The following is a 72089-nucleotide window of genomic DNA, read 5'->3' as shown; positions in this document are numbered from 1 at the left end:
GTGTCGTATGGTTCATATGGTCATGTGTATGTGGGCTTAGGCCATATGGTGACTTGCCATTTTCCCCTGTGCTGTCATTAAAGGGAATGTGTTGCCAGCAAAACATGTTTTTTTTTTTTTTTTTATTAAACAGTTAGTGTATAGGTGATTAAACATTGTTCTAATTTTATTTTATTTTTTTCACGAGTCAGGAAATATTATAAATTGGATTCAATTTATAATATTTCCCAGCACTGGTCACTAGATGGAGCCATTCCCAAAATTGCAGCATTGCATGTGGTAAAGCAACCACATTGCTTTATGCTGCAAAATTGGGTAAAAATCCCTCGCTCTAGTGAGCTCTCAGAATCCCCCCCTCCTTTATCCTGGCTAGTGCCGGGATAAACGAGGGGTTTGAACGGTCTAACCTCCTACACTGTGTGTCGCCATTTTTTGAGCTAACACACAGTGTAGAAGGTTAACATACAGTAGTAAACACACTGAAACACGAACATACATAGAAATAACTTACCTGCTCCAGTCGCCGCCGCTCCCTCCGGTCCATCCGCTCCGTCTGCTGCCGCTGCTCCATGTGCACAAGTCCGGAAGCCGCGACCGGAAGTAGTAATCTTACTGTCCGGCCGCGACTTCCGGTTCACAGGAAAATGGCGCCGGACGGCGCGCATTTCAAATTGGACTGTGTGGGAGCGGCGCATGCGCCGTTCCCACACAGACGGCATACACAGAAGTGGATGGAACGGGCCCCGTTCGCAGTCCCTATGGGACTGGAGCTGCCGTATTCCATGTCTGTATGTGTCGTTAATCGACACATACAGAAATGGAAAAAAAAATGGCAGCCCCCATAGGGAAGAAAAAGTGTAAAAATAAGAAAAAGTAACACACAAACACACAAATTAATCCAAACGTTTTTAATAAAGCACTAACATCTTTAACATATTAAAAAAAAAATTGTGGTGACACTGTTCCTTTAAAGACTATGTAAACCTATGAAAGGCAATTTTTTTTATTGTTATTAAAAAGGTGTATCAGTGTGTTTGGTGCAACTTTACAAATACTTTTTATTAAAAATTTGTTTTGCTTTTTAGCTACAGCTTCTTTATATTCTCCATACAGAGCAGATGTATCTAGCGCTTATCACTGAATCTGTCAGTCTCGCAGACCTGACGGGTTCAGTGACAGCGGGTCCTGTGTATCTCTGACACGCAGGATCCACCTGTAAACTATCACATCAGTCCGCGGGACTGACGGATTCAGTGAATAGCGCTACATAAAGCTGCTCTGTATAGAGAATACACAGCAGCTGTATCTAAAAAAGTAAAACAATTTAAAATATATATATATTTGTAAAGTTTCACCACACACCTTTTTATTAAAAAATAAAAAAAATATTGCCTTTTAAAGGTGTACTTGGCCTTTAATTCCTAATTGTAATAAAGAAAGGGGCATACACGGAAGCAGAAGGGAGAGGGGTAAATGAAGGAGATGGCATAGAGTACTTTCATTCATTTAAATTTCAGAAGTATAACGCAGCTGGTTGCACAATGGTACTGTAGTGAAAATGAAAATGAGTAGAATAGCACTCTGACAGCTACACAGTCTTCTTCCCTCCACTGTCATTCATGTCTCCTTTCCCGAAAAATAGGAAAAGCTTAAAGAGGCTCTGTCACCAGATTTTCAAACCCCTATCTCGTATTGCAGCAGATCGGCGCTGCAATGTAGATAACAGTAACGTGTTTTTTTTTCAAAAACGAGCATTTTTGGCCAAGTTATGAGCATTTTTATATTTATGCAAATGAGCCTTTCTTAAGTACAACTGGGTGTGTTTAAAGTTAAGTACAAGTGGGCGTGTATTGTGTGTGTACATCTGGGCGTTTTTATTTCTTTTACTAGCTGGGCGTTGTGAATAGAAGTGTATGATGCTGACGAATCAGCATCATCCACTTCTCTTCGTTAACACCCAGCTTCTGGCAGTGCACAGACACACAGCGTGTTCCCGAGAGATCACGCTGTGACGTCACTTCCTGCCCCAGGTCCTGCATCGTGTCGGACGAGCGAGGACACATCGGCACCAGGCGACAGAGGCTACATCGACTTACCTGCAAACGCCGATGCAGAATCAACTGTAGCCTCTGTCGCCTGGTGCCGATGCGTCCTCGCTCGTCCAACACGATGCAGGACCTGGGGCAGGAAGTGATGTCACAGCGTGATCTCTCGAGAACACGCTGTGTGTCTGTGCACTGCCAGAAGCTGGGTGTTAACGAAGAGAAGTGGATGATGCTGATTCGTCAGCATCATACGCTTCCATTCACAACGCCCAGCTAGTAAAACAAGTAAAAACGCCCAGATGTACACACACAATACACGCCCACTTGTACTTAACTTTAAACACGCCCAGTTGTACTTAAAGAGGCTCTGTCACCAGATTTTGCAACCCCTATCTGCTATTGCAGCAGATAGGCGCTGCAATGTAGATTACAGTAACGTTTTTATTTTTAAAAAACGAGCATTTTTGGCCAAGTTATGACCATTTTTGTATTTATGCAAATGAGGTTTGCAAAAGTCCAAGTGGGCGTGTTTAAAGTAAAAGTCCAAGTGGGCGTGTATTATGTGCGTACATCGGGGCGTTTTTACTACTTTTACTAGCTGGGCATTCTGACGAGAAGTATCATCCACTTCTCTTCAGAACGCCCAGCTTCTGGCAGTGCAGACACAGCCGTGTTCTCGAGAGATCACGCTGTGTCGTCACTCACAGGTCCTGCATCGTGTCGGCCACATCGGCACCAGAGGCTACAGTTGATTCTGCAGCAACATCAGCGTTTGCAGGTAATTAGCTACATCGACTTACCTGCAAACGCCGATGCTGCTGCAGAATCAACTGTAGCCTCTGGTGCCGATGTGTCCTCGCTCGTCCGACACGATGCAGGACCTGTGAGTGACGACACAGCGTGATCTCTCGAGAACACGGCTGTGTCTGCACTGCCAGAAGCTGGGCGTTCTGAAGAGAAGTGGATGATACTTCTCGTCAGAACGCCCAGCTAGTAAAAGTAGTAAAAACGCCCCGATGTACGCACATAATACACGCCCACTTGGACTTTTACTTTAAACACGCCCACTTGGACTTTTGCAAGCCTCATTTGCATAAATACAAAAATGGTCATAACTTGGCCAAAAATGCTCGTTTTTAAAAAATAAAAACGTTACTGTAATCTACATTGCAGCGCCGATCTGCTGCAATAGCAGATAGGGGTTGCAAAATCTGGTGACAGAGCCTCTTTAAGAAAGGCTCATTTGCATAAATATAAAAATGCTCATAACTTGGCCAAAAATGCTCGTTTTTGAAAAAAACAAAAACGTTACTGTTATATACATTGCAGCGCCGATCTGCTGCAATACGAGATAGGGGTTTGGAAATCTGGTGACAGAGCCTCTTTAAGTGAGCACTTAACAGCAGAGCAGTCGCCAAATATTACATATATGGCCACTGGATATGTAAAAAATACTGATCACCCCATGTGTTCTTCATGGAATGCTGCAGTTTCCTTATAACTCATGATTCTATTGTGTAACTAGCACGGTTTTCCCATACGAGGAAAAGATGTGACAAAAACAGTCACGTAAAACGTAGTGAAACTGCAATAAAACCACATCTATTTAATATATGACTCTGACTACCAGTACTATAACTATTCATACAGATGTGTCTAACCTTAACCCTTTCAGGACTGAGCCATTTGTTGCTTTTTCATTTTCATTTTCTACTCCCCGCGTTCCAAGATCCATAACTTTTTATTTTTCCATCAATGGAGTGGTGTCAGGGCTTATTTTTTGCGGAAAGAGTTGTAGTTTCTATCGGCACCATTTAAAGTACCCTATAATATACTGGAAACTGAAAAACAAAAAATATTTGTGGGCTGAAATTGGAAAAAAACGTTGATTCCTACATTGTTTTTTGGTTTTTGTTTTTACGGTTTTCGTTGTGCGGTAAAAACGACAGCATACCTTTAGGCTATGTTCACATGGGGTATTTTGCCGAGTTTTTTGACGCGGAAACCGCGTCGCAAAACTCGGCAGAAACGGCCCAAGAACGCCTCCCATTGATTTCAATGGGAGGCGTCGGCGTCTTTTTCCCGCGAGCAGTAAAACTGCCTCGCGGAAAAAGAAGCGACATGCCCTATCTTCGGGCGCTTCCGCCTCTGACCTCCCATTGACTTCAATGGGAGGCAGGAGAAAGCGTACTTCTCTCTGTTTTATGCCCGCGGCGCTCAATGGCCGCGGGCGAAAAACGGCGCGATAATCGCCGCGAAAATCGGCGTGCAGGGAGAGGAATATCTGCCTCAAAGTTCCAAACGGAATTTTGAGGCAGATATTCCTCCCCCAAAATACTCTGTGTGAACATAGCCTTAATCTGCAGCTCAATATTATTACAGTGATACCAAATTAATTTAGGTGTTTTTGTATTTTACTACTTTTACAAAGAAAAAACTAAAATTTGTTATGTTTCATCACATTCTGAGAGCCGTAACTTTTTTATTTTTTTGTCGATTGAGCGGCATGTGGGCTTATTTTCTGCGGGACAAACTGTGGTTTTTATTGGTACTATTTTATGGTACATTCTACTTTTGTATCACTTTTTATTACATTTTCTTTAGAGCTAAAGTGACCAAAAAACAGCGATTTTGACGTACATTTTTTATTTTTACTGCGTTCACCGTGCAAGTAATGTTATATTGTAATAGTTCGGACTCTTACAGATGCAGCATTACCAATTTTGTTTATTTTTTCTATGTTTTACATTACTTTAGAGTAAAAATGGGAAAAGGGGAGTTTTTGTAACACTTATTATTATTTTTTTCACTTCTAAAACCTTTATTTCTATAAAACTTTTTTTACACATTTTATTAGTCCCCCTAGGGGACTAGAATCAGTGATCGTTACATCGCTGGTAAAATACACTGCAAAACTAATGTATTGCAGTATATTGTCATTTTTACAGGCCCCTGTTAAGCCCTTCCAGAGGCATGAACAGATGCAGAATGAAGGCAGACTTGGGGCTGCCATGACAACCATTGGCACCCCGTGATGACTTTGCGGAAGGGCAGAGGAGCTGTTGGAGGGGGCTGCCCTTCTCTTTCTAACAACTTGGATGCAGCGGTCGCGATTGACTGTGGCATTTAAGGGGTTAAATGGCAAGGAACATCGCGATAACTGTTCCTGGGGTTAATTCTGGGTGTCAGCTGGAATACCGGGATGTGCTGTTACGTCGTGGTGCGCGAAGGGGTTAACTTTTTTTAGTTGCTTTGTTTTCTACAATTTGTCATTCTACCCATTAAATACAATCTCGCACCGTGCAGTAAAAAAAAAGTGTACGTTTAACATCAACCTATTTTTAACATGGGAGTCTATGGGGGACGGATGGCATCTATCAAAGGCATTCATCACAGCCATCAGTAGAAAACTCATTCGTCAAACGTATACTTTTTTAAACGTGGGTGTCTATGGGCAACGGATGGCTGATGGGTGACGTCATTTTCCACAATACCTTTCTGCTTATTTTTTCCGCAACGTGTAGATGAGATTTGTTGAAATTTCATCCACTTTGCTGCTACTCTAAGACGCTGCAGATTTTCTGCAATGAAATCCATTGAGGGAAAATCTGCAGCTAATCCACCCATGTGCAAAATTCTTTGTGGGAGGGAATGTAAAAATAACGCAATTCCACTATTGTTTTTTGAATTTTGCTTTCATGACGTTCCCCATGCGGTAAAATTACAAGTTAAAGGGCTTGTCCACTACCGAACAACTGATGACCTATCCACTGGATAGGTCATCAGTATATGATCGGTGCATGTCCGACACCCGGAGCCCGCACCGATCAGCTGCTCTGGTTGCCTCTGGGCACCGGACCTCCATGCCGGAAGCAGATGACTCCGGCCACAGAATAGCGGCCGGGCTGCAATACAAAGTCAGCCAAGCAATACAAAGCAATAGCAGGCAAGCAATACAAAGTCCAGCACAAGGGTACCTGAATAGTCCAGCCAGTGGCAGAGGCTTTAGCACGGATGACAGCAGGTGCAGCAGGTTGTGCCAGACGTAGCGGATGGCAGCAGGTGCAGTAGGTTGCACCAGATGTGGCGGACGACAGCAAGAGCAGCAGGCACGACTCCAATCACTAACAGGCTCAGGAACAATAACACAGCACGGGATACAGGAAACAGGCAGCAGGGCACGGGAACAATGGGAACAGGGCAAACACTAAGGGACCAGTTGCAAAGACTAACAAAAAAATACTAACAATGCTCAGGCAATGAGCTAAGGGGCAGGGCCCTTCTTATAGTCCAGGGTGATCATGGGCTAATTGATGATGATTCCCATGTGCACACGCTGGCCCTTTAAGGTCGGGCACGGGCGTGTGCTCGCACCCTACGGGACACAGCGGTCCGGGGTGGAAGTGAGCCCTGGCGTCTCCTGGGGTGGAGATGCAGGCCAGCACAGATCAATGGTTGCAGCCGCCGGAGGGTAAGTAATCCCGATGGTCCGCAGCCATGGACGCTACACCCTGCAAAGGGTAAATATAGCAAACCTGAAACTGCTGCCAAAAAGACGAACATTTTTGTATGGCTTTTCCGTCACTTTTCAGAACGACCAGGCATCTGCAGCCTAAAAGGGATAATTTTTGGAGCTTTTTTTAATTTTAGCAAACATAAAAAATCAGACAGTGCAGTGTGTTTTTAAAAAGGCTGTTTGTTACCACCGGCTACCATTTGTTTACCCATGGCTATATATATTTCTGTCACTTTGACATTACTAATGCTTTCTTGGTGATAAAGAGCTTGAAAAGGGGTTTCATACAGTCCTACAAGTCCTCAGAGTATCATACACAACTTTTAAGGACAATTGGGGCGCTGTCGATTTGCAACAAATTTATTGAGACCGAATCAAATCTGGAGGCTGTTATTTTTAAAACAATAGATTTTTATTAAGCGTTTTCCAATATTAACAATCTGACAATATACAAATAAATTTAAACGTAGAAGTAAACAACATAACATTCAACCAAATGACAATAGTGTAGAGTCAATATGCAGATACGGTGTATCGAGATAAGGGCATCAGTAATGATACAGGGTATACAGCAGAGAATAGCGAGTTAATACAGCCGAACGTCAGCACGCAAACCAATCCAAATTGCATTACATTACAATATCCGCAAGTAGCTAATCCTTTGCACCTCCTAAAAGGACCGAAAAAGTACACTTTGGTGGTAACAATGCGGGGTTGGAAAAATCTGCGTTTGAAGTAGGGACTGTGGAATTAGCAACCCCATTTATTCTGGAACCTGGTTTGTAGCAAATTTTGATTTGCTAGCAATTGTTCATGTAGCGTCCATGGCAACGGGCCGTCGGGTTTACTCACCTCCCGACGCCCACAGCCATGGATCCGTGAGCACTGGTTCCCATCTCCTTCCTAGGAGACGCCAGCGCTCACTTCCTCTCCGTTCTGCTGTGTCCCGTAGGGTGCGCGCGCACGCTCGTGCACGGCCTTAAAGGGCCAGCGCGCACAAAGGAAATCATCATCATCATCATCAACTGCCATGATTTCCTGGTCTATAAGAAGGCCCCAGGCCTTCTGATCCTTGCCTGAGTGTTGTTAGTCTATCCCAGTCTGTCTTGCAAATGGTCCCTTAGTGTTTCCCCGTTCCAGTTGTTACCCGTGCCCTGTTACCCGTTCCTGTGTCCCGTATTGTTCTTGTTCCTGTGCCTACCGGTGTTGGAGTTGTCTTCTGCACCTGCTGTCGTTTGCCACGTCCAGTGTCGTTTGCCACGTCCAGTGTCGTTTGCCACGTCCAGTGTCTTCTGCCACCTCCAGTGTCTTCTGCCATGTCCCGTGCCTTCTGCCACGTCCAGTGTCTTCTGCTACATCGGATACTGCCCGCCACGTCTGGCGCTACCTGCCGCACCGGCCTCCATCCGTGCTGAAGCCACAGCCACCGTCTGGACTAGTTCAGGTACCCAAGCGTTGCTATCTGCTATTGACTTTTGTGTAGACTGTGACCTGCTCAGCTGTCTCCCCGCTACGGCGGAGCGGCCTAGTGGGTCCACATACCCTGTGACCGTGACAGTTCATACATAAAAGTAGTATTGACCAATGATACCACCTCTTGGATATGAGGTTGCGACATCTGTTTCCAATGCCTTGTTGTTACCAGTTTAATGGTCATAGTATATGGGCGACAACTGTCACGTATGGGGGTGGAAACCTGTTCAATCCTATAAATAATTAGACCATCTCAGGTGTTGAAGGGAAGGTCAGGTTAGTAAGATTTTTAATGATATGGTGAGTTGCGTTCCAGAGAGGCTTGATCCCTGGACAATCCCATAAAATCTGCAGAAGGGTACCCGGAGAGCCACATAATCTCCAGCAATCCGGTGAGAATGATTATATGAATATTAAGTGTAATCTGGAGGGGTAAAAGTACCATATTAAGCTAGTCTTTGAGACTGCTTCCTGATAAAGAGGTGCATCGGGAAGATCTGGTACCCAAGGTGAAATGCAATTTCCCATTGCTTAACAGAAAGGTTGGATTCCCACGAGCATGTTCGATCCGTAAAGGACGGAACGTATTTCGGCCCCAAGTCCCATACCGAACACACTGCAGGGAGCCGGGCTCCTAGCATCATAGTTATGTATGACGCTAGGAGTCCCTGCCTCTCCGTGGAACTACTGTCCTGTACTGAAAACATGATTATAGTACAGGACAGTTGTCCCGCAGCGAGGCAAGGACTCCTAGCATCGTACCTAACTATGATGCTAGGAGCCCGGCTCCCTGCAGTGTGTTCGGTCCAGGACTTGCGGCCGAAATACGTTCGGTCCTTTACGGACCGAACATGCTTGTGTGAATCCAGCCAAAAGGTTGAGTCAAGTTATTTTTCCCATTTGAGCAGGGGGGGTGTTTTGTGGAATGTAACCTTCCCATCTAATAAATTATAGAAAAAGGAAATACCTTTGCGTTTTGTGGATACATTAGAGAGATGTTGTAAAACTTCCTTGGAGGTACAATTAGATTCGGGCGATTTGTTTTATAAGAAGTGTCGGACCTGCAGAAATTTATAGAATTCGAATCTGGCGGCTGTTTTCACCGAATTGTGCCCAAAACAAATTTTTGGGAAATTCGCTCATCTCTATTCTCCTTGACAAAAATATTTGATCTACAATGTTTGAAGCCTTAACGTGTACCTAACCTTTCACGTGACTTTTTAGAATAAGCTGTCATGTGTGTACATGAGGATTAACACTATTTCTGGCCATTATATGTCTTATTATATGTTTTTTAGCAGTATTCCCCTCTGCAGGCTTGATCTCTAATTCTCAGTTGTTTTTGAGCTAGAGGGTGGAGCCTAAATGCTATCATGTCATCTATACCCAGAACACAGAGTAGAGGAGAATCCCGTTCTTCTATCTATATCTATCACACATATAGAATACAGCAGTAGAGTGAGACAGAACTCTGACCAGCAGCTTTAGCAGCGTTTCTGTGTGTCTGTGTCTCTCACTCTGCACCTTCCTCCTGCTCCCCCTCCTCTCTCCATAGACTACTATGGGAATTCTATGAAGTGACACACCCCAAAAATTCTACAGCCGTATCCTCTACTCTGTAGCCAGGGACGCCAATGCTTGACAACAGGGGGTGGACAGTAGAATACAGGAAAGGAGACAACTAATGGCAATAACTTCACATATAATTTGCATGGGTAAAACAACTACATTTTAAGTAAATTAGAAAGTTGATATATATCAGGTATAATTTTAGAATAACATAAGTCGTTTGAAATGATTGTGTCCAAAACAAAAATTTTCAAGAACAGCCCACAAGTATTTCCATTCAATGAAATTGAAAGCCTTGGCCGTGTCCAGGCACACCAAGACTCTCGATCCGCCGTTGTAATTTTGAGCCTGAATGTTCAAAAACAAATTTCCCAGGTTCCAGACCATTGATATTCCATCCTGAAATTTTAACCTTTTCAGATTACAAAAATGCAAACTCGGCAAAAAAACAAGAAACAGGAGCTAAAAAAAATTGTAAAAAAGATTTAATAAATAAAAAGAACAAAAAAGGCTAGAAAATATCTGTTAATCATTAGCGGATCTAACAGAAATGCCGCTTTCTGTACCTTATTTTTCTTAGTCTATATATGTCAGTTACCTAATCTTTGGTTTCTTTATTATGTTAATTGTACTTTATAATCAATATGTACTTGCTGTAAGGGTATGTTCACATGCTTAACCAAAAACGTCTGAAAATACGGAGCTGTTTTCAAGGGAAAACAGCTCCTGATTTACAGACGTTTTTCGAGCAACTCGTGTTTTTCGCAGCGTTTTTTACGCCCGTTTTTGGAGCTGCTTTCAATAGAGTCTATGAAAAACGCCTCCAAAAACGTCCCAAGAAGTGTCCTGCACTTCTTTTGACGAGCCGTCATTTTACGCGCCGTATTTTGATAGCGACGCGTAAAATAAAGGCTCGTGGGAACAGAACATCGTAATTCCCATTGAAAGAAATGGGCAGATGTTTGTAGGAGTATTAGGGGAGTTTTTCAGGCTTAATTCGATGCGTGAAATGCCCGAATTACACCTGAAAACAGTGCGTGTGAACATACCCTAACACCCTAAGGCCTCATTTACACGAGCGTGTGCGTTTTGCGCGCGCAAAAAATGCAGCGTTTTGCGTGCGCAAAAGGCACTTGACAGCTCCGTGTGTCATCCGTGTATGATGCGCGGCTGCGTGATTTTCGCGCAGCCGCCATCATAGAGATGAGGCTAGTCGACGTCAGTCACTGTCCATGGTGCTGAAAGAGTTAACTGATCGGCAGTAACTCTTTCAGCACCCTCGACAGTGCTTTCCGATCACCATATCGAGTAACCTGTTTAAAAAAAAAGAGGTTCGTACTTACCGAGAACTTCCCGGCCGTTGCCCTGGTGACGCGTCCTTGGTGACGCGTCCTTGGTGACGCGCCTCACTTGACATCTGGCCCCACCTCCCTGGATGACGCGGCAGTCCATGTGACCGCTGCAGCCTGTGCTTGGCTTGTGATTGGCTGCAGCTGTCACTTGGACTGAATTGTCATCCCAGGAGGTCAGACTGGAGGAAGAAGCCGGGAGTTATCGGTAAGTCAGAACTTTTTTTTTTTTACACGTTCACGTATATTGGAATCGGAAGTCACTCTCCAGGGTGCTGAACCAGTTTAACTCTTTCAGCACCCTGCACAGTGACTGTCTCCTGCCGGGTTCGGTCAAAACGAGTTCGGCCGAACCCGGTAAAGTTCGGTTCGCTCATGTCTAAGACACTCCGTTCGGATGTTTGTAAACAAAAAAGCACGTGGTGCTTTTCTGTTTACATTCAGTTTGACAGCTCTTGCGCGAATCACGCAGTTCGCACGGAAGTGCTTCCGTGCGACCTTCGTGGTTTTCACGCACCCATTGACTTCAATGGGTGCGTGATGCGCGGAAAACGCAGAATTATAGAACATGTCGTTAGTTTTTTTCAGCGCACTCACGCTGAGCAAAACTCACGGACCGTCTGCATGCCCCCATAGACTTGTATAGGTCCGTGCGACCCGCGTGAAAAGCACGCGAGTCTCACGGACGTATATCACGTTCGTGTAAATGAGGCCTAACACATACAGCTAAGTTTCTGTCACAAATTACAGCTCTTCCCTAGGCTGTATTCGCACACAGCGTTTTGCTGAGTTTTTGTGCCGCTATTGAGGGCATTTTGTGGTCAGTGGCGATTTTTTCCAAACACAGCATGCTCTATGTATGGTGTTGTTTCAGGCTTTTTCCCCACAGGCCTCTGTACAGGACTTCAAAAATGGCAGAAAAAAGTATTTACAGAATGATACTAAATAACACCACCCAAAATGCCTCTAAAATCACCGAAATTTTCAGGCATTTTAAACTGCATCAAAAAAGCGTTTTTGGAGGAGTTTTTTATGTGGTGTTATTTTGTGCATGAATTTTTTTCTGTCCCATAGTGAAGCCTATAAGAAATATGCCTGAAAAAAACGGCATAACCAGAGGATGCTGCGTTTGGAAAAGACACCACTGATGACAACATTTCCTGAAAAACACCCCAACCAGTTGTATGCAGTGCATTTGATATTTTACTATAGACTTTAAGGTAACATCTAGCCGTGATAAAAAAAACAAAACATCACTAAACGCTCACAAAAATGCTAAAATGCAACATAACGCAGCAAAACGCTTTGTGTGAACTTAGCCTAAAACTCGTATGTTTAATTTTAATAACACTGGCGATTTTAGAAGTGTTTTTTTCTTTTTGAAGCAGTTTAAAACGCAAGAAATTTTATGGGAGTGAAGAAGGCTTACGGTGGTTTCACGCACAACGTTTTCTTGGAAAAAAAACTCAGGTTTTGTGGTAGTTTTTTATGCAGTTTTGAGCGAAGGACAGAAGTGGATTCAAAAGGAAATGGGGAAATGTAAAGAAACGACTTTCACACTGAGTTTTTTGCAAGCCGAAAATTCTGCCGGGAAAAATCAGCTCCGTTCTTTTTTAAGTGGTTTTGCCATAAAACGCGTCATTGAAATCAATGGGAGACGGAAAAAAATGTAGTGAGCGGCGTTTTTTGACACAGTGTTTGATGCATTTTATAGCAAAATACGCTGCTCACTGCATTTTTTTTCCGTCTGCCATTGGTTTCAATGAGATTTTTGAGGCGAAAAACGCCTCAAGATAGGGCATGCCACTTCTTTTTTCCACTAGGGGGCAAAAAGACGCCCCCACCTCCTATTCAAATCAATGGGAGGCAATTTCGGCAGTTTTTTGCAGCGCTTACCGCATCAAAACACACATGAAAAAAATGATGTGTGAACTGGGCCTTAGGCTGGGTTCACACAACCTATTTTCAGACGTAAACGAGGCGTATTATGCCTCGATTTACGCCTGAAAATAGGGCTACAATACGTCGGCAAACATCTGCCCATTCATTTGAATGGGTTTGCCGACGTACTGTGCAGATGACCTGTCATTTACGTGTCGTCGTTTGACAGCTGTCAAACGACGACGCGTAAATTGACTGCCTCGGCAAAGAAGTGCAGGGCACTTCTTTGCAACGTCATTTGAGCCGTTCTTCATTGAAGTCAATGAAGAGCAGCTCAAGATTTACGAGCGTCACAGACGCCTTGCATAATAAGAGGAGCAGCATTTACGTCTGAAACGACGCAGCTGTTTTCTCCTGAAAACAGTCTGTCTTTTCAGACGTAAAAGATAGTTCACGTGTGCACATACCCTTATACTTCTTCTTTCTGCTGGATCCAGGCTTTGGGTTAAAAAACTGCACCAAAAACTGCAGTGGCTTTTTTCCAAAAAAGCTTTGTGTGCAACTACTCTTGTACATGCTTTTTTTTCTGGCGTTTTTAAAGTCCTCTAGAGAAGCTTATGGGAAAAACTCCTGAAAACATACCACACTCCGAACAAGCTAGTTGTGTGTAATGCTTTTTGTGCAGTTTTTATGGAATTTTTTGGCTTAGGCCCCATGTACACGAACGTGCTTTTTCGTCCGCAATTTCGTCCGCAATTTCCACGGGAGAATTGCGGCCCATTCAGTCCTATGGGGCCATGCACACGACCGTGGTTTCCACGGTCCGTGAATGGCCCAAGAGCAAGGACCGCAGAAAGAACGGGCAAGTCTTATTACGGCCGTGTTCTGCGGTCCAGGCTCATAGCAAATAATGGTTGCGGCAATATGCACGGACCGCGATTTGCGGGCGGCTTGCTGGTGACACTCCTCCCCCGGCCAACCCAAAAATCACGGCCGTGCACATGGCTACGGTCGTGTGCATGAGGCCTAAGGCCACTTGCACATGACCGTAGTGTTTTTCTGGCCCGCAAATTTCCGGACCGTGGTCTGTATTTTGCGGATGAAATGTCATCCGTAGTGCATCCGTGTGTCAGACCACAAAATACGGATCATATAAAAAAGTGCAATTAAATCTTCCTATCGTCGCTTAGCAGCACTTCTGCAAATTACGGATGTCACACGGAGGTGTATCCACAGTTTCCACGAGCCCATTGACTTCTATGGGCAAGTCCGTAGCGAATTTGCGCGTCGTAATAAGACATGTCCTGAGTATCTGCGGCTCATATTTGCGGTCCTGGAAGGAACCGTGAAATCCACGGTCGTGTGCATGGTGCCATTGCAATGAATGGACAAATCTGCGGGTGATTTGCGGAACCATTAATTTCTACGGTTTCCACGGTCCGTGCATTGCCCCGTAGCCTGGACCGCAAAAGATTAGACATGTCTTACTACGGCCGCATTTTGCGGTCCAGGCTCATTGAAATGAATGTACCAGGCCGGGTGCACGGCCCGTGATTTGCGGGCAGCTCGCAGGTGACACTCCGCGGCCGTCTGAGCCACAAATCACAGGCCGTGCACACCACTACAGTCGTGTGCATGAGGCCTTACTCTTTTGAACCAAAGACCACCACAAGTGGATCCAAAAGGAAGCAAAGGTATAAAGAGAAGACAGATGCGTCTCCTTTCTTTTGTGTCCACTCCTGTTTGTCTCCAAAACTGAGACAAAAATTGCCACAAAAACTACATAAAAAATGTGTGTGTGGTCCTGGCCTAAAAAACACACAAAAGCACAACAAAACGATGTGTGTGTGAATTCAGCCTTAAGGTATGTTCACACGCTAAAGTAAAAATGGCTGTAAAATACGGAGCTGTTTTCAAGGGGAAACAGACCCTGATTTTCAGCCGTATTTAAATCATCAAAGTTTTTTGATGCGTTTTTCCTAGACATTTTTGGAGCTGTTTTTTAATTGACACAATAAAAACGGCTCCAAAAATGGCTCAAGAAGTGACATGCACTTCTTTTTACAAGGCGTTTTTTTTATGTGCCTTTTTCAAACGGCCGCATAAAAAAATGCAAAACGGAGCAAAAAACGCTGTTTTTCCCATTGAAATCAATGGGCAGATGTTTGGAGGCGTTCAGCTTCTGTTTTTTCAGCCGTTTTTCGGGCAGGCATGCAACAGATAACACATAGGTGTAAACATCACCTCACAGAGGAGGGAACACAGAACGCAGGTACCAACAAACATGGAGGCTGCACAGTGCAGGCAGTTAAATTTAAAGGGGCAGCATCACCCCCTTACACGTCCGCCGCTCTATTCACTGTCAATGAAAAAGGTGGGAAAAGCCAAGCACTGTACTCGGCTGTTTCGGTCATTTCCATAGACATTGAATAAAGCGACAGCACACATGCTCAACCGCCACTCCATTCAATGTCCCCCTCCTTGCCGTCAAGCAGTGAGAGTGATTTGGGGCGTTTGGGACCCCTGTTCTCACGATCTGTGGGGGTCCCAGTGGTAGGGCCTCCAGCAATCAGAAAATGATCACCTCTTCTGTGGAGAGGTGATAATTCATGATTTTGGGAACACCCCTTTAACCTTGTAACCTTAGCTCTTTCATTTGGCAGTCTGCTTGTATTTCGTATTTATAAAACATAAACACGTTGATGTGTTTCCAACTTTCACTCCCACCTTTATTCTTTGTATATCTGATTCATGGGCGAGTCACAAGTCAGTTGTGCAATAAATAGCATGAATATGTAAGTGAAACCTATAGCGCTTCCAGTACACAGCAACACTTTTCATAAGTTAAAAAAAAAACTTTCCGAGCTGTTTGCACAGGGGGCAGGTTAAGAAATACTAAAGAGAGGAAGAATGTAAAGACTGAACCTTGTGCATTTCGGCAGATTTCATACAGCTGTTCTGCATTTCCCTTCTCCGCAGACCTGAACTGACTATCTCAGCCTATACTGCTGGGTTATTCCTGCAAACTGCTGGATGTAGAGACAGACCATGGACCGAAGGTCAGTTGACTATACATAAGACTCATATTCTGGGCTTTTTATGTTCATGTTTCTTAATGTTTGGATCATGTTTTGCAAATCTTTACAGAAACACCCCTGTCATGGCCGTCACCTCACATATGGTCAAGCTTGTCTCATCCACCACCGGTAAGAGCTACAGTACATCCTTTTTTCTATCAGTATTTAACAGTTAAGAATAAATAAATTCCACTGAAAAGAAAATAATAAAATGTGACTTAATTCCATGCAAATGCCTTAGTATCTCTAATATTCTAATATATACTACTACAATAGTCTATGTGTGCAAATTAGTACTGCCGGGCACACACCAAAAATACTGACTATTGCTAAGGAGCAACTGCATAAAATGTAGATGCTTTTGAAGGCTATGTATATTTACCTTAACCCTTTAATGTCCAGTGGACATTTTTTTCCTTTGTGACAAGAGCAAATACACACATTTTGGCATGATGTATTCTAAACTAAAATATCCCATCCCATCCCCCAAAAAATCCTCTATTTCTTAAATGTGGAGCTATACCACATACATACAATTTGTCTAACATCCAGAATGTCTTAAAGACCTGAGAACGAAGGTCTCCATTTTAATTGAATTCTATCTCCATTCCTTATATTGTATCTGCTTATATCCACCATGTAGCGGGCAGGGTAAGAACAGAAAGGACTGTGCAGACAAAAAATTGAATATCATACTGATCTTGCTTTATGATTTGTATGCATTATTACACGTGTTTGTGATAACTATAAAAAAAAAAACGTTCATGACAGCATGGGTGGCCTGTGCGTATGTGAGGATCATAAACTGGGAAGTATGTGATGATTTTAGGTATTTGTCTTTTTTTTTCTCTTTTTTAACAGTAGGGAACCTTTGTTTGGGGGGCCGTTGGGGGATAAGGGGTTTCTTTTTAATGTTCTTTATCAACATTTATGATTCAATGGGAAATGGTCCTTAGGTCATCTGCATTGTAGGTAGTCAGAAGCATAACTTAAAGCTCCTCGGTCACAATGCAAAAACCTTCCCAGGCTCAGCGGGACAGTCCCGGATTCCGGGTGGTGTCCCGCTGTCGGGGACGGCCAGGGGTATGTCTTGCTGTCAACTGTATCTGTGTCCTCAGGATGCAGATACAGTTGAACCCAATGCAGAAGCAGGGAACCGTCAGCCCCCTGCATCAGCATTTGTTCAGAGCGGAGGAGCAGAGGGAGCTCCTCCAGTCGCCGAGGACTCCCCGGGCACAGCACTACTTTAAGCGCTGTGCCCGGGGAAGCCCTCGACATCGCTGTCCATATATGGACATTAACATCAGGGGTTTTCTGTAGGTGCAGAACCCCCAGCCTATGCTCTGGCTGGGGATTCCACTCCTAGAGGGAGTCCCAATGGCGCTATCTACAGGGGGGGTGCTATCTACAGGGGCTGGGGTGCTATCTTAAAGGGGGGTGTGGCACTATCTACATGGGCACTGTGGCACTATATAGGGGCACTATCTACAGAGGACACTGGTGCTATCTACATGGGCACTGTGGCACTATCTACATGGGAACTGACACTTTATATGTATGCACTGGCACTAGGGCAACTAAGGGGACATTATACCGTATGGGGGCATATGAAGTGGCGTTATATTGTATGGGGGAAGCTATAGGGGTATGATACTATATGGGGCAGCTTTGGGGTATTATACTGTATGGTGCAGCTATGGGGGCATTATACTGTATGGGGAAGCTATAGAGGCATTTTACTGTATGGGGACAGCTGTGGGGGCATTCTACTGTATGAGAAGCTATGGGACATTATACTGTATAAGGGCAGCAATGGGGCATTATACTGTATAGGGGCAGCCATGGGGTCATTATGCTGTATGGGGAAAGCTTTGGGGGTATTAAGCTGCATGGGACATCTATGGGGCATTATACAGTATGGGGCAGCTATGGGGGCATTATACTATATGGTGGCATCTGTGTGGGCATTATACTGTATGGGGGCATTATACTGTATGGGGGCAGCTATAGGGGAATTTTGCTGTATGGGGAATTTGTTTGGGTATTATACTGTATGGGGGCATCTATGTGGGCATTATACTTCATGGGAGAATCTGTGTGGGCATTATACTGTATAGGGGCATCTGTGTGGGCTTTATACTCTATGGGTGCATCTATGGGGGCATTATACTGTATGGTCGCAGCTATGGGGGGCATTATATTGTATGGTAGCAGCTATTTGGCATTATACTGTGTGGGATGCACTATAGGAGCATGATACTGTGTGGGCTGAATCAGTTGTCCCTCTTTGTGATACTTAAAAGTTAGGAGGTATGGATTAGGCCCCCTTAGTCTTCAGGGCCCCGGTGTGACTGCAACTTCCATAGTAACGCCCCTGCTTGTAATGAAAAGAAAGTTAGATGTACAGGCATGGATATTATATAGACAACCTGTCAACTTACTGAAAACTTATTATTGTATAACTACTTGGAAACACCACAAATATCACAAAAAAGCTGCTGCCAGATGTTACTTTAACAGGTTCCCGACCGCTGGTTGAGGTCAGGGTCTCTGAAGTCTGCCGTATAGACTAATTACGGCGGCACTTCAGAGACTGTGCACACGCGATCGCGTGCACACAGCTCTGTGCCCTGGCTGTTGCTAACAGCCATGGGCACTGGGCAGAATGTCAGGGGCCAATCTTTTGGCCCCTGAACATGTGATCGCTGTGACAACCAATCACAGCGATCACATGCATTTCTGCGTATAAAACAGTGTGCACGCGATCGCGTGCACACAGCCCTGTGCCCACGCTGTTACCAACAGCTCTGGGCACTGCGCAGAGTATCAGGGACCAATCTGATGGTCCCTGAACATGTGGTCGCTGTGAAAACCTATCACAGCGACCACATTTGTTTTATTTTTACTTTTCTGGCAGTAAATCTCCTGCCTCTTTTCTTCTCTTGTTTCAGTTTGAGGAGAAGAAGAGACTCGAGAGAATTGCTGCCAGAAGAATATAGTGAAAAAAAATACAGTTACACTATAAAACATTCTCTGTATAGATAGATTTCTATCTATCTATACAATCTATCTATCCAGCTATCTTTTTTTCTATCTATCTACCTTTCTTTCTTTTATTCTATTAGAATAGGCAGGTAGGGAGTATATAATTATATATATATCCACATATATATAATATATATAGCAATAGCGGTTTCTTTTTTTGTTAGCGGTAGTGTAGACCAGTTAGTCTGTGTGTTTTATAAAAAAAAAAAAAAAAAAAATTGGTTTAGTTAGTGTTAGTGAGTGACGTTATGGCGAGGAAGTTGTTTAGCGCCGAGGAGGCATACGCCATGCTGTGGTCTGAGTCGGAGACCGCATCAGAGATGGCGTCAGAGATGGAACCTGTTTTGGGCAGTGACGATGACAGCGTCACTTCAGGTTCATCTTCAGGGGACGTTGTCACTGATGCAGTTGAAACTGCAGAACATGAAAGCGCAGGGCCAAGTAGCGCTGTAGCACGGGACAGCCTGGTCCCTCCAGTCCAGGCTCTTGTATGGGCACCTGCCCCATCTTTTGGGCATAGAATCCACGGATTTACTGCCACTCCTGGCATAACTGTGGACAATACAAATTTGGATGTCATGTTTGCATGTTTTCTAAAGTTCATCTGCTGGAGAGCTCCATTTGCATAAACCTGCAATTTCTTATTTTAGAAAACTCCAAAAAATAAATTCCCATTATACCCCTAGATGAATATTTTGGGATTTCTGCTTCAAGAGCAGATATTTTGGAAGTGTTATAGAAACTCTGTTGAGTTTTGTAAAACCAGCTTTGAAAAAAAGCGATTTGTGAAATAAGCTTCTTCTATTGTCCGCCCTCCTACATCTCTATGTGATAAATAAGGCACACATATTTGGTATCCCCATGCACAGGAGAAGTGGCAGAATGTGAAAGGAGATGAATTTTGTCCGTGGTCTATACTGTGTGTGAAAAATGCTGGTATAAACTGACGCATTTGCTAAAAAATTGCACATTTTATTTTGATCCATCTTATTCAAGAAACTTTCAGAAGGAAACCTTGTGGGGTCTACTTGTGTGAATGAAGTAATTTATGGGGTGTTTCTAATGTTTCAGCAGCATTAGGCCCCCCCAGAGTACATTATGCGGCTATAAAATCAAATGCAAAATTCCTGGACCGAAAAGGCCAAAAAGCCTCCTTTTATGCCAAGCCCTGGCACATGCCCGCACAGTGAATAAGGCACACATATTTGGTATCCCCATGCACGGGAGAAGTGGAAGAATGTGAAAGGAGATTAATTTTGTCCGTGGTCTATACCGTGTGTGAAAAATACCAGCCTAAACTGACGCATTTGCTAAAAAAGCGCTGATTTTATTTTGTTCCATCTTATTCAAGAAACTTTCAGAAGAAAACTGGACTTGCTAAAAATATGATAAACCCCTTGAAGGAAACCTTGTGGGGTCTACTTGTGTGAATGAAGTCATTTATGGGGTGTTTCTAATGTTTCAGCAGCATTACGCCCCCAAGAAAACAGTATGCGGCTATAAAATCAAATGCAAAATTCCTGGACCGAAAAGGCCAAAAAGCCTCCTTTTATGCCAAGCCCTGGCACATGCCCACACAGTGAATAAGGCACACATATTTGGTATCCCCATGCACGGGAGAACTGGAAGAATGTGAAAGGAGATTAATTTTGTCCGTGGTCCATACTGTGTGTGAAAAATGCTAGCATAAACTGACGCAATTGATAAATTCTTGCATTATTTTCCAATTTTGCCCACTTTAGAGATAAAAATGATATATACTGACAAATGCCACTAAAACAAAGCCCTATCTGTCCTTTAAAAAGAGTGTAAAATTCAAAGATGAACTTTATTCACCTGCTGAGTTATAGTCATCTAAAGAAGCGCATAGCAAAATTGTAAAATTTGCTCTGGTCATTTAGCTGTAAAACAGCCTAGTCCTTAACCGGTTACAATTTATAGTGAAATATAGAAAATACTACATACACTGCATACATTGTAGCATGCTCTGGGAATGGCATATTTTCTGGTGTTTTTCCATTACACGCATGTTCAAAATGTTACTATATAAAAATCGTCCCCAAAAATGCTTGTAAAAAATGACGTGAAAACGCTGTTTTTTACAAGCATTTAAAAACGCTGAATAATTAGTGTGTGTGTGTGTGTGTGAAGGAGGCCTTAAGAAGATAGATAGATAGATAGATAGATAGATAGATAGATAGATAGATAGATAGATAGATAGATAGATAGATAGATAGATAGATAGATAGATAGATAGATAGATAGATAGATAGATAGATAGATAGATAGATGATAGATAGATAGATAGATAGTAAAATTCCTTTAATCCATCATCAATGGGCCAAGTGATCGACATCTGGATTATTGGACACAGTATATAAAACGTTTACATTTATATGTAAGGGAATATAGAGATAGAGATCCTCCAGGAAGATGACCAGTAATAAAATGCTAACATAAAATTTTCTAAGATAAGATACCTTCATTTCACTGCTTAGTCAACTGTCTTGGTTGATTATCTCTGCTTTTGATTATTTTTTAAATAGTAGATAATCTTGCAGTTCATACATACTGCAGACACACCTGCCACTCATATATATATATATATATATATATATATATATATATACAGCACACAATATATAACCTATAGCATTCATAACTTTGCAGAAATTGTGGGAAATAAGAAATAAGGCATTTGTTATTCATTATGTATTCAGTCCCATCCTCATAGAACATCCCAGGATCCACTTTAATCATACGATATTTCATAAAATATCAAGTAGCATGCTTCAACTATAAAGGAAAGACAAGCAAATACATAACCAAACACAAATAAATGCATCTAAAAAACAACTTAATTACCCCTCAAAATTAAAATGTGTGCAGGTATGTTACAGAAAGGAATTAAAGGCTTATGGCCTTATTTAGACTGAATGGTGAGACCGCATGTAAGAGTGTCATCCACTCGATCTATCGCACAAACTTTTAGACCCTTAGGGTTACAGTTGTGACTATCAAGGAAGTTTTTAGGATTAGGTATTAATTTGTCTTTTATAGATTCTTTTTTTGCTCCTCGAATGTGTAAAGGATCTGCCAGGCACAACTTCTGTGTATACGCCCATGGGTAATCAGCCTGCACCTGGTTCTATGTCTCTGAGACTGACTCCATCTTCCACCACTCAGGATGGCAGGCTTAGGAGTGGGAGAGCCTATCGCAGCCTGGCCAGACGGAGCTAGCTCCCGCCCTCTGTCTATTTATACCTGCCTTTCCTGTTCCTCCTTTGCTTGTGATTCTTCTCGTGTGGTTTCCTGGCCTTGCTGCAGCTTCTAGCTATTTGACCTTGCTTCATACTGACCCCGGCTTACTGACTACTCTCCTGCTCTGCGTTTGGTACCTCGTACACTCGACTCGGCTCGTTTACCTCTCTTGTTGCTCACGGTGTTGCCGTGGGCAACTGCCCCATTTCCCTTTGCTTGTGTCCCCTTGTCTGTTTGTCTGTCGTGCACCTACTGAGCGTAGTGACCGTCGCCCAGTTGTACCCCGTCGCCTAGGGCGGGTCGTTGCAAGTAGGCAGGGACTGAGTGGTGGGTAGATTAGGGCTCACTGTCTGTTTCCCTACCCCCCTGTCATTACAGAATGTTTCTAGAATATTCTGGGACCCTCATTCTAAGCTTCCTAGTGGTCATACCAATGTAAATAAGGATACATCGCGTAATATACAGTAATATTAGTACCACCCATAATGTGGTGGACAATCTTATATTCCCTGTTACCTGTTGAGATATTAAAACTCACAGCACGTTCCACGTATTTACAGGAGGAGCATTTACCACGAGTATGAGCCCCACTTAGGGCCCCAACCGCAAAAAAAACAAAACTGTTTGAATTGGTGGAATGTAATGGCTGTTCATAAGTAGATCTCTAAAATTGTAGGACCTTTGCCAGGTTATGAAGGGATAATTAGGAAGGCACCTTTCCAAGTCTTTGTTCATCAGAAGAACCGAACAATGTTTAGCTAATGCTGTTTTAATAGCTCCCCAGTTTAATTTAAAGGTGGTGATGAATATAGGGTTTTGGTCTCTTATTGTTCATTATAGGGAATTTTACTCAACAATAGTAAGTAGGTTTCCTTTTTTTACTATTGCTTATCCACCCCTGATTGATTTGCAGTTATAACCTCTCTCTTAAAATCTTCTGGTGAGATAATTATTTTATTTTTTTTTCGAACTTTGCATCACAGGAGTAGATTCGTCGAGCTGTAAGGAACTGACCTACTAGAATTGACTTCTCAACTTCCAGGTAGTGGGAGGAGACAGCGTGCAGAAGGGTATTAGTAGCTGTCATTTTTCTTAAAACATTCGTAGATAGAAAACCGACCCTCACCCTCTCACTTAGGATATCCAAAAACTCAACTTGAGATTGGCTGTATTTCCAAGTTAGATTGATAATCAAGTTGCGTCCCCATCGCAGTACCCTGGAGCTGCAGGTAAAAACACGGTCCTTAAATACAAAGAAATTATGAGTTAAAGAAAATGTTGGTAACTCAATAATGAAGTCGATGAATTCCGGATCAATGTTGGTCAAAGCAAATCTCGATGCATAGATGCCGTGGTCATAGCCTATAGAAGTATACAAGGGCTCCACATCGCATGTAATGAGGTACATATCTACATTCATATGTACCCCGTTTAGACAACTATGGACATCCGTAGTGTCCTGCACGAACGAAGGCAGTGTTTCAATGGATTTCTGAAGGTAAAAATCTACAAACCTACAGGAGTTTTCACAAAGCTCCCCCACCACAGATACAATGGGCCTCCCTGGGGAATTAATATATTTTTTATGGACTTCAGGTAGTAAATAAAAAGTTGGAGTTACTGGGAAAGTCATTATTAAGCCCTCAAACATTTTGGGATTTATAATCTGTCTTTCCAAGCCATTCATAAAAATCTCATCAAGTTTTTTTTCTTATATTGGCCCATTAGACTATTCAAAAGCCTTTTGTAGCAATCAGTCATGTTTAATTGCCAGAAGACCTCACCTTCATACATAGCCTTAGGCCAGTTCACAATATTTCCCCTTTTGTCATCAGGTTTAATAACAATATATTTCATAACTCCCAGCTCTTTAATAGTCATCCTTTGTGCTATATTAAGATTGTTATCCTCAAAGGACACTGAGATGTTATTGAACTGTTTCTTCACCAGTTTGTTGAAAATGTCTACTGGTGGACATAGATCCAGAGGGGAGAAATGCTGTGAGCGACGATACAGATATGTTGAATATTTTGGGAAGATTACCTCTTTCTGCTATTCCAATAGGGATTGAAGGTCCTGTAAAGCTTGCCTCTCTTCTGGAGCGGAGAGTCTAGGATCTCCATTCACTTTGAAATGTTTCTTAAAAAGTAATTTGCAAACAAATAATTCAAGATCTTTCACAGCTGTGAAGTAGTCAAACTTCCCAGTGGGTGAATAAGGGCCTATTCACATCACCGTTGCCCTTCCAATGAGGGGTTCTGCCGGTGGTTTCCGTCGGGTTAACCCCTCAATGGAAAGGCAAATGGAAACCTAATCTTCTGTTTGCATCACCATTGATATCAACGGTGACAAAAACGTTGCAAAAGGTTTCCGTTTGTCACCGTTGTGACAGGTTCCGTTGTTTTGATGGAATCAATAGTGCAGTCGACAGCTGTAACCCTGTCACAAAGGTGACAAATGGAAACCTTTAGCAACCTTTCCATGCTTAACAAACTGTTGCTGCTTTTTTGTGTACTGAACTTGATTTGTTTTCTTACCACGTCTCTCTCTTACTGTTACTTGACTTGATCTGTTTCCTGTCCTTGACACATTGCACTTCTATAAGTAATGATCACTCAGAGAAACCCTCATGTAGATGTCAGTGCCATAGTCCCCGAGTGTGATTCTGTCCGCTGGTCACTCAACCTGACTATGCTGAAAGTAACTCCACTTATAGATAAGATATTCATAATGGATTCTTCCCACTTGTTCCCACATGTGCTGTTGCATGGTAATAGTAAACTACATGAATACATCGGATGTTGTGTACGCACTTGCTCACTTGATTGAATAGGAGGCCGAGTTTGGCATCCATGTGAGTCAAGTGTGAGCGCTTTATGGTTAAACACTGCACATGTCCTATTACTATACCTACAAGGGACGCCAAAACTGCCTTATCCCATGTAACATGTGCACATTTGGCTTATGGTGTTGTGCATCCCAATGGTATTATACCTTTGCCATGACAAAAAAGTATAACATCATCGGCAACCACATGGCTAGCCCACATCCATGGAGCGATTCAAGTTGGCAGAAAGGTGATAGGTTTTGAGGGAACAACATTGCATCCAATGAAGAAATTAGGGTTTTTAGGCAATGGATCAATTATGTCTCCTTGTGTAAAAGTAAAATAATCCTGTTCCAACTGCCTCTTCTCTCTGCAAACCTGACCACCTCAATTACCTTAAAAGGGATGGCAAAATGGGTAGGTGAGATTTTTCCCACTGGAGTGTGTCTTACATGTTCAATATCCCCGATGTCTTTGTTGTACCTGGCGGCGAAGTTCCTTCTTTGCGTTTTATTAACATAAAAGAGTGGAACGCTGCAGCTACACAGACAGACCACCCCCAAATCCCCTGCTATTATATTCAGATTTTGTTGTAAATGTGAAACTCTAAAAGGTCTTGCACACCTTACAGTTCCCACACCAAAATGTGCCATTGATGTTATGCTTGAACCGAGTCCCTTGCCTTAAAAGGAGGGGGGGTTGCAATGACTACTTACTAAATGGTCACCAAGATTTCTGCCCCTCCTATATGTAATACTAAGGGAGTAGGTAATGGCCTTTGACACATCTGGGTCCAGCTTTAGAATTAGCCAATAAGTTTGTATGATCTCCCAGGAATTTTTTTGCTGCTGAAGCAAAACTGCCAATAATTATAACCTTGTTGTTGGTAGCACTTGATGTGTGGTGTCAGTAGCCCATTTCTCATCTGCTCAATGACATGGTTATAGGCAATATTGGAATAGCTCCACTCTTTAAATCTTGACCTGAGGACATTCAACTTGATTTGAAAGTCTTTTAAAGAGGAACATTGTTTTCACGTCGTAAGTATTGGCCTTTAGGGATCCTTTGATTGAGTGGAGTCAGGTGATAGCTATTCCCCCTCAATAGGTTGATCTCTGCCATAGGTTTTCTGTAGACACTTGTATCTAAACCCCTTTTATTGTTTTTGGTGATTAGTAGGTCAAGATAAACTTTCTCTATTGATTTCAAAGGTAAAATGTAGGCCCAAGATGTTGATATTTAGTTCTGTCACAAAATTTATAAACATCTCCTTTGGTCTTGTCCAGATCCAAAGAAGTCCAAAGCTGTAACAAATGGATGTAGTATTTTATCTAAATCTGTCTCTACATTTTGAGTCCGGCTATAAACCCCTGAAACAATAGGATGACACTTGAGGGTATGCAGACCCTTGTGAATCATTGGAAGGCCATAGAAAGTGGCCACCTGTAGAAGTGCAGGCCATAAAAAGGCAATTTCCTTTTTATCTATAAGGTGTTGTGCCAATGCTCCTGCTGATATAAAAAGGTAGGATCTATGTCTTCTACCCTATACCCCTCCTGATTCAAGAACATCTCAAGGCACTTAGCTCTATGGTCCTGGTGATTTTATGATCATCAGGTTGCCCCCTTTATCTGCAGGTTTAAAGAGGTCCTTCACCTCTCCTGACATCTGTGTTTTAGCAAATAATTGTATTCCCCACAAAAAAACTTTTGGAGCATCTTTTCTTAGAACTCTATGATTTTCTTACAACACCTGTTATTCCTCCTAAAAATTTATAAATAAATTGACAACTGGGATTTACCACAACTGGGATGTGTCCCCACACAGACTGACAATATCCAATTAGTGCTGACAGAGTGAGACTGTGTAGGGCACACCCCTTTGACAACAGGAATGGTACCTCCCAATTCTCAAATTATTCTTAAACTTTTAGGAGGAATAACAGAATAGCAGTACACAGAGTTCTAAGAAAATATGTTCCAGAATTGTTATTTCATGGGGAAAACAAGTATTTACTAACATAGACATGTCAAGAAAGAAACTAGGGCTGAGGAGCGAGGTCAATGTAGAAAATAAAGGGGTCAGACTATATTGGTGGGGGGAGAAACAGACTGTGGGGAGAGGATTAGGCAACAAGATAAGGAGATCCTTTCGTTACAAAACAGCAAAGAAAATAAAAATGCGCAAATAATGTCAAATAATCACATTTCTGATAATGAAAGTGAAACGTTCAAAGGCAAGTTAAAGTGTATGTTCACAAATGGCAGAAGTCTAGCAAGCAAAATGTGTCGAGCTGGAGCCCTTGATACTGGAAGAAAATATAGATATAGTTGGCGTTGCTGAAACATGGCCGGACTCTTCTCATGACTGGGCTGTAAATCTACAGGGTTTAGGTTATGCACCTGGGTACGAATAACCTGCAAGCATCATATGTCATAGGGGAGGTACACTGGGGGATTCACTTGTTGAGAAGGATCTGGGTGTACTTGTAAATCATAAACTAAATAACAACATGCAATGTCAATCAGCTGCTTCAAGGGCCAGCAAGATATTGTTGTGTATTAAAAGAGGCATGGACTCACGGGACAGGGATGTAATATTACCACTTTACAAAGCATTAGTGAGGCCTCATCTAGAATATGCAGTTCAGTTCTGGGCTCCAGTTCATAGAAATGATGCCCTGGAGTTAGAAAAAATACAAAGAAGAGCAAGGAAGCTAATAAGGGGCACCTAGAATCTAAGTTATGAGGAAAGATTAAATGAATTAACCCCTTTCCGCCGCAGCCATTTTTCAGATTTTCATTTTCGTTGTTTCCTCCCCACCTTCCAAAAGCCATAACGTCTTTATTTTTCCATCGATATAGCACTATGAGGGCTTGATTTTTGTGGGACAAGTTGTAGTTTTTCGTAGCACCATTTATTTAGCCATATAATGTACTAGGAAACAGGGAAAAAATTATTTGTGGGGTAGAAAATGAAAAAAAAACAGCGATTCCTCCATGGTTTTTTGTGCGCCGTTTTTACGGAATTCACTGTGCAATTAAAACAACATGTTAATTTTATTCTGTGGGTCAATACAATTACGCTAATACCAAATATATATAGTTTTTCTATATTTTACTACTTTTACAAGTAAAAACCTAAGTGTAAAAAAGAAAATTAATTTTGTGTCGCCAAATTACGAGAGCCATAACTTTTTCTTTTTCCGTCGATTAAGTGGTATGAGGGCTTATTTTTTGCGGGATAAGCTGTAGTTTTATTAATACCATTTTAATGTACATGCGTTGGTTTGATCACTTTTTATTTTATTTTTTGTGGCAGAATAGGTGACCAAAAAATAGAGATTCTGGTGTTTACAATTTTTTTTTTACGGCGTTCACCGTGTGGGTTAAATAATGATATATTGTAATAGTTCAGATTTTTACGGACGCGGCAATACAAATTATGTTTATTTTTAATTTTTTTTTACTATTGTCTAGGGGGAAAATGGTAAAAGGGTTTTTTTTTTTTTACTTTTAATATTTTTTTTTTTTTTGTACACAAAAAAAAACTTTATTTAACTAATTTTTACTTTTTTTATTAGTCCCCCTAGGGGACTTCAACCAGCGATCGTTAGATCGCTTGCACGATATACTGCAATACTAATGTATTGCAGTATATTGTGATTCTGACAGGCATCTATTAAGCCATTGACCGCGGCATTTAACGAGTTAAACGAGCGGGGTCGCGCTCGAGCGCGATGCCGCTCGTTTCTCTGAAGTGTCGGCTGTAACAAACAGCCGACACCCGCATCGTATTGAGCGGGTTCACTCCGTGAGCCCGCTCTATACTTACTCTACCCGATTATGGATATGTCAAATGTCGGGAAGGGGTTAAACCTATTTAGCCTAGAAAAAAGACAACTAAGGAGGGGACATGATTAACTTATTTAAATATATTAATGGCACATACAAAAAATATGGTGAAATTCTGTTCCATGTATAGCCCCCTCAAAAAACAAGGGGGCACTCCCTCCGTCTGGAGAGAAAAAGGTTCAACCTGCAGAGGTGACAAGCCTTCTTTACTGTGAGAACTGTGAATCTATGGACTAGTCCGCAGGTTCTGGTCACAGCAGGGACAGTAGATGGCTTTAAAAAAGGCTTAGATCATTTCCTAGAACAAAATAATATTAGCTCCTATGTGTAGAAATTTCTTACTTCCCTTTTCCCATCCCTTGGTTGAAATTGATGGACCTGTGTCTTTTTTCAACCGTACGAACTATGTAACTATTTAACAATCCTCAGGAATACCTCAATGTTGTCTTCATCTCCTAAAGGGGGCATCTTTGTGCTCCTAGAACGCCATGATGAAAATGCTAGAATAGGATCTCTTTCGTCCAGAAAAAAGGCAAATAGGTTAACATGTAGTAGATTCCCAGATCCAATACCCAATTCAAGGCACCTCTTTTGATCATTCAGTTTAAAAAAAAAACGTCCTCTTTAGATTTCTTGCAAATAGGTGGCGGTCTTTGATTCAATCAAAAGTCCGGAACCTAATGCTGATCCCTGTGTGTCCTGTAGACTCCGTTCTAAGAAAAGTATCTGCAGTCGTTGAGGTAGCTAATAAGGAATAGGATAATGAACAAGATGTAGAAGGACCTTGAGCATAAGTTGTGTATCTTGATTCCCCTATTCTCCTTTCCTTCTATTTCTTGTTCTGTAAGTGCATCTACGTAGGATGCATATAATGTTCCTCCTTTTTTCAGAGTCTTAGATGTCTGTGTCAGAAGAGGAAATCACGTTTTTATTTTCTAGACTTTGAATAGATTTATTTAAGTTAATCACAAACCGATTGTGTTTTAGTTCTTACAGGTGTAATTTAAAAGTTTCTATGTTAAAACCAGATTGTAAAACATAATCTTTTTTTTCTAATCGGATTTTATTTTTTGATTGTAAATATTTTTTATTCTATTTTCTGTACATGATTATAGGGGCAGTAATCAGCATTTAGAGATATGCTTTAGAGCAGCCACATAGACCATAGAAACCTGTGAACTGGAGGAGACACATTGACTTCTATGGGAGAGTTTTCTAGGCATGTTCTGTGACCTCACTGTGCAGGGAGAGGTCACTGTGCAGGGAGGAATAGGAGGGGAGCTGTGTCCATCACCTATTATCAATGGTGGCTCTTGTGTTATCTATATAGAGTAGGGATGCACGATGCATCAAAATATCGATACTATTTTTGATACTGTGCTCCGCAAACGGCTCAATATCGTGAATTCATGTATTTCAATACTAAGCAGTGCGGCTGCATACATAAATTCAGAAATAGCATGATTTGATGCGGCCGGCGCCACATCAATGAACGGCGGCACCGGTACTAAAGACAGAGAACATTGCTCACGCACTGCAGTGCCAGCTGCATGACATCATGCTAAACGAGCGGGCACACTTGATCAGTAGCGGGGGAAAGGCTGTAATACACAGCCGCAGCCCTCTCTAACGGCGTGGAGCAGAGAAAGCTATGATGTCCGCCATTACCCCCTTAAATGGCACGATCAAAGCAGACTGAGGCATTCAAATGGAAAATGAGTAGGAAATCCATTTGATGCGATCGAGGGACATACCATATATGGGCAGACAGCCCAGGTTCTACTGAAGGACCCCAAGGCTGTCTTACCATATTTCCTGTTGTTAGGGCATACTTACTATAGGTATGCCCTAACAACTGCCTGTGTACTATCCGTACACAGGCTAATGTACTGTACATATAGATATATGGCAGTACATTAAAGTTAAAAAATAAAAATCAGATTTAAAAATCCCCCTATGGGATTACAAAGAAAAAAAAAAGTAAAATTAATAAAAAAAAGTAATGCTAAATAAAAAATCTACACAAAAAATACACAAATGCAAATTTTTACAGTAAACAAACATTATTAAAATATAAGTCTCAAAATTCCAATAATATACACACAGTTGATATCATAATGATCATAACAACCTGCACAACAAATTTATAACAGCATTTATGATGATCGGTGTAAAAAAAGAAAATTAAACCTCTTTTTTTCTGCATTTTTGCCCAAATAAACATTTATAGAAATGAAATGATAATGTAAATCTACCAAAAACTGGACCTACATAAAGTACAACTGGTCCCGCAAAAAAAAAAGCTTCATACAGCTACCTGAGCAAAAAAAAAAAAGGGGGTTAAACAATGTTGCCATTGTGAGGGAAATGATGGGGTCACTTATTAATGTGAGGCACATGGTCTTATGAATGTATCACCTCCATGTGCCTCACATTAATAGTAATTAATCACATCATGTACCTCACACACGACTATTTGATTGCATTTTTTCTGGTTTTTGGGACGCTGGATAAACAAAAAGCAGCATTGTATGTTGTCTATTTTTTTATGACGTTTAACATGATGGTTAAATAATATGATCATTATATTATAGTTCAGATTGTTAAGGATGCCGCGATGAATATTTTTATTCTTCATATTTTTTTACATAAAGCATTTTTATTGGGGAAAAGGTTTTTAGTGTTTATTTCTTCTTTTTTCCTTTTACTTATTTTGTTAAACAATTTATTAAAGTTTAAAAAAAAAAAAGTTCATTCTTTGCAACTAGGGGACTAGACTATGCAATTGGTTGATTGCTCATATAATAAACTGCAATACTTCTGTATCGTAGTGTATTCTGCCGGTCAGCATAATACAGACATGCATTCTATTAGGCCCGACCTCTACGACCTAGTAGAGTAGTGAGATGGCAGAACTGGGGATATTGTTAGACCATCGGCACCCCGCAATTGAGCCACGGGGGGGGGGGGGGGGTTGATGGGGTGAAAGATGTTACCAACTCAGTCTGTCTAACCACTTAGATGCTGCACTCAGCATTAACGATAGCATCTAAGGGGTTAAACGGACAGGATTGGAGTTATCTCCAATCCTGGCCATTAGAGCGAGTTGTCGCTATCTGTAATACAGCCGGCACCCTCAAGTAATGGTGCAGGCTCAGCTCCTGTACATGTACATGCCGCTCCCCCCACCCACCGACCGTTGATCGACAGATTTCTCCCTATTACTGTGCATAGGGAGAAATCTGTCAATTGGCGGAGGGAACGTCATCTCATGACGTCCGCTCATGACGGCAGCTCAACGGCGTGGCTCTTTTCTAGCTGGGGGATGCATGACAAACATCTTTTATATAAGGGGAGTTACTTCCAGCATAGTCAGGTAATTTGAATATGCGGACAGGATCGCTCTCGGGGACAATGCCACTGACAGCTACTTGAGGGTTTCACCGAGTGATGATCACTTACTAAAGGGCTGTTAATAATTGATGCAATCCCCTCATCATAGGCTGGTATATCTGTACCTGCAGCACCTACGGGCCTATTATTGGTTGAAGCACAGTGTCTTTTGAATCCTTTTTCATGTTCCTATTAGCCTGTACCTGTTGTGCATGTGTTTGTAGTTTGTCTATGTGAACTATATGCAGCGCGCATATGTGAACCTGCAATATGTTTGTGTCCACTTCGGCAATATGAACAACTATATGACATACTTGTGTCGCTGTTTTCATAAGTCCCATAGAACTGAATGGTAGTTACGGAAACAGCATAGCTCTCATGCTACGCTTCTGTAACTGTCATTCACTACTATGGAAGTTACGGAAACAGCGTAGTTCATCAAGCTATGCTGTTTCTGTAATTCATGGTCGGAAATCGTACTTTTCAGCTACAACACATAGCAGTACAACTATATGACATACTTGTGTATAAATTTCATGGGAGAAAGGCCCTTTTCAATACACGGTGTGTATATACTATATTGACAAACCTGTAGTCTTTATAATTTAGGGCAGCCGGTGATGTTTTTTCTGACCCGTTCGTAGTGGGTGTAGTGATTTGTATTTTATTGGTGTAAATTTCACGCATATATTACTTGGTGTTTCCTGTCTGGTTGAGCATACTCATTCTGGGCCTCCTGCCCCATTCCCCTATACCCCTTCCTTCTAAGTAATACCCCTAATAGGAGGTGTAGGCCCCTAATAGGTAGTATTTAGAGGTAGGACAGAGATTGGAGTCGCCCCTCTCATGTTGGTTGCTCTGACTAGACAGGGACACATTAGCGTGATAGTAGTGTATTCAATAGGGTTGTACCTGTCTTTTTATATTTTAAAATAGATGATTTGTGCCTTTTTACATGCTTAATTATCAAAAGTTATTCATTTATTGGTGGTCGTTTTCCTTAATTCGAAAAGTTGTCATAGACTTCCAGGAGAAGTAGCTTAGGCAACATTTTTTACTGTGGTCAGAGAAAATGGTGCAAATTTATGGCACAAATCTATGCCTGCTCATAACAGTCATTGAAAGATTTTTTTTCCTGTCAGAGAGGTCAAAATGCAGCAAATTTATGGAGAAGCCTACACTTTTTAATAAATGTGGTACAAATATCTTCAGCTACTGTACTCTCCCCACTTTGACTGGAGCAAAATACACTAGTCGTATTAAATGTGGGCCAATATGTTTGTGGTGTGACCCCAGTTCCTTTTTTTTCTTTTCAAAATTCAGCATGTGGCTTTTAGGGCGGTGGCTTTTAGGGCATTTTTTTACCCATCAACCTCAATTTAAGTGTTTTTTTTATTACATTTTGTGATGCACCGAACGACCATGTGTGATTCCAGCCTCAAGAATGGAAAGATGAACCAAAACACTTTTTTCAGATTTGCAGCAATTGATTTTCCCCTTAAAGATGAACGCTTTATATACTGTTTATCTAATGGGAACAGTTTTGGTGGTCTACCAGGTCTTGCACACTTATTTTAATTCCTCTGAATCTTTCAAAGATTTTTTTTTAAATTCCAGTTTTTCAAAGCACCAGTTTTTGTCTTTTTTTACTTATTTTTCGAAGAATTTCCCCTATTTGTAATATCCTCTGAAATATCTACTTTAGCACATGAGGAAGAAACTAGCAAAGAATAAATGCACATGAGAAAGAAATTAGCAAGGCAGCTGCGGTAACACCTTTTGTTGGAAAGACACAGCCCGATTCACAGCACCACAGAATTCAATGACAGACGACTGCGCTATTGATTCTGTCAAAAACTACTAAACCCTGTCACAACGGTGACAAACGGAAACCTTTAGCAACATTTCCATCACCATTGAGATCAATGGTAATGCAAACGGAAGCTACCGTTTTCGTTTGCCTTTCCGTTGAGGGGTTAACCCTACGGAAACCTCCGACTGAACCACTCAACGGAAGGGCAACGCTTATGTGAACAGGCCCTTATACGCAAAGGAATCTGAATTGTGCCTGTAAGATATGATGGAGTTTTAAATACTGGAAGTAGGCAGTTTGAGGGACTCCATGCTTGCACCAAAACACTTCAATCCCAGAGAAACATAACTAATTTTATACCATATTGTTTTAGAATTCAGGGAGTTAAAGTGGTAGACATTAAAACTCTTGTGGTCACCTAATAATCGCCATAGTGTGAATTAAGGCCAGGTTCCCACGTAGCGTAAACTCTATGGAATTTCCGCAACGTAATTCTGTGTGTAAATTCCGCAGCATTTACAGTAGCAGCAAAGCTAATGAGATTTAGAAAATCTCACGCCCACGCTGCAGAAAAAAAGACAGCGTAAACGATAATAAATTGACCTGTGGTGCGGAATTTAAATCTGGTGCAGAATTTAAATCTGGAGCATGTCGATTTATGCTGCGTTTGTGTTGATTTTCTGTTGCCGGTTTTCCCCATTGAATTCAATGGGGATGCAAAACCCGCAACAGAAAGCCAAGTGTTGCAACTTTTGCGACGGAATCGCAGCGAATCCGCTGCAAAAATCACAACTCAGGAAAAAAATAAATCATACTTACCCAGAACACCCAGCTTCTCCCTGCAATCCAGCCAGAAGAGAGGGAGCGGGTAAGCAGCGGAAATTTCGTCCGAAAAACTGCACCACAACGTGGTGTGCTTTTTCTGACGGAATGTGCTGCGGGTCCCAGGTTGGATACGCTGCTAAGTTTTTACACAGTATATTCGACCCGAGGGAACCCAGCCTAAAGCTATCTTCAGACGTTGCACATTTTTTCGAGGATTTTCGGTGCGGAAATCTGCAACAGTTTTCAATATAATAGTTACATAGTTAGTGCGGCTGAAAAAAGACACATGTCCATCAAGTTCAACCAAGGGAGGGGAAAAGGGAAGGGAAAAATTTCTACACATAGGAGCTAATATATTTTTGTTCTAGGAAATTATCTAAGCCTTTTTTAAAGCCATCTACTGTCCCTGCTGTGACCAGCTCCTGCGGTAGGCTATTCCATAGATTCACAGTTCTCACAGTAAAGAAGGCTTGTCGCCTCTGCAGGTTGAACCTTTTTTTCTCCAGACGGAGGGAGTGTCCCCTTGTTTTTTGAGGGGGTTTTACATGGAACAGGATTTCACCATATTTTTTGTATGTGCCATTAATATATTTATATAAATTAATCATGTCCCCCCTTAGTCGTCTTTTTTCTAGGCTAAATAGGTTTAATTATTTTAATCTTTCCTCATAACTTAGATTCTACATGCCCCTTATTAGCTTTGATGCTCTTCTTTGTATTTTTTCCAACTCCAGGGCATCCTTTCTATGAACTGGAGCCAGAACTGAACTGCTTATTCTAGATGAGGCCTCACTAATGCTTTGTAAAGTGGTAATATTACATCCCTGTCCCGCGAGTCCATACCTCTTTTAATACACGACAATATCCGGGTGGCCTTTGAAGCAGCTGATTGACACTACATGCTGTTATTTAGTTTATGATTTACAAGTACACCCAGATCCTTCTCAACAAGTGAATCCCCCAGTGTAGCTCCCCCTAGGACATATGATGCATGCAGGTTGTTGGTACCCAGATGCATTACTTTACATTTATCTACATTGAACTTCATTTGCCAACTGGATGCCCAAACACTTAGTTTGTTTAAATCCGCTTGCAATTCACGAACACCTTCCATAGACTGAACTATATTACATAGCTTGGTGTCATCTGCAAAAATAGAAATAGTGCTATTAATCCTATCCTCTATATCATTAATAAATAAGTTGAATAATAGTGGTCCCAGCACTGAACCCTGGGGTACACCACTTATAACCGGGGACCATTCAGAGTAAGAATCATTGACCACAACTCTCTGGATACGGTCCTTGAGCCAATACTCAATCCAATTACAAACTATATTTTCTAAACCTATAGTCCCTAATTTACCCATTGGACGTCTATGAGGGACAGTGTCAAATGCCTTTGCAAAGTCCAAAAACACTATACCCACAGCGGCCACTCTGTCTAGGCTTCTGCTCACCTCTTCATAAAAACATATCAGGTTAGTTTAACAACTTCTGTCCTTCGTAAAACCGTGCCAGCTGTCACTTATAATACTATTTTTTGTCACATAAACCTGTATATAGTCCCTCAATAGCCCCTCAAACATTTTACCCACGATGGATGTTAAGCTTACTGGTCTATAATTACCCGGGGAAGACCTAGAGCTCTTTTTTAAAATAGGCACCACATTTGCCCTGCGCCAGTCCCTTGGCACTATACCAGTCACTAGAGAATCTCTAAATATTATGAAGAGGGAGACAGAAATAACTGAACTAAGCTCTTTAAGAACTCTAGTGTGTAACCCATCTGGTCCCGGGGCCTTGTGCACATTTATTTAATTTAATTTAGCTTGAACCATATCTACATTCATCCAATTCAGTATATCAACTGATATATTAACAGCACTGGCAGAGGCTACATCAGCTGCTCTTTCTTCTGTTGTATTTACAGAGCTAAAGAACCCATTTAGTAACTCTGCCTTCTCTTGATCCCCTGTGACCAACTCCCCATTACCACTATCTAGGGGTCCTACATGTTCAGACCTTGGCTTTTTTGCATTTATATACTTGAAGAATTTTTGGGGATTTGTTTAACTATCCTTGGCCACCTGCCTTTCATTTTGTATTTTTACAGATTTTATTACCTTTTTACAGATTTTATTAAGCTCTTTATAATTTACAAAGGCTACAGCTGTACCCTCAGATTTGTATTTTTTAAATGCCCTTTTTTACAGAAGGTGTAAGTCATGTGGGATTTAATTTTAGTTGTTTATTCTTCTTACCTATAGGAATACATTTTGCACTATAATTACCCAAAGTAGATTTGAAAATATCCCATTTATAATTTGTCCCATTATTTGACATTAGTTCTTCATACTTATGGGGTTTTCAAAACTTCATCCACATGTAGCAGAAAAAAATCAGCAAACATTTTGGAATTCAGTAGCATGTCAATTCTGTTGCAATAATGTGCATATGCCGTGAATTTTCAGCCAAACATGCAGTGGAATAACTTCACTACGCGTGGCTTTACCTTACGCAGAGGCGTAGCTAGGTTCTCCTGCACCCAGGGCAAAGATTCAGATTGGCTCCCCCCCCCCCAACTTCTTTCCCGACATCTCCTTCCCCCTCACCGTGATTGCTTGCTCTACCAATCAATGAGGTGTAATGGTTTTTTCACTATTTTTTTAATGTAACTCGACCATAAAACTATTTTTACATTTTACAAGCGATATAGTTATATAAGGGACTTACCATAACAATAAATTAGAAGAACATGAATTAAAGAGGCCACACACAGCCCCTTGTAGATAATGCCACACACAGCTGCCTATAGGTAGTGCCATACACAGACCCCTTGTAGATAGCACCACACACAGGCCCCTGTAGAGAGCGCCACACACAGCCCCCTCTTGTATATAACACCACACAACCCCCTGTAGATAGTGCCACACACAGCTGATTGAAGATAGTACCACACACAGCTCCCCTCTTATATATAACTCCACACAGCCCCCCTCCTGTATATAACACCACACAACCCCCTGTAGATAGCTCCACACACAGCCCCCTTGTAGTTAACGCCACACAACCACCCTGTTGTAGATTGCACCACACAGCCCCCCTGTTGTAGATAATGACACACAGCCCCCCTTGTAAATAGCGCCACACACAGCCCCCTTTGTAGGTAGTGCCACACAAGCCCCCGCTTGTAGATAGTGCCACACAGTCCCCTTGTAGATAATGCCACACAGCCCCACTTGTATATAGCGCCACACAGCCCCTCCTTGTAAATAGTGCCACACTGACTCCCCTTGTAAAATAGCGCCACAGTGCCCCCCTTGTAAACAGCCACAGCCCCCTTGTAAATAGTGCCAAACACAGCCCCTTGTAGATAGCGCCATACACAGCCCCCCTTGTAAACAGCCCCAACACAGCCGTCCTTGTAGATAGTGCCACACACAGCCCGCTGCCCCCTTGTAGATAGCGGCACACTCCCCTCCCCTTTGTAAATAGCGCCACACTGACCCCCCTTGTAAAATAGCGCCACAGCGCCCCCCCTTATAAACAGCACCAACACAGGCCTCCTTGTATATAGTGCCACACACAGCCCGCCACCCCACTTGTAAATAGCACCACACTCCAGAGCGGAGAGCGGTACAGTAGCCTACCTCTACCACTCTCCGCTCTGCCTGGCGTGACTCACCGGAGGAGCCGAGGTGGTCATGTGGCGCAGGCAGCGGCGGAGTTCCTTCTGACTAGGGTCAGTGAGAGCCCGGGAGTGGACCAGTGAGGTCAGGTGACAGGTCAGGTGACTAGATTAGTCCACTCCCGGGCCGTCACAGACCCCAGTCAGAATGCCGCCGCATGAACTCCTGGCTTTTCCTAATGCTTATCGCTGCTGCTGGAGTCCGATATACAGGGCGCCTATCAGCAGCGATCTGCTATTGCGCCCCCCTTCCCTACCACCTAGTTGCGCCCGGGGCACATGCCCCACCTGCCCCACCCAGCTACGCAACTGCCTTAAGGCCGAGTTCCCACAGTGCAGATTTGCTGCAGATTTTGCCTGCATTTTGAAAGCCAAAACCAGATCTGGATCCAGGAAAGCAGACCAATAAGGCCTTTCTTTATATAATTATTCAGCTAATGTACCTTTCCTGGATTTGGCTTAAAAAATACATGCAAAATCTGCAGCAAATCTGCACTGTGGGAACCCAGCCTAAGGAGCGAGGTGTGAAAGATTATTAACATTATTCAATCAACAAGTGTTAAAGGGATTTTCCAATCAGGGACATATATGACCTATCCACAGGATATGTCATAAATGTCAGATAGATGTGGGTCCCACCTATGGGACCCGCACCTATCTGTAGAATGAAGCCCCGTAAACCCTATTCTACGATCTGTATTGTAGCTGAAAAGTGTGATTCCCGACCATGAATTACAGAAACAGTGTAGCTCGCTGAGCTACGCTGTTTACATAAGTCCCATAGAACTGAATGGTAGTTACGGAAACAGCATAGCTCTCATGATACGCTTCTGTAACTGTCATTCACTACTATGAGAGTTACGGAAACAGCGTAGTTCATCAAGCTATGCTGTTTCTGTAATTCATGGTCGGAAATCGTACTTTTCAGCTACAACACATAGCAGTACAACTATATGACATACTTGTGTATAAATTTCATGGGAGAAAGGCCCTTTTCAATACACGGTGTGTATATACTATATTGACAAACCTGTAGACTTTATAATTTAGGGCAGCCGGTGATGTTTTTTCTGACCCGTTCGTAGTGGGTGGAGTGATTTGTATTTTATTGGTGTAAATTTCACGCATATATTACTTGGTGTTTCCTGTCTGGTTGAGCATAGTCATTCTGGGCCTCCTGCCCCATTCCCCTATACCCCTTCCTTCTAAGTAATACCCCTAATAGGAGGTGTAGGCCCCTAATAGGTAGTATTTAGAGGTAGGACAGAGATTGGATCGCCCCTCTCAGGTTGGTTGCTCTGACTAGACAGGGACACATTAGCAGGATAGTAGTGTATTCAATAGGGTTGTACCTGTCTTTTTATATTTTAAAATAGATGATTTGTGCCTTTTTATATGCTTAATTATCAAAAGTTATTCATTTATTGGTGGTCGGTTTTCTTAATTCGAAAAGTTGCCATGGTCTTCAAGGAAACGTAGTTTAGGCAACATTTTTTAACTTTTATACACTGGAGAGAGAAGAGGAGCTTAGAGGCCATGTATTAAAATATTACTTTATTAACACATAATAACATACGTACAAAATACTTAAAAAGGTACAAAATGGACAAGACGACACTGTTATATTTCCAGTAAGAACACGTTATGAACAGACTACCTATAACATATGGGGAATAGTATCAGATTCACATAGAGATAACTATGAGGTATGGGTGGTAAATAATGTAGGAAGCACTGGTTTTCATGCCATGACACAGTGTCAATAGTGTTTACTGGTAGCAGAGCTATGATAACGTGCTAATGTATAAATCGTTCAAGAAACGAATGCAGCCACCCTTTCCCTCGGTTAGTAAAGAGTCTTACCCATTGGTGGTTAGTAGGAGAGTCTGACAGCCGTTCACCTCGCTTGTTGCTCACGGTGTTCCCGTGGGCAACTTCTCCATTTCCCTGGCTTCTTTGTACCCTTGTCTGTTTGTCTGTCGTGCACCTATTGAGTGTAGGGACCGTCGCCCAGTTGTACACCGTCGCCTAGGGCGGGTCGTTGCAAGTAGGCAGGGACTGAGTGGCGTGTAGATTAGGGCTCACTTGTCTGTTTCCCTACCCCGACATTACATAATCACAAGCCCATATACCTAGTCTACCCTGGTCCCTGAAACTACTATGGACCCCCTTGAGACCCTGGCTCAGCAAATGCAGGGCCTCTCCCTACAGGTCCAGGCCCTGGCTCAGAGGGACAACCAGCCTGATGCTGCCCTGGTAGTGCTCCTCACCTCACCTCTTAAACCCCACCTCAAGTTGCCTGACCAGTTCTCAGGGGACCGGAAGACTTTTTTCTCCTTTTGGGAGAGTTGTAGGCTCTATTTTCGCTTAAAGCCCCACTCCTCTGGTTCTGAGAGCCAGCGGGTCGGTATAATTATGTCCCGGCTCCAGGACGGGCCCCAAGAATGGGCCTTCTCCTTGGCTCCTGACGCCCCTGAACTTTCCTCCGTTGATCTTTTCTTTTCTGCTCTCGGGTTCATTTATGACGAGACTGACAAGACTGCCTTTGCCGAGAGTCAGCTGGTGACCTTACGTCAGGGTAAGAGACCTGTTGAGGAGTATTGTTCTGACTTTAGGAAGTGGTGTGTAGCTTCTCGGTGGAATGACCCTGCCTTAAGGTGCCAGTTTAGATTGGGTCTGTCGAACGCCCTGAAAGACCTGCTAGTTAGCTATCCCTCTTCTGACTCCCTAGATCAGGTTATTGCTTTAGCGGTACGACTTGACCGACGTCTCAGGGAATGATGACTTGAACGTGTTTGTGTTTTCTCCTCTGACTCCCCCATGATGCCTCCCGAGGTTCCGTTGCTTCGTTCTTCCACGGAAGACTCGGACTTACCTATTCAACTCAGGGCCTCCGTGTCCCCCCAACAACGTAGAGAGTTCCGCAGGAAGAATGGTCCCTGCTTCTACTGTGGGGATGACAAGCATCAAGTGAACAACTGTCCTAGGCGTAAGAATAAGCAGCCGGAAGAACTTCCGCGCCTAAGTGACCATCGGGGAGGAAATGTAATAAAATCTTGCTTCCCTTTCAGGTCTCTTTTGGTGGTAGGTCTGCTACCGGCAGTGCTTTCGTGGATTCAGGGTCTTCTGCTAATATTATGTCTGTGGAATTTGCTATGTCTCTAGCTATGCCATTGATTGATTTGCCTAAACCTGTCCCGGTAGTGGGTATCGAATCCACTCCTCTTGCTAATGGTTATTTTACACAGCATACCCCTGTTTTTGAACTCCTTGTGGGCTCCATGCATTTGGAGCAGTGCTCCGTACTGGTGATGCAGGGATTGTCGTCCGATTTGGTTTTAGGCCTTCCCTGGTTGCAGTTGCATAATCCCACTTTTGACTGGAATACTGGGGATCTTACCAAATGGGGTAATGAATGCATGACGTCATGTTTTCCTCTAAATTCTATTTCTCTCCCTGAGGAGGTGAACACTCTACCTGAGTTTGTTCAGGACTTCGCTGATGTTTTCTATAAAGAGGCCTCCGAAATGTTACCACCTCATAGAGAATATGATTGCACATTTGATTTGGTACCAGGAGCTAAGCTCCCTAAGGGTAGGATATTTAATCTCTCTTGTCCCGAACGTGAAGCCATGAGAGAGTATATCCAGGAATGCCTGGCCAAGGGTTACATTCGCCCCTCTACTTCTCCGGTAGGTGCTGGCTTCTTCTTCGTAGGGAAGAAGGATGGTGGTCTTAGGCCATGCATTGACTACCGAAACTTGAATAAGGTCACTGTAAGGAACCAGTATCCCCTTCCTTTGATTCCTGATCTCTTCAATCAGGTTCAGGGGGCCCAATGGTTCTCTAAGTTTGATCTACGGGGGGCTTATAACCTTATCCGCATCAAAGAGGGGGATGAGTGGAAGACTGCGTTTAACACGCCCGAAGGTCATTTCGAATACCTCGTCATGCCCTTTGGGTTGTGTAATGCTCCCGCGGTCTTCCAGAATTTCATAAATGAGGTTTTAAGAGACTACCTGGGGGTATTTCTTGTAGTGTACCTTGATGACATACTTGTGTTTTCCAAGGACTGGTCCTCCCACATTGAGCATGTCAGGAAGGTGCTCCAGGCCCTTCGGGAAAACAAACTGTTTGCTAAGACAGAAAAATGTGTGTTTGGGGTGCAGGAGATACCGTTTTTGGGTCAAATCCTCACTCCTCATGAATTCCGCATGTACCCCGCCAAGGTCCAGGCTGTGGCGGAATGGGTCCAACCTGCCTCCCTGAAGGCGTTACAGTGCTTCCTGGGGTTCGCTAATTATTACAGGAGATTTATTGCTAACTTCTCGGTCATCGCTAAGCCTCTTACGGACCTCACTCGCAAAGGTGCTGATCTCCTCTACTGGCCTCCTGAGGCTGTCCAGGCTTTTGAGGTCCTTAAGAAGTGCTTTATCTCGGCCCCAGTGCTGGTTCAGCCCAACCAAATGGAGCCATTTATCGTGGAGGTTGACGCGTTCAAGGTGGGAGTGGGGGCTGTCTTGTCCCAGGGTACCAGGTGCCTCACCCATCTCCGCCCCTGTGCCTACTTCTCCAGGAAGTTTTCGCCCACTGAGAGTAACTATGATATTGGCAACCGCAAACTCTTAGCCATTAAATGGGCATTTGAAGAGTGGCGCCACTTCCTGGAGGGGGCTAGGCACCAGGTAACGGTCCTTACCGAACACAAGAATCTGGTTTTCCTAGAATCTGCCCGGAGGCTAAACCCGAGACAAGCTCGATGGGCGTTATTTTTTACCAGATTCAACTTTTTGTTCACCTATAGGGCTGGGTCTACAAATATTAAGGCTGATGCACTGTCGCGTAGCTTAATGGCCAGACCTCCTTCGGAGGAAGATCCTGCTTGTGTTTTGCCTCCAGGTATAATCATTTCCTCTATTGATTCTGATTTAGTCTCTGAAATTGCGGCTGATCAAGGTTCAGCTCCCGGGAACCTTCCTGAGAACAAGCTGTTTGTTCCCCAGCAATTCCGGCTAAGGGGACTTAGGGAAAATCATGACTCTGCACTATCTGGCCATCCAGGCATCCTGGGTACCAAGCACTTCATTGCCAGAAACTATTGGTGGCCTGGGTTGCTTAAAGACGTTAAGGCCTACGTCGCCGCTTGTGAAGTTTGTGCTAGGTCCAAGTCTCCCAGGTCCAGACCAGCGGACTTACTATGTTCTTTGCCTGTTCCCCAGAGACCTTGGACCCATATCTCCATGGATTTCATCACCGATTTGCCTCCATCTCAAGGCAAGTCGGTGGTGTGGGTTGTAGTAGAGCGCTTCAGTAAGATGTGCCACTTTGTGCCCCTCAAAAAACTACCCAATGCTAAGACGTTAGCTACCTTGTTTGTCAAACACATCCTGCGTCTCCATGGGGTCCCTGTCAATATTGTTTCTGACAGAGGGGTACAATTTGTTTCATTGTTTTGGAGAGCCTTCTGTAAAAAGTTGGAGATTGATTTGTCCTTCTCCTCTGCCTTCCATCCTGAAACTAATGGCCAAACTGAGAGGACTAATCAGTCTCTAGAACAATATTTAAGGTGTTTTATCTCTGACTGTCAATATGATTGGGTCTCATTCATTCCCCTCGCCGAATTTTCCCTTAATAACCGGGTCGGTAACTCGTCAGGGGTCTCCCCCTTTTTCTGTAATTTTGGGTTTAATCCACGGTTCTCCTCCGTTTCACCTGGTAGTTCCAACAATCCCGAGGTAGATTTCGTTCATAGGGAACTGTGCACAGTCTGGGCCCAGGTTCAGAAGAACCTAGAGGAGTCCCAGAGCATACAAAAGACTCAGGCAGATAGAAGACGTTCTACTAACCCCTTGTTTGTGGTCGGGGATCTGGTGTGGCTATCGTCAAAAAATTTGCGCCTTAAAGTCCCGTCCAAGAAGTTTGCTCCCCGGTTTATAGGGCCATACAAGGTCATTGAAGTCCTTAACCCTGTCTCCTTCCGACTGGAGTTGCCCCCGTCTTTTCGAGTACACAACGTGTTTCATACCTCCCTCCTTAAACACTGCTCCCCGTCCTTGGCTCCCTCGAGGAAACCTCCGGTCCCTGTTCTCACCCCTGAGGGGGTAGAATTCGAGGTGGCCAAGATTGTGGACAGCAGGATGGTCCAAGGCTCCCTCCAGTACCTGGTCCATTGGAGGGGATACGGGCCTGAGGAGAGGACTTAGGTACCCGCCCGGGATGTTCACGCTGGGGTATTGCTCAGGAGGTTCCACCTTCGTTTCCCCAATAAACCAGGTCCACCTAGAAAGGGTCCGGTGGCCCCTCATAAAAGGGGGGGTACTGTAAAGGATCTGCCAGATACAACTTCTGTGTCGACGCCCATAGGTAATCAGTCTGCACCTGCTTCTATGTCTGTGAGACGGACTCCATCTTCCACCACCCAGGATGGCAGGCTTAGGAGTGGGAGAGCCTATCACAGCCTGGCCAGACGGAGCTAGCTCCCGCCCTCTGTCTATTTATACCTGCCTTTCCTGTTCCTCCTTTGCTTGTGATTCTTCTCTGTTGGTTTACTGGCCCTGCTGCAGCTTCTTGAACTACTGATCCTCTGCTTGTGATTGACCTTGGCTTTTCTGATCACTCTTCTGCTCTGCGTTTTTGTACCTCGCTCATCTCCTGGTTTGACTCGGCTCGTTCACCTCGCTTGTTGCTCACGGTGTTCCCGTGGGCAACTTCCCCATTTCCCTGGCTTCTTTGTACCCTTGTCTGTTTGTCTGTCATGCACCTATTGAGTGTAGGGACCGTCGCCCAGTTGTACCCCGTCGCCTAGGGCGGGTCGTTGCAAGTAGGCAGGGACTGAGTGGCGGGTAGATTAGGGCTCACTTGTCTGTTTCCCTACCCCGACATTACAACTGTACTCTCCCCACTTTGACTGGAGCAAAATACACTAGTCGTATTAAATGTTGGCCAATATGTTTGTGGTGTGACCACAGTTCCTTTTTTTTCTTTTCAAAATTTTTCATGTGGGTTTTAGGGCAGTGGCTTTTAGGGAATTTTTTTTACCCATCAACCTGAATTTAAGAGTTTCCCCTATTTGTAATATCCTCTGAAATATCTACTTTAGCACATGAGGAAGAAACTAGCAAAGAATAAATGCACATGAGAAAGAAATTAGCAAGGCAGCTGCGCTAATACCTTTTTTTTGGAAAGACACAGCCCGATTCACAGCACCACAGAATTCAATGACAGGCGACTGCGCTATTGATTCTGTCAAAAACTACAGAACCCTGTCACAACGGTGACAAACGGAAACCTTTAGTAATGTATCCATCAACATTGAGATCAATGGTAATGCAAACGGAAGCTAACGTTTACGTTTGCCTTTCCGTTGAGGGGTTAACCCGATGGAAACCACCGACGGAAACCTCAACGGAAGGGCAATGTTGATGTGAACAGGCCCTTATACACAAAGGAATCTGAATTGTGCCTGTAAGATATGATGGAGTTTTAAATACTGGAAGTAGGCAGTTTGACGGACTCCGTGCTTAACTTAACTGATTTTATACTATAGAATGTTCTCAGCGCGCACACTCCACAACACAATGGACATTTGTTTTAGAATTCAGGGAGATAGAGTGGTAGACAGTAATACCCTTGTGGTCACCTAATAATCACCATAATGTGAATTAAGGCCAGGCTCCCACGTAGCGTAAACTCTGTGGAATTTCCGCAACGTAATTCTGTGTGTAAATTCTGCAGCATTTACAGAAGCAGCAAAGCGAATAAGATTTAGAAAATCTCACTCCCACGCTGCAGAAAAAAAGACAGCGTAAACGTTAATAAATTGACCTGCGGTGCAGAATTTATATCTGGAGCATATACCGACTTATGCTGCATTTGTGTTGATTTTCTGTTGCCGGTTTTCCCCATTGAATTCAATGGGGATGCAATACCCGCAACAGAAAGCCGTGTTGTGACTTTTGCGGGCGGAAGCGGCGTTCACATTAAATGAAGCGTCATCCCAGGAGGATGAAACACAGACTCCCAGGTAAGTTTATTTTTTTCTGAGTTCCGTTTTTTGCGGCGGGATCGCTGCGTATCCACCGCAAAAAATCCCGCAACAGATATGCAGCGTTTAGGTAAAGACAATTGACATGCTGCAGAATGAACTTTCGCACCACAGGTCAATTACACCGCATTCCAAATTATTATGCAAATGTTATTTTTCGCTGATTTTCCTAAATAGTCAATTGAAATGACAGTCAGTATAATCTTCAAGCCATCAACCGTTGGAGTATAATGTGAATTTTATTGAACAAATCTCCTAATGAAAAAGATTTTTTTTTTAGAAATAAAAAACTCAAAATGCACTGTTTCAAATTATTATGCACAACGGAGATCAAAACATTTTAAAGGTTGTAAAGAGAAATAAAATGGTAATTTGTTGAATTTTCAGCATCAGGAGGTCATATTTACAGAAATTAAAAGCTCTTTCAATCAAAAAAAACTTAGCAGGCCAAGTTACATGTTAACATAGGACCCCTTCTTTGATATCACCTTCACAATTCTTGCTTCCATTGAATTTGTGAGTATTTGGACAGTTTCTGCTTGAATATCTTTGCAGGATGTCAGAATAGCCTCCCATAGCTATTGTGTTTGATGTGAACTGCCTCCCACCCTCATAGATATTTTGCTTGAGGATGCTCCAAAGGTTCTCAATAGGGTTGAGGTCAGGGGAACATGGGGGCCACACCATGAGTTTCTCTCCTTTTATGCCCATAGCAGCCAATGACACAGAGGTATTATTTGCAGCATGAGATGGTGCATTGTCATACATGAAGAAAATGTTGCTACGGAAGGCACGGTTCTTCTTTTTGTACCACGGAAGAAAGTGGTCAGTCATAAACTCTACATACTTTGCAGAGGTCATTTTCACACCGTCAGCGACCCTAAAGGGGCCTACCACCTCTGTCCCCATGATTCCAGCCCAAAACATGACTCCGCCACCTCCTTGCTGACGTTGCAGCCTTGTTGGGACATGGTGGCCATTCACCAACTATCAACTACTCCATCCATCTGGACTATCCAGGGTTGCATGGCACTCATCAGTAAACAACACGGTTTGAAAATTTGTATTCATGTATTTCTGAGCCCACTGCAACCGTTTCTGCTTGTGAGAATTGTTTAGGGGTGGCCGAATAATAGCTTTATGCACACTTGCAAACCTCTGGAGGATCCTTCACCTTGAGGACTCCAGAGGCACCAGCGGCTTCAAATACTTGTTTGCTGCTTTGCAATGGCATTTTAGCAGCGGCTCTCCTAATCCTATTAATTTGTCTGGCAGAAACCTTCCTCATTATTCCTTTATCTGAACGAACCCGTCTGTGCTCTGAATCAGCCACAAATATTTTCACAGTACGATGATCACGCTTAAGTTTTCTTGAAATATCAAATGTTTTCATACCTTGTCCAAGGTATTGCACTATTTCACGCTTTTCGGCAGCAGAGAGATCCTTTTTTTCTTTCCCATATTGCTTGAAACCTGTGGCCTGCCTAATAATGTGGAACGTCCTTCTTAGGGCATGCCCAGACGTGGCGGATTTCTTCCGCAACTGTCCGCATCAATGCCGCACAGAATCTGCGTTGCAGATTCTGTTGCGGATCTGCCCAAAATGGGCATTAAATTGATGCGGACTAGCCGCTGCGTATTGAGGTGAAAGTACTTCTCTTCTCTCTATCAGTGCAGGACAGCACAGGACAGCACTTTCCCTAGTGAAAGTAAAATAATTTCATACTTACCGGCCGTTGTCTTGGTGACGCGTCCCTCTTTCGGCATCCAGCCCGACCTCCCTGGATGAGGCGGCAGTCCATGGGACCGCTGCAGCCTGTGATTGGCTGCAGCCGTCACTTAGACCGAAACGCCATCCTGGGAAGCCGGACTGGAGGAAGAAGCAGGGAGTTCTCGGTAAGTATGAACTTCTATTTTTTATACAGGTTGATGTATATTGTGATCGGTAGTCACTGTTCAGAGTGCAGAAACAGTTACTGCCAATCGCTTAACTCTTTCAGCACCCTGGACAGTGACTATTTACTGACGTCGCCTAGCAACGCTCCCGTAGTTACTGGTGCACACACGTAGTGACCCGTAATTATGGGTGCACACACGTAGTCACCCGTAATTACGGGAGCCCCATTGACTTCCTCAGTCTGGCTGTAGACCTAGAAATACACATAGGTTCAGCCAGAATGAAGAAATGTCATGTTAAAAAACCAATACGCTCCGCAGCACACATAACATCTACATTACATCTGCGGACTTCATTGCGGAATTTTGAATCTCCATTGAAGTCAATGGAGAAATTCCGCAATGAGTCCGCAACCAGTCCGCCACACGTCCGCAACGATCATTGTATGATGCGGACACCAAATTCCGCACCGCAGCCTATGCTCCGCAGCGGAATTGTCCGCAACGTGCAAACGAACTCAACCACAAAGCTGTGGAAGGCAATGGAGAAACGGGTCCGCTGCGGATTTCCGCTGCGGAGTGTCCGCAGCGGAATTCCAGAGCAAATCCGCTACGTCTGGCCATGCCCTTAAAGGCATGGTGTCGCCCCAAAAACATGTTTTTTTTTAAAAATTTAAACATTTAGTGTGTGGGTGATTAAACATTGTTCAAATTTTTTTTATTTTTTTCGCGAGTCAGGAAATATTATAAAATTTTTCAAATTTATAATACTACCCATTTTTGGTCACTAGATGGAGCTAGTTGGAGCTAGTTCCCAAAATTGCAGCATTGCAACATTGGGTTAAAAGCTCTCGCTCTAGTGAGCTCTCAGCATCCCCCCCTCCTTTATCCTAGCTAGTGCCGGGATAAACGAGGGGTTTGAAAGGTTTAACCTCCTACACTGTGTGTCGCCATTTTTTGAGGTAACCCACAGTGTAGTAGGTTTACATACAGTAGTAAACACACACAAACACTAACATACATTGAAATCGCTTACCTGCTCCTGCCGCCGCGGCTCCCTCCGGCCCGTCCGCTCCCTTTGCTGCCGCTGTTCCATGTGCACAAGTCCGGAAGCCGCGACCGGAAGTAGTAATATTACAGTCCGGCCGCGACTTCCGGTCCACAGGAAAATGGCGCCGGACGGCGCCAATTTCGAATAGGACTGTGTGGGAGCGGCGCATGCGCAGTTCCCACACAGACGCCGTACACGGACGTGAATGGGACGGGAGCCGTTCACAGTCCCTATGGGACTGTGGCTGCCGTACTCCATGTCTGTGTGTGTCGTTAATCGACACACACAGAAATGGAACAAAAAATGGCAGCCCCCATAGGGAAGAAAAAGTGTAAAAATAAGAAACAGTAAAACACAAACACACAAATGAATATAAACGTTTTTATTACAGCACTAACATCTTTAACATATTAAAAAATTATTTGCCATGACACTGTTCCTTTAAGTAGTTTTCCTTTGATTGGTCACACCTGGAAAACTAATTATCGCAGGTGTCTGAGATTGATTACAATGAGCCAAAGAGCCCTAAGACACAATACCATCCATGAGTTTAATTGAAAAACTAATAATTAAATGTTTATGATACTTAAATCCAATGTGCATAATAATTTGGAACACGGTGTAAATACTGAGCGGAAAAAAACGCTCAGAAATTGACCTGTGGTGCGGAATTTTATGCTGCAGCACGTCAATTGTATTTGCGTAAATGCTGCTTATTTGTTGCAGGTTTCCCCTATTGAATTCAATGGGGAGGTAAAACCCGCAACAAGTAGCAGTTATTGTTTTTTTTTGCAGCAGGTTTGCAGCAATTCCACCGAAAAAATCAGAGAAAAAAAGAAATCTTATAATCACAGGCTGCAGCGGTCTCCTGGGATGAAACGTCATCCCAGGAGGCCAGCCTGCTAGCAGGCCAGTTAAGTGCTGCAGTTTTCTGGGACTCTCCGGAGATGACAATGCTGCCTTAGCATAAGGGAATGTTCGGACGTGGCGGACATTTTCTGCTGCAGATTTTGATGCAAATTCGTAGCAATTACGCATTGAATCTAATGCAAAATTTGCATATGTGAGGATTCATACAAACGTGGCAGATTTTGCAGCGAATCTGCCGCACGTTCTAGCCTTTGCATTGCAAAGGCTGAAATAAGCAGTAAAAATCTGCTACTTCTCCGTAACAGACTGAGCATGCTGCAGAATGTAAATTCCACACCGCAAGCTATTTTCCTCACTGTTGTTTTCTGCAACGTCTGCACTAAGTAAACTAGAAAACTTTAGAAACCCAAGAAACCCCCATTTTTCATAACCAGTCAGATACAATAAAGCAGCAGCAGCCCAGCATTACCAGGGTGGGACGGCCCCCAGTTTTTGGGCTTTCCCAGCCTAGTAATTCTGGCCTGCAGCTGCCCCAGTACCGGACCATCAGTTCAGATGGTGAGGTACTGGATCGTACATGGCTCTTCCCAGCACGCCTGGTGGCGGTGGGTACCAGGGTAATAATGGGGGGTTAGTGTTAGCCTCTTCACCGGCTAACCCTAAGCCGCGTCTTAGTAATGAACGCTGTCTATCAGACAGCCACCATTACTAAGACAGTAGTAATAAAGTAAAAAAAAAAACAAAGACACACAAAAAAAATATTTTATTGAAATAAAAACCCCCGCACAACCCTCGTTAACCAATTTATTGAAAAAAAAACCCGCCATCATCGAAGTAGTCCTCGAATCCGACGTAGTTCAATGACCGAACCTTTAAAAAAAACAAAAAAAAAAACATTAGTAACATTAATAAGTAAAAAAGCTAAACTTCTATCATACTTGCCTTCCTGGGTCTGTGACAGTAAACTAAGCAGATGACAGCTCTTAGCTTTTAATGGTTAATTTACATCACGTGGTCCCATGTTACCTCCGTTCATTGGCTTACTTTTAAAAGTAGGCCAATGAACTTAGGTAACCGGCCACCACATGATGTAAACTAACCAATGACAGCTTAGAGTTGGCACTGTTTAGTTTACTGAGCCTTTACTGAGCTTACTGAGCCTGGCGCAGGATCACCAGAGATGCGCCAGAATTTTTCCACATATCGGGTGCGTGTGCCACTGTAAAGCTAGTGCGGGGACTCCTTCAGATACAAAGGAATCCCTGCACTAGGAGTTACTAGCAGCGGCGGAACTCAGCAATAAAGTTTCCGTTGATGCAGGCCTGGTCTTTTCTCATCAGGCCTGCATCATTTATCTCATCGTACCGCATGTGCCACTAGAAAGCAAAGCACCAAATGATGAGGAAGGGAACTAATGGTTCCAGGGGCGTAACTAGGAAAGACTGGGCCCCATAGCAAACTTTTGACTGGGGCCCCCCTCCCCTGGGTGTCCCACAACCCCCCCTTGTAGATAGTGCCTTTTTTACAGCCCCCCTGTAGATAACGCCATACAGCCCCCTCTGTAGATAGCGCCATACATCCCCCTGTAGATAACGCCATACAGTCCCCCCTGTAGATAACGCCATACAGCCCCCCTGTAGATAACGGCATACATCCCCCTGTAGATAACGCCATACATCCCCCTGTAGATAACGCCATACATCCCCCTCTGTAGATAGCGCCATACATCCCCCTGTAGATAACGCCATACAGCCCGCTGTAGATAACGCCATACCGCCCCCTGTAGATAACGCCATACAGTCCCCCCTGTAGATAACGCCATACATCCCCCTGTAGATAACGCCATACAGCCCCCTCTGTAGATAGCGCCATACATCCCCCTGTAGATAACGCCATACAGTCCCCCCTGTAGATAACGCCATACAGCCCCCCTGTAGATAACGCCATACATCCCCCTGTAGATAACGCCATACATCCCCCTGTAGATAACGCCATACAGCCCCCTCTGTAGACAGCGCCATACATCCCCCTGTAGATAACTCCATACAGCCCCCTGTAGATAACGCCATACAGCCCCCTTTGTAGAGAACGCCATACAGCCCCGCCTGTAGAGAACGCCATACAGCCCCCCCTGTAGGGAATGCCATACAGCCCCGCCATGTAGGGAACGCCATACAGCCCCCCCTGTAGGGAACGCCATACAGCTTCCCCCCTCCCAAAAAAATGCGACCTACAGTGTGTCCTACAAAAGACATGTATCCCCTATCCACGGGATAGGGGATACATGTGTGATCACTGGCAGCGATAAGGAGAACGGGGGACCGAAAGTCCCCCGAAGTTCTCCATGACTAACCTGACTTCCGGCGTCTGCGCAGCTCAATAAAAATGAAAGGAGCGCTGGTCACGCATGCGCACAAGCGCGACCGGCGCTCCATTCATTTCTACGGAGCTGCCGACGCAGACCCCGGAAGTCCGAGGTTTGTGATGGAGAACTTCAGGGGACTTTCAGTCCCCCGTTCTCCCTATCAATGCCAGCGATCACACATGTATCCCCTATCCTGTGGATAGGGGATACATGTATTTTGTTTAATGGCAGAGCGGGGAGATACCTCCCTGCTCTGCCGTAGTCGTATTCAGTGGAGTCGCGCTGTAGCAGCCATAGAGGCTGCTAGTGGAGCCTCTGGCCATGGTGGGGGCCCGTGGCGGTTGGCGACACGGGCCCCCTCAAGCCAGGGGGCCCCGTAGCAGCCGCTACGGCTGCTACGGCGGTAGTTACGCCACTTAATGGTTCCCTTGTTTCACCTGCGCTTTTAATTGTATCTGCTTCCTAAGGACGCGGATACAATTGAATACAGTGCATTACATTAGGGTTGTCACGATACCAGAATTTGGACTTCGATACTGATACTTTGTGTAGTATTGCGATTCTCAATACCAAAACGATACTTTGCCAACAACAAAAAAAAAAAAGTGCTTCCATTTTTTGATGTAAGGCACTTGGTGTGATTAATTTTTAACCTCCACGTGCCTCATATTAATAGTAATTAACCCCATTGTGTTTCTCACAGTCATAATGGACAAGATTGGGTTAATTTGGGAGGTACATGATAGGGTTAATTACTATTAGTGAGAGGCACATGGAGGTATCAAATTTATAATGCCTCGTGTCTCACATTAATAAGTGGAAGAAAGCAGTTTTTATTTATTTTCTTACAGTGTACACATTATGAATGACACTATAAATTTGTTGTGCAGGTTATTACGGTCGCGACAAGACCGAAAGTGTGTATATTTTATGTATTGAGACTTATTTTATGGTTTATTGTAAAACCTGTGTGTGTGTATTTTTTTTTTAATTTTTATTTAACAATATTTTATGTTTACTTTTTTATGTACTTGCATATATCTATATGCCAGTACATTAGCCTGTGTACTGATAGTACACAGGCAGTTGTTAAGACATACCCCTAGTCCTTCAATGGACCCTGGGCTTTGCCCATATATTGTATGTCCCTCAATCTCGTCTGTGACTCGATCAAAGGGGCATCCCCCCTTCGCATTTTCCCCTTGAATGTTGCGGTCAGCTTTCATCGCAGCATTCAGGGGAATAGTGGCAGAGATGAGCGGTTTCTCTGATCTCCGCCGCTAGAGCAGGGCTGTGGCTGTGTACGGCCATTGCCCCACTCCTGACAATAAGTGTGTGTGTGTGTGTGTGTGTGCGTGCGTGCGTGCGTGCGTGCGTGCGTGCGTGCGTGCGGTGAGCATGAGGTGATGCGGCCGGCGCTGCACTAATGAGCGGTAGCATCAGCACTGAAGACAGAATATGGGGTTGTTTTGCAAAGCGCCCACCATGTTCTCTGTCTTCAATGCCGGCACTTATTAGTGCAGCGCCGGCCGCATCACCTCATGCTGACCGCGCTCACACACTTGTTGTCAGGAGTGGGGCAATGGCTGCCTGTATTACACATGTATTACACAGCCGCAGCCCCGCTCTGACTACATTCATGTATTACGATACTAAGCTGTGCAGCCTCACAGCTTAGTATCGAAATACATTAATTAACGGTATTGAACAGTTTGAGGGTGCACGGCATCCAAATAGTATTGATGCATCGTGCAACCCTACATTACAATACACAGAACATGTACTAATACTTACCTGACCTGCTGCGGTGCCCTTCTGTCCTACTCTGCCGTCCGTTTCCCTACAGAGCTTCTTAGACTGAGTCTAAGACACGCCCACTGTTCTCGGATTGGCCACAGCTGCTCACGTAAGCAGTTTTGGCCAATCCATTAACAGAGAGCGTGTCTTACAGCCTAAGGAGCGCTGGTGAAGCGCACCCCCCCCCCTGCCCTGTGAGTGACCTGACAGCTGGCCAGTCAGGTCATGAGTTACGTTTTTAATTTAAAAAAAAAAAGAGATTCTCCAGCCGCTCCCCCCCCCTGCTGGACGCCCTAGGCACTGCACCCCCATTGCCTAGTGATAAATATGGCCCTGAAAATCTTGATGGTTGTCTTTTTTTCAATGGTACTAATTATGTAACTATGTTTTATTGCAGCCAATAATAGCAACTCAAATTGTTCTGTAATAATGAAGACAAGAAACGCGAAAGTAGAAATTTTTTTGATGACCCTACTCATATGCATCTTTATTTTTGGAACAATATTCAACTCACTTGCTATCTGGGTTTTCTGCTTTAAAATGAAGAAGTGGACTGAGACAAGAGTATTCATGATGAGCCTTCTTTTTAGCGATTGCTGCCTGTTGCTTACTCTTCCATTCCGTATTTACAACACTCAATATGAATGGAATTTGGATATCACGTTGTGCGATGCGCTACGTTTTTCTTATTTTTTTAACACATACATGGGCATTGCCGTCATCACTTTAATATCTGTAGACAGATATGTGGCTATAAAGTTTCCAATGAGAGCAAGAACTGTACGCTCACCAAAGAAGGCAGCATTGGCTTGTTTGATTATTTGGTTGCTCCTTATAGCAACACGTCTCTACCTCGAGCTTGCCACAAATTTAGGATTCAGAGACTCATCATTTTGTTTCCGAAAAGTGACAACAAGACCTTTAAAGAGAGCTTTGTATTTTACTGTTCTTGGGTCTTGTATCCCAATGGTCATACTGATTTTCTGCTCAACACAAATTATAAGTACCCTAAAGAAGAAGGAGAAGATGAGCATGAATGAAGAAAAGGACATTGCAAAAACCATCAGCATAGTAAAAACTAATCTGGCAATTTTCCTGTTTTGCTTTTTGCCCCTTAGTATTGGAAATATTGTAAGGTTTGTTATTGAATCCACAAGTGTAGATTGCTTACTTTTAAAGAAGATTAATGATATTGTCCATATCACACAAGGCCTTAGTGACCTTAACTGCTGCCTTGATAGCATCTGCTATTACTTTGTGGCAAAGGAATTCTGGGAAAAAGCTTCACTCTTTCCAAGATTCAAAAAACAACTAATCCAGGACCTAACACACGAGTCTAGTATATAGAAAGTAAAGGATTGTGTCTAGTATGAAATACTGACAAAGGTTTAGGGGTTTAATATGATTGTACCACTATAGGTCACCTAATACTTCCATACACTTTGGATACATTGGTCATACAGATTGATCCATGCAACACACTGAGATAGTCTCTGTCTGCATTTATGTTTCAGAATTGGTTTAATACATATTTAGCAGGTTTGAAGGTATGGTACCATGTTAGACTCTTATAGCATCTCTGTCTTACGTTGCAGTATGCAAATGTTATAATCATTAATTTATTACAGTATTTTTGCCTATATTTTTCTCAGCAGTGTTTTCTATTCCAGTGTGTGAACTATTGATTTTATATATATATATATATATATATATATATATATATATATATATATGCATACACAAGTGTAAATACATTAGCATCTTTTATATGCATATGAACATAGTAGTGGCGCTTTGGGTTCTGAGACTAAATCCAATGGAAGAAAGTCCAGTAATGCTGATTTACTCAGGTCTTTAAATGTGTATTACATAAATAGATTATTGATCCAGGGCCAATAATCCGAAGCCCAATAATATCACTAATAAATTAAGTATTCAACCATCAGTGGATCAATAATCACCAATTAGTAATCCACCGCCTGTGTATCGGTCATACAGATTTACAAATGTGATACTTCCCAGCATTTCGGAGGGTGTACGGAAAATGGAAAATCCAATTTTTCATGCAGGACCACATTATTGTATAGTTTTTTATTTACTCATTTCTACAAAAAAACAAAACCTATTTACAAGCCTTAATTGCAATGCATACTAGTACGTTGGTTGTAGTACTAGTATGCACTTAGGTATTAAAGAAAGGCAATGTAGAACATTTATTATTGCAGATTATTATCACCACACCGGCTCAGTGATATTATTTTTGAGATACTCAAGTCAGCATCAAGTGGCAAAGGCTGTTTTTGTGATTTAAGATAACCCACTGACAACTTCAGATGAGGTTCCTCTTAGGGTCCCTTTAACTCTTTGGCCCTTGGGAAATAGCCGATTCTTCAATGGCACAGATCATAAGACAAATACCTCCATTGGCGTTCTTCGTCCATGCACACGCTACAGTCCGACCTAAACACAGTGCTACAGACCTATATAAACAATATGGCATGTGTAAGAATGAAAAACATTTTCAAAAAGGAAGTTGAGGTACTAATGTGCAAAAACCCACCCAGTTTCCAACCTCAATCATCTGATAGCTACTTGTAAATATCTCTAAGATAATCGAAGTGTTTCAAAATTCTCACACTATCTCCTATCAGGGTTCCCAGAACTGTCAGCTTGCTCACACTGTCATTGTGTACATGTTAGAACTGACCACAACTATTTGCTACAAATCTAAACGGAAATTCTTTAAACTTAAACTATAGACACAAATAAATATGTGTCTGATAAATTTCCTGTAGAATGAGGCAAAGGTTTCTTAATTTGTGGTTGTGTAACACAATGACATTCTTTTGGGCTTTTGCGGAGTACATTACTACATTAAATGGCGAAAAATATGTGGAGGACCCCTCCTAATTATTGAGTTCAACTGTTTCAGCCACATCCATTGCAAACAGGTGCATCAAATCAAGCACACACAGCCATGCAATCTCTTCAAGCAAACTTTGGTATTAGTAGTATGGGTTGTACTGAAGAGCATAGTGACTTTTAAAGTGATATTGTCATAGGATACCACCTAGATTTGTCCTAGTCAACAGTAAGTGCTATTAGTATGAAGTGATAGCATCTCAGAATAACAATAGATCTGCCATGAAGCGGTAGACCATGGATTGTCTGCCAGTGTAAAGGATCTGCCAGGCACAGCTTCTGTGTCAACGCCCATAGGTAATCAGTCTGCACCTGCTTCTATGTCTGTGAGACTGACTCCATCTTCCACCACTCAGGATGGCAGGCTTAGGAGTGGGAGAGCCTATCACAGCCTGGCGAGACGGAGCTAGCTCCTGTCCCTCTGTCTATTTATACTTGCCTTTCCTGTTCCTCCTTGCTTGTGATTCTTCTCGTTTGGTTTCCTGGCCCTGCTGCAGCTTCTGAACTATTTGACCCTGCTTCATATTGACCCTGGCTTACTGACTACTCTCCTGCTCTGCGTTTGGTACCTCGTACACTCCTGGTTTGACTCGGCTCGTTCACCTCTCTTGTTGCTCACGGTGTTGCCGTGGGCAACTGCCCCATTTCCCTTAGCTTCTGTGTACCCTTGTCTGTTTGTCTTCGTGCACTTATTGAGCGTAGGGACCGTTGCCCAGTTGTACCCCGTCACCTAGGGCAGGTCGTTGCAAGTAGGCAGGGACTGAGTGGCAGGTAGATTAGGGCTCACTTGTCTGTTTCCCTACCCCCATCATTAAATAATCACAAGCAATATACCTACTCTACCCTGGTCCCTCACACTACTATGGACCCCCTTGAGACCCTGGCTCAGCAAATGCAGGGTCTCTCCCTACAGGTCCAGGCCCTGGCACAGAGGGTCAACCAGCCTGATGCTATCATGGTAGTGCCCCTCACCTCACCTCTTGAACCCCACCTCAAGTTGCCTGACCGGTTCTCAGGGAACCGGAAGACTTTTCTCTCCTTTCGGGAGAGTTGTAGGCTCTATTTTCGCTTAAAGCCCCACTCCTCCTTCTGAGAGCAAGCGGGTGGGTATAATTATGTCCCGGCTCCAGGAAGGGCCCCAAGAATGGGCCTTCTCCTTGGCTCCTGACGCCCCTGAACTTTCCTCCGTTGATCTTTTCTTTTCTGCTCTCGGACTCATTTATGACGAGACTGACAGGACTGCCTTTGCCGAGAGTCAGCTGGTGACCTTACGTCAGGGTAAGATACCTGTTGAGGAGTATTGTTCTGACTTTAGGAAGTTAGGCGTAGCTTCTCGGTGGAATGACCCTGCCTTAAGGTGCCAGTTTAGGTTGGGTCTGTCGAATTCCCTGAAAGACCTGCTAGTTAGCTATCCCTCTTCTGACTCCCTAGACCAGGTTATGGCTTTAGCGGTACGACTTGACCGACGTCTCAGGGAACGACAACTTGAACGTTTTTGTGTTTTTCCCTCTGACTCCCCCATGATGCCTCCCGAGGTTCCGTTTCTTCGCTCTTCCATGGAAGACTCGGAGGTACCTATGCAACTCGGGGCCTCCGTGTCCCCCCGACAACGTAGAGAGTTCCGCAGGAAGAATGGTCTCTGCTTCTATTGTGGGGATGACAAGCATCAAGTGAACACCTGTCCTAGGCGTAAGAATAAGCAGCCGGAAAACTTCCGCGCCTAAGTGATCATCGGGGAGGTCACTTGGGCGCACAGGCATTTCCCGTAAATATGAAACGTAATAAAATCTTGCTTCCCTTTCAGGTCTCTTTTGGTGGTAGGTCTGCTACCGGCAGTGCCTTCGTGGATTCAGGGTCGTCTGCTAATATCATGTCTGTGGAATTTGCTATGTCTCTAGCTATGCCTTTGATTGATTTGCCTAAACCTGTCCCGGTAGTGGGTATCGACTCCACTCCTCTTGCTAATGGTTATTTTACACAGCATACCCCTGTTTTTGAACTCCTTGTTGGCTCCATGCATTTGGAGCAGTGCTCTGTACTGTTGATGCAGGGATTATCGTCTGATTTGGTTTTAGGCCTTCCCTGGTTGCAGTTGCATAATCCTACGTTTGACTGGAATACTGGGGATCTTACCAAATGGGGTAATGAATGCTTGACGACATGTTTTTCTGTTAATTCTATTTCTCCCCCTGAGGAGGTGAACACGCTACCTGAGTTTGTTCAGGACTTCGCTGATGTTTTCTCTAAGGAGGCCTCCGAAGTGTTACCTCCTCATAGAGAATACGATTGCGCTATCGATTTGGTACCAGGAGCTAAGCTCCCTAAGTGTAGGATATTTAATCTCTCTTGTCCCGAACGTGAAGCCATGAGAGAGTATATCCAGGAATGCCTTGCCAAGGGTTACATTCACCCCTCTACTTCTCCGGTAGGTGCTGGCTTCTTCTTCGTAGGGAAGAAGGATGGTGGTCTCAGGCCATGCATTGACTACCGTAACTTGAATAAGGTCACTGTAAGGAACCAGTATCCCCTTCCTTTGATTCCTGATCTCTTTAATCAGGTTCAGGGGGCCCAATGGTTCTCTAAGTTTGATCTACGGGGGGCGTATAACCTTATCCGCATCAAAGAGGGGGATGAGTGGAAGACTGCGTTTAACACGCCCGAAGGTCATTTCGAATACCTCGTCATGCCCTTTGGGTTGTGTAATGCTCCCGCGGTCTTCCAGAATTTCATAAATGAGATTTTAAGAGATTACCTGGGGGTATTTCTTGTAGTGTACCTTGATGACATACTTGTGTTATCCAAGGACTGGTCCACCCACATTGAGCATGTCAAGAAGGTGCTCCAGGTCCTTCGGGAAAACAAACTGTTTGCGAAGACCGAAAAATGTGTGTTTGGGGTGCAGGAGATACCATTTTTGGGTCAAATCCTCACTCCTCATGAATTCCGCATGGACCCCGCCAAGGTCCAGGCTGTGGCGGAATGGGTCCAACCTGCCTCCCTGAAGGCGTTACAGTGCTTCTTGGGGTTCGCTAATTATTACAGGAGATTTATTGCTAACTTCTCGGTCATCGCTAAGCCTCTTACGGACCTCACTCGCAAAGGTGCTGATCTCCTCCACTGGCCTCCTGAGGCTGTCCAGGCTTTTGAGGTCCTTAAGAAGTGCTTTATCTCGGCCCCGGTGCTGGTTCAGCACAACCAAATGAAGCCATTTATCGTGGAAGTTGACGCATCCGAGGTGGGAGTGGGGGCTGTCTTGTCCCAGGGTACCAGGTCCCTCACCCATCTCCGTCCCTGTGCCTACTTCTCCAGGAAGTTTTCGCCCACTGAGAGTAACTATGATATTGGCAACCGCGAACTCTTAGCCATTAAATGGGCATTTGAAGAGTGGCGCCACTTCCTGGAAGGGCTAGGCACCAGGTAACGGTCCTTACCGACCACAAGAATCTGGTTTTCCTAGAATCTGCCCGGAGGCTAAACCCGAGACAAGCTCGATGGGCGTTATTTTTTACCAGATTCAACTTTTTTAGTTACCTATAGGGCTGGGTTTAAAAATATTAAGGCTGATGCACTGTCGCATAGCTTCATGGCCAGCCCTCCTTCGGAGGAAGATCCTGCTTGTATTTTGCCTCCAGGTATAATAATTTCCTCTATTGATTCTGATTTAGTCTCTGAAATTGCGGCTGATTAAGGTTCAGCTCCCGGGAACCTTCCTGAGAAAAAGCTGTTTGTTCCCCTGCAATTCCGGCTAAGGGTACTTAGGGAAAATCATGACTCCGCACTATCTGGTCATCCAGGCATCCTGGGTACCAAGCACCTCATTGCCAGAAACTATTGGTGGCCTAGGTTGCCTAAAGACGTTAAGGCCTACGTCGCCGCTTGTGAGGTTTGTGCTTGGTCCAAGACTCCCAGGTCCCGACCAGCGGACTTACAACGTTCTTTGCCCATTCCCCAGAGACCTTGAACCCATATCTCCATGGATTTTATCACCGATTTGCCTCCATCTCAAGGCAAGTCGGTGGTGTGGGTTGTAGTAGACCGCTTCAGTAAGATGTGCCACTTTGTGCCCCTCAAGAAACTACCCAATGCTAAGATGTTAGCTACCTTGTTTGTCAAACACATCCTGCATCTCCATGGGGTCCCTGTCAATATTGTTTCTGACAGAGGGGTACAATTTGTTTCATTGTTTTGGAGAGCCTTCTGTAAAAAGTTGGAGATTGATCTGTCCTTCTCCTCTGCCTTCCATCCTGAAACTAATGGCCAAACTGAGAGGACTAATCAGTCTCTAGAACAATATATAAGGTGTTTTATCTCTGACTGTCAATATGATTGGGTCTCATTCATTCCCCTCGCCGAATTTTCCCTTAATAACCGGGTCAGTAACTCGTCGGGGGTCTCCCCCTTTTTCTGTAATTTTGGGTTTAATCCACGGTTCTCCTCCGTTTCACCTGGTAGTTCCAACAATCCCGAGGTAGAGGTCGTTCATCGGGAACTGTGCACAGTCTGGGCACAGGTTCAGAAGAACCTAGAGGCGTCCCAGAGCATACAAAAAACTCAGGCAGATAGAAGACGTTCTGCTAACCCCTTGTTTATGGTCGGGGATCTGGTGTGGCTATCGTCAAAGAACTTGCGCCTTAAAGTCCCGTCCAAGAAGTTTGCTCCCCGGTTTATAGGGCCGTACAAGGTCATTGAAGTCCTCAATCCTGTCTCCTTCCGACTGGAGTTGCCCCCATCTTTTCGAGTACACGATGTGTTTCATGCCTCCCTCCTTAAACGCTGCTCCCCGTCCTTGGCTCCCTCGAGGAATTCTCCTGTCCCCGTTCTCACCCCTGAGGGGGTGGAATTCGAGGTGGCCAAGATTATGGACAGCAGGATGGTCCAAGGCTCCCTCCAGTACCTGGTCCATTGGAGAGGATACGGGCCTGAGGAGAGGACTTGGGTACCCGCCCGGGATGTTCACGCTGGGGTATTGGTCATGAGGTTCCACCTTCGTTTCCCCAATAAACCAGGTCCACCTAGAAAGGGTCCGGTGGCCCCTCATAAAAGAAGGGGTACTGTAAAGGATCTGCCAGGCACAGCTTCTGTGTCAACGCCCATAGGTAATCAGTCTGCAACTGCTTCTATGTCTGTGAGTCTGACTCCATCTTCCACCACTCAGGATGGCAGGCTTAGGAGTGGGAGAGCCTATCACAGCCTGGCCAGACGGAGCTAGCTCCCGCCCTCTGTCTATTTATACCTGCCTTTCCTGTTCCTGCTTGCTTGTGATTCTTCTCGTTTGGTTTCATGGCCCTGCTGCAGCTTCTGAACTATTTGACCCTGCTTCATATTGACCCTGGCTTACTTACTACTCTCCTGCTCTGCGTTTGGTACCTCGTACACTCCTGGTTTGACTCGGCTTGTTCACTACTCTCCTGCTCTGCGTTTGGTACCCGTGCTTTGACTCGGCTCGTTCACCTCTCTTGTTGCTCACGGTGTTGCCGTGGGCAACTGCCCCATTTCCCTTAGCTTCTGTGTACCCTTGTCTGTTTGTCTTCGTGCACTTATTGAGCGTAGGGACCGTCGCCCAGTTGTACCCCGTTGCCTAGGGCGGGTCGTTGCAAGTAGGCAGGAACTGAGTGGCGGGTAGATTAGGGCTCACTTGTCTGTTTCCCTACCCCCCTCATTACAGCCAGGTGCTGGAATGTTTGGCCCGTATGAATCACGTATCTTCTGTTACATCACTGACTACAAAAACCCCAAATTGCCCCTGAAAGTGACACCAGCACAAGGATTGTGCATCGGGAGCTTCATGAGATTGGTTTATATGGTTAAGACATTGCTGTCTACTATACACAATGCCAGGCATCAGCTGGAGTGGTGTAAAGGATGTTGCCACTAGATTCTGAAGCAATGGAAACATATAGAATCACGTTTCACTATCTGGCTGTAAAGGATCTGCCAGACACAACTTCTGTGTCGACGCCCATAGTTAATCAGTCTGCACCTGCTTCTATGTCTGTGAGACTGACTCCATCTTCCACCACCCAGAATGGCAGGCTTAGGAGTGGGAGAGCCTATCACAGCCTGGCCAGACTGAGCTAGCTCCCGCCCTCTGTCTGTTTATACCTGCCTTTCCTGTTCCTCCTTTGCTTGTGATTCTTCTCTGCTGGTTTCCTGGCCCTGCTGCAGCTTCTTGAACTACTGATCCTCTGCTTGTGATTGACCTTGGCTTTACTGACCACTCTTCTGCTCTGCGTTTTTGTACCTCGCTCATCTTTTGGTTTGACTCGGCTCGTTCACTTCGCTTGTTGCTCACGGTGTCCCCGTGGGCAGCTTCCCGATTTCCCTGGCTTCTTTGTACCCTTGTCTGTTTGTCTGTCGTGCACCTATTGAGTGTAGGGACCGTCGCCCAGTTGTACCCCGTCGCCTAGGGCGGGTCGTTGCAAGTAAGCAGGGACTGAGTGGCGGGTAGATTAGGGCTCACCTGTCTGTCTCCCTACCCCAACATTACACTGGCAGTCTGATCGACATTTCTGGATTTGGTGTGGAGGAATACTAGAGCCCTATCCTCAACCCCATCAAAGATCTTTGGGATGAATTGGAACGCAGATTGCGAGTCAGGCCTTCTCATCCAACTTCAATGGTGGCTGTTATAACCACAAAAGGGGGCCAAACTCCACATTAATGTCCATGGTTTTGGAATGGGTTGTCAAACAAGCTCAAATACTATATATATATATATATATATATATATATATATATATATCACAACAAGTCCACATACTTCCTATTTTAGGAATAACTACAACTAGCCGTCTTTACCTTGACTTTTAACGCATTAAATAAACAATGGCTAGAACTCTAATCTTGACTTTTTCAATGGCTTTTTTTTGTGTGATATCACGCTGTAGCAAGTTATCAGAATCAAGTTAAAGATGGTTACATCCGTATAGCAATTTCTACAGATCCAGAGACTATTAGGGCCACTCAGGAACAACTTTCCTGCACCATTTTGTGGGGGAAAAACACAGGGAAGTCTTTCAGCTCTCTAGCTTCACTATGTGGTCCTCCTTTATGCAGAAGATCTCATATATGATATTACTATCCATAGTTAGTTGTTGTTCAGGTATAAATGATTATGCTGATGTTTGCATTATTGCAGTTCAGTATACTGACTTTGCTATGGTACCCTCTAAATTCTAGCTAGGCCCTTATTTACCAAGACATATTTAATATTGAGTGACTCCCCATAAAATTGATATTACATACCGCTCGAGGCCAAAGGTTGCGAAGATAATCCACACAGACAATTGCAATGCTTAAAGGGGTTGTTTGGGTTATAATTTTTTTAGGTAGCTATTTTATTATGAGCAAGAGGGCTTGTACTTAAAAAAAAACCTCTTTGCCATGTCCCACTGAGCTGACTGCACTCAACCTGTGCAATATATGAGACACCTGTGCATTGCAGAGAAATGGGTTTGCCCATTGCAGCCATGTCCGTGGGTGTCAATAGGTGACATGGCCGCAGAAAGAAAAATCTTTCTGTGCAATATACGGGTGTTCTGGGAGCGATTGGGGAGGTTATCTATGGACTGAGTGCTGCTGCAATATTCACATGCATTGGGCTCAGTTCTGTGGACGTTGCAGGAAGGTTGGAAGATTACATTTAAAAGCCCTAATATTCTTAAAATGTCATTCCCATCTGAGATATGTACGGCATAGGTATATGCAAGAAACAGCCTAGTACCTGTGACCTCCTCTTAATTTATTTGTAAGAGTGTGCAGAGGGTCCCCATATTTAAAAAGGGTTACTTTGTATTTGCATATGCAAGAGAATCAATTTTTTTATTTGATGTACTTTCTTTAAGGTTGTGCTGCTTTAATTGTTTTTCTCCTCCAGGAGGCGCTTTTCAGAAAGATATGTTATACTTTTCTTTGCGTTGTATTCTTATGTTTATTGCACTGTAATGTTTATGGCTGGGACAGGCATTTGATGGTTGGCTTGCTGGTGGTATATACAGTAAATTATTTGGCGCTGGTACACCATTTTAGTAGTGTTGCCGCGCCATAAGATAGAGGAGGACATTGCAGTGTGTCTACGCCACGTCCTCACACTGGAGGCGGTGCTTGGCTTATAAAGGGGCTAATTATTTGTTCAGTATGAGGCAAAGGTTTTTGAGAACATGCTGCTGTGTGACGTGCACAGTGAAGCTGCAGAAACTGCTGTCAGTGCAAGTGGCATTAGCTGGGGGCCTGAGTCTGTGGTCCAGGAGCTGCTTGCGGGTGACGGGAGAGACAGTAACCACAGTTAAGGCTTAATGCTGGCCTGAGATTTAAAGATGACGTACCCCTGTATCAGGGAGGCGTAACCTTGACTTTGTCCTTTGGAAGTGTGAGCCGGCCAGCCATCATACGCCTGCCTAAATGTAACCTGTTTTTAAGATACTGCCTCTCCTGAGAAGTGTTTACTTGTCTGCGGTGGTCGAGTGTGGAGTTAACACCGGCCTGAGTAAAGACTTTGTTTTGCTACAACCAGTCTCTGTACCATCTTTTCTTCGACAACCCTTCCTAAGTCTTAGGGTATGTGCACACGGCGGGGGTCCGTAACGGCTGAAATTACGGGGATGTTTCAGCCTGAAAACATCCCCGTAATTTCAGCCGTACCGGCATGTGCAGGCGCTTGAACGCCGCGTCAATTACGGCCGTAATTAGCGCTGCTATTCATTGGAGTCAATGAATAGCGGCTCCAATTACGGCCAAAGAAGTGACAGGTCACTTCTTCTACGCGGGCGTCTATGTACGCGCCGTCATTTGACAGCGGCGCGTAAATATACGCCTCGTGTGAACAGACAAACGTCTGCCCATTGCTTTCAATGGGCAGATGTTTGTCAGCGCTATTGAGGCGCTATTTTCGGGCGTAATTCGGGGCAAAAACGCCCGATTTACGTCCGTAAATAGGCCGTGTGAACATACCCTTACGCCTTCCAGGACACATTCTTACACATTCACTGTCTGGATGTGGCGGTCCGGACCTACAACTATCAGACATTTATGACAGATCCTGTAAATATGTTTAGAAATGTCCTTGATACCAATACCACTTAAATGAGAGGGCTAACTACACAGTAAAATATAATCCTGTGCAACCTATTAAGATTGCTTCTTTTGCACGCTATTGATGCTGAGAGTCAGGGAAGTCTGCACCATTTTTTTTTTATAGTTACGTAATAAAATGTTCTCTGCAAGTGTAAAAATCTATGCAAACAGTCAATACAGAAACATTTTATTGCCCTTATCTATTCTGCTGACTAATACAGATTGTGACTAACAATGTTTGCTACATCTGCAGGAAAATCCTAGATTGCTTAAGAGACCAGAATGAAACAACACATGGAACAGAAGCAATTTATCTTCACGTATCCTGTAACAGGACACGGTTTCTTAGGCCTCATGCACACGACCGTGTTTTTGCGTCCGCAATTCCCCCGCAAATCCACGGGAGAATTGCGGACCCATTCTTTTCTATGGGGCCGTGCACACGACCGTAGTTTTTGCGGTCCGTGCACGGCCCGGGAACCCGGACCGCAGAAAGTACGGACATGTCCTATTATGGTCCGGAGTTGCGGTCCGGGCTCATTGAAAACAATGGCCCGGCCATGTGCATGTGCGGGCGGCTTGCGGCTGACAGTCCGCTGACAGTCCGCAGCCGGCCGACACGAAAATCACGGGCGTGCACACGGCTACGGTCGGGCTACGGTCGTGTGCATGAGGCCTAGTTGCTGAATACACATCCATAGAACTAGATTTCATGTGTCCAAGAACTTTACAGAGCCTGTAATGGTACAATAATGCTGAGTTCCAAAACCAACTTATGTGATTCACTTCATTCATATAAATCATTATATTGGCTTGCTTCTCTTTGCGTCCCCTTACTTAAATTATCACTCATCTTTTGGAAAACTCAATACTCAAACCAGGCCGATGCATTTATTTTAATTATTTACCAGGGCAATTCAACTTTACAATTGTTACACTTTGTGGTTTAACTGTTTCTACAAAATCTACTTACCTGCAAGACAAATTAAAGTTGCTGACCACTAGACATCAGGGATAAGGTTGGATTTCAGCAACCATAAGCAAATGGATAAAGGCCTCATGCACACGACCGCATTGGACTGCAAAAAATCCTTCATGTGCGTCCGTGTGTCACCAGGAGTCATGGAGCCACAACAATTCACCAGTAATGGTGAATTCGTAAATACGGACCGTAAAATGACACGTTCTGAGTTTTTGCGGTACAGATTTGCGGCCCCCGCACCGATCCGTGTAAACTACGGTTGTGTGCATGGGGCCACAGAAACGAATGGGCACACAATTTATCCACCAAATTGCGGAAATATTGCAGCCACAAAAGCACAGTCGTGTGCATGAGGCCTAAGTGTCGCTTTGGAAGAGAAGACAAAGATTCTGTATCAATGCTACACTGAGAATCATTTCCGAAATGTGCTGTATACGGCAAGAACAGCTTAAGACTTATTTCAAACTCCATAACATAATTTACCTTTTTTATATATTTAATAATAATTTTATTGTTCAGGAATAAATATTACAATATTGCAGATATACATATAATAAATTGTTTTCCCATAGTTATCCTGTACCCTATAATATTTTCTCTCTCGTTTATAAAAAATTAGCCGTGGAGTGTAATATAGCCTATGTACAATATTAGATTGAGTTATTTGGTGATTAAGATTTAAGGCTACTTTCCAAATATTATTATATATTTTAGCCCAATGGTGTTCGTTCAGGTGGACTAACTCTTTAGTCCATTGTTTTTCGCTGTTGAATTTTAATTAATTTTGTTTATATTGTAAGAGTCCGTTATATATATTGGCTAAGATCTTTTTCTTATGGTTTACTGCTGTAACGTCTATGGCCACGGTCCGTCGATTGTTCGTTAACCCCGATGGCCGTGGCCATGGACAGCTTACCTGCCTGCAGCGTCGTCCCCCAGTCAGGTGCCGGCACTCTCTTCCGGGTTCCGAGTGTCTCCGGCGGGTGCGCGCGCCCGCGCGTGCACGGCCTTAAAGGGCCAGTGTGCGCGTTTTGCAAAATAACTGCAATCTGGCCCAGGATGCCCTGGGCTATAAAAAGGGCTCTGCCCTCTTACCCTTTGCCAGAGCGTTGTTAGTTTTCCCGTTGTTCGTCTTGCTTATGGTCTCCCAGTGTCTTCTAGCCTCCCAGTGTACCTTGCTCCTGTATTCCGTATCCCGTGTCCTGTTTCCGTGCTACCTAGTGCTATTGCCGTGCTGTGCTACCTACCGTGCTGTGCTACAGTCTACGCTACCCTGCTACGCCTCACCGAACGACTTCCCACCGCCTGGTTCTGGACGTGTCCGCCTCGCCACTGCCTACGATTGCCTCAGGTACTCTCGCTGAACCATTGAACTGTGTACCTTCCGGTTTGGCCAGCTGCCATCCCCGCTACGCGGTACGGCCCAGTGGGTCCACACCCCGCATAGTGACAGTACGCTCTGGCCATGGACCCCGCTGGCCAATTCAAGGGCTTGTCACCCTCCCAAGCCATGCAGGCGGATCTGCTGGATCTCCGAGCTAGGCAGGACCAGCTCCTCGTGGCCGTGGACTCTATGGCGCAGCAGCTAGGGACGCTAGTTGCCTCCATTCCTGCTTCTGTGCAAGTTCCTCAAGCCGACCCTCCTGTTGCTCCTCCTGGCAGTTCCTGTACGGACCCTCGGTTCTCGCTGCCATTGCCCTCTCGGTTCGATGGAGACGCCAGTGCTTGTCGGGAGTTCCTGAACCAATGCCACATTCATTTTACCCTGCACTCTCGGGCATTTCCGTCAGATGGAGCCAAGATCGCATTTATCATCTCCCTCCTGACCGGCAAAGCCCTGGCATGGGCTAACCCTATCTGGGAACGTCAGGGACCCGAGACCCGAGACTTCCAGGAGTTCGCACGAATTTTCCGAACCGTTTTTGAGAAACCAGGACGAGTCTCATCAGCCGCCACCGCCATCTTCAACCTTCGCCAAGAGGACAACTCCGTGGGCGAGTATACTATTCAGTTCCGGACTCTGGCAGGAGAGCTAACCTGGAACAATGAGGCATTTGTGGCATCCTATTGGCATGGTCTGTCGCCCGAGATCAAGGACGAACTGGCTGCTCGAGATCTGCCTCCCGCGTTGGACGACTTGATTCTGCTTGCCACTCGGGTTGACATAAGGCTGAGGGAGAGATCCCATGAAGTTCGTCAGGAGCGCCGGCGTCCTAGACTGGCGCCCAACTTTCAGCAACCCCTCTTGCCTGCTTCTATCGCTTTGCCTGGGGTTCCGATGCAAGTTGACCGACTAAAATTATCGGTCCAGGAGAAACAGCGCAGGCGCACCTCTGGACTGTGCTTATATTGCAGCCTTGCTGGCTACGTCGTGTGTCTGTGTCCTCACAAGCCAAAAAACCCCAGCGCCTAGGCTTGGTTGGAGAGACAACCCTGGGCGTCAACACATTGAAGCAAGAACTCTCCTCCAAACTATTTATTCCTGTAACCATTATTGCTGGCGAGAGGTCTCATCAGGTCTCCGCATATCTGGACTCCGGCTCTGCAGCCAACTTCATCTGCCAGGATCTTGTGGATCTCCTACAGTTGCCCACTATCCCGCTTGAAAGGCCGTTGATCGTTGCCTCGGTGGATGGACTGCCATTACCAGACCCAGTTGTGTCCATAACCAAGCCGTTGAAACTCCAAGTGGGAGCCCTTCATGCTGAGATCATCTCTCTGTTCGTCCTATCCAAGGCCGTCAACCCCGTGCTGCTGGGGTTGCCTTGGCTTCGTCTGTACGCCCCCATCCTGGATTGGAACTCTGGGGAGGTTCTCCAGTGGGGCCCGAAGTGTCTTGACCGCTGTCTGAGTCACATCCAGTTGCCACAGCCCGCTCCTCTTCAGTCGTTGGCAGGTTTGCCCCTCTGTTTCTCTATGTTCGGCGATGTCTTCAATAAAAAGGAGGCCGAGACCTTGCCGCCACACCGGGCATATGACTGCCCAATCGACCTGGTTCCGGAATCGTCTCCTCCTCGTGGTAGAGTGTATCCTCTCTCCTTGCCAGAGACCCAGTCCATGTCGGCTTACATCAAGAAGAACCTGGAGAGGGGTTTCATTCGTAAATCTTCATCCCCGGCTGGAGCAGGGTTCTTCTTTGTTAAAAAGAAAGATGGATCATTACGACCTTGTATCGACTACCGAGGTCTAAACCAGATCACGGTGAAGAACAGGTATCCTCTGCCTTTAATTTCTGAACTGTTTGATCGCATACGGGGGGGCAAATTTTTTTTCTAAACTGGACCTGCGGGGGGCCTATAATCTGATCCGGATTCGTCGAGGTGACGAGTGGAAGACTGCCTTTAATACTCGTGATGGGCATTATGAATACTTCGGCCTGTGTAACGCCCCCGCAGTATTCCAAGAATTTGTCAATGACATTTTTCATGATCTCCTGTATGTTTGTGTTGTGGTGTATCTCGATGACATTCTGATTTTTTCCCCAGACCCAGTAACTCATCAAAGTCATGTCCGCCAGGTGTTGCTCCGTCTAAGAGAGAATCGACTTTACGCCAAATTGGAGAAGTGTGTGTTCGAGAAGAAGTCTCTATCCTTCCTGGGCTATATTATCTCAGATCAGGGTCTCAAGATGGATCCCCAGAAGGTAAAGGCCGTCCTGGAGTGGACACGCCCCCAAGGCTTAAGGGCCATCCAATGCTTTCTAGGATTCGCCAACTTCTACCGACTCTTCATCCCCAACTTCTCATCTTTGACAGCACCTATCTCCACCCTCACTAAGAAAGGTATGAAGGCCAAGTTATGGACCCCGGAGGCTGAAGCCGCATTTGAATCCTTAAAGAAATCCTTCACATCTGCCTCCATTCTGCACCATCCGGACGTGTCCTTACAGTTTTCGTTAGAGGTGGACGCCTCCTCGGTGGGTGCTGGTGCACTGTGGTTCCAGAAAAGACCGAAAGGCAAGGCCGTGGTATGCGGTTACTATTCCAAGCTGTTTTCTCCCGCAGAGCGTAACTACTCGATTGGGGACCGGGAGTTACTGGCCATCAAACTGGCTCTGCAGGAGTGGAGACACCTACTGGAAGGCGCGGTTCACCCTATCCTGATCTTCACGGATCACAAGAATTTGACCTACATACAGACGGCCCAGCGGTTGAATCCTCGTCAAGCCAGGTGGTCGTTGTTCTTTGCTCGGTTCCGGTTCGAACTCCACTACCGTCCCGCCGACAAGAATGTGAGGGCCAACGCCTTGTCTAGATCTTTCGAAACCGAGGACGCCGTGGAATCTCCACAGAATATCATTGACCCATCCTGTATCTTCTCTGTGAATCCCCTGCAAGTCAGAGACATTCCTCCGGGTAGGACTTTTGTGCGTCTGGTTGACCGAGGAAGAATTCTTCGCTGGGGTCACAACTCTAAGCTGGCAGGTCACGCGGGTGCTCGTAAGACCCAAGATTTAATCACCCGTCAGTTCT

General features: G+C 44.2%; 1 protein-coding gene across 1 annotated transcript; it reads left to right on the top strand.

Moving 5' to 3' along the window:
- The first annotated feature begins 25217 nt into the window (after positions 1-25217).
- Positions 25218-56113, top strand: LOC142760440 (G-protein coupled receptor 35-like). The gene is made up of 2 exons (XM_075863630.1): positions 25218-25293; positions 55039-56113. The coding sequence occupies exons 1-2, from the start codon at positions 25218-25220 to the stop codon at positions 55986-55988; spliced, it is 1026 nt and encodes a 341-aa protein (XP_075719745.1). The 3' UTR covers positions 55989-56113.
- The last annotated feature ends 15976 nt before the right edge of the window (positions 56114-72089 follow it).

Source organism: Rhinoderma darwinii, chromosome 4, assembly GCF_050947455.1.
Source record: "Rhinoderma darwinii isolate aRhiDar2 chromosome 4, aRhiDar2.hap1, whole genome shotgun sequence".
Classification (NCBI taxonomy): domain Eukaryota; kingdom Metazoa; phylum Chordata; class Amphibia; order Anura; family Rhinodermatidae; genus Rhinoderma; species Rhinoderma darwinii.
This window is presented reverse-complemented; position numbering and strand designations above follow the sequence as displayed.

What these genes read in the sequence shown, in the direction of transcription:
- LOC142760440 (XM_075863630.1), top strand. Translation starts at nt 25,218, where the DNA reads ATGACAAAAAAGTATAACATCATCGGCAACCACATGGCTAGCCCACAT. An exon ending in CGATTCAAGTTGGCAGAAAG is followed by an intron (nt 25,294 to 55,038) that starts GTGATAGGTTTT and finishes GTTTTATTGCAG; the next exon opens with CCAATAATAGCAACTCAAAT.